This window comes from Thermobia domestica, chromosome 11, assembly GCF_964235325.1.
Source record: "Thermobia domestica chromosome 11, izTheDome1.hap1.1, whole genome shotgun sequence".
NCBI classification, from domain to species: Eukaryota; Metazoa; Arthropoda; class Insecta; order Zygentoma; family Lepismatidae; genus Thermobia; species Thermobia domestica.
The window spans coordinates 66,184,984-66,257,072 of record NC_137464.1 but is presented as its reverse complement, the minus strand read 5'-3'; the positions used below and the strand labels follow the sequence as shown (position 1 = coordinate 66,257,072).

At 36.7% G+C, this 72,089-nt stretch overlaps 1 protein-coding gene across 1 annotated transcript; it reads right to left on the bottom strand.

The window, feature by feature from the left end:
* Nucleotides 1–17,754: 17,754 nt before the first annotated feature.
* LOC145664134 (uncharacterized) lies at nt 17,755–56,506 on the bottom strand. The gene is made up of 5 exons (XM_081730527.1): nt 55,351–56,506; nt 50,134–50,253; nt 37,919–38,130; nt 23,550–23,705; nt 17,755–18,370 (listed from the first exon to the last, which is right to left on the bottom strand). Exons 1-5 carry the CDS (start codon nt 56,367–56,369, stop codon nt 17,889–17,891), a joined length of 1,989 nt encoding a protein of 662 aa, XP_081586653.1. The 5' UTR covers nt 56,370–56,506; the 3' UTR covers nt 17,755–17,888.
* Between the last annotated feature and the right edge of the window lie 15,583 nt (nt 56,507–72,089).

The window sequence follows — 72,089 nt, the reverse complement described above, 5'->3', positions numbered from 1 at the left end:
ATCTGCTGATCATGACACACAAAGTTTAATATTGAAATTCACTTACGGAAGTAGTGTCAACCACTACAACTAAAGACCACTGCAAGAAGGGGAAATCTTCATAATTTGTTGATTTCAAATTGTCAGTATCACTGTGCAAACTAGGCCTATGTATCTCGGCTTTTGAGTCTATGAAGGACAAAAAAATATTCTGGAAATCCTGATGGAAGAAAATGCCAGATTCGATAATTCAATTTAACATTTCAAAAATTTTATTTGTTACATCCTATTTTAATTTAATGAGACAATAATTCAGCTCCTGAGAAATTTCTTTCAAGTTCTATTCGAACTACTATATTTTACGGACTATAAGAGACACTTTTTTCTTTGAAAATTGCTTCCAAAATTCAGATGCGTATTTTATATTAATTATACTCGAAATTATTATAAAATATTCTGTGTTTGATTTAAAATTCCCGCCAGTCTTAAAAATGGCCATATATTCGATGCCGCGAGAAACTTATCTCTATCTGGCAACATAGGATTCAACTGGCACCAGCAGTGCACCGATGCGACGAACATGAGTTGCGGGGATTCACAAACTTGATAACCCTGTCTTCCTACCGCCCCGTCATCATAAAAACCCAGAACCACAAACTAGAATATACAAACCGTAAACTCTGCGAAACGGTATTTTAAAAAATGCTTAAAAATTAAGATGCGTCTTACAGTTCGTAAAATATGGTGTTAAAATAAAAAATAACAGTGACACAAAAAGTTATTAAATATAAACTAATTATTTCCTGAGCAAAACTATATTTTTTTCATTAAAATTCAACACGTGTTACAGTTTCGCCAACTAACTCTTTGGCTTCATCAGACACTATGTGATACAGGATAACTGTACAATCGTATATGCATAGTGTCTGATGAAGCCAAAGAGTTAGTTGGCGAAACTGTAACACGTGTTGAATTTTAATGAAAAAAAAAATATATATATAGTTTTGCTCAGCAAATAATTAGTTTATATTTAATTATGACAAAGGTTATTAAATATAACAGGCATCACAGATTTATGTTACTAGTGGCACTTTCTTGGTGTTATCGCATTTACCGATACTTTTTAAAATTAATTTTCATTATTTTTAAATATAACATAAAATGTTCCCTGTTTCTCATGATGCCTTCTTTGTGGTTAAGCATAAGACTAAAACTTCAGTATCTCTTAAAGGATAAAAGATAAAGTCTGTTCCATTCACCTCAAGGGACAGCAGGAAACCACGTCCTACTTTTCAACCTGCATTCGACGAAAACAATACTCAGGCAGAAATCGGTGACAAGTTTACCTCTAAACTTTCCAAGTATTGTTCTTCTCAATCACTTCTCCTGTTGCGGATGAGAAATTAGTTTTAATGGTCTCAAGGAAAGGGTTCAAGTGTCTAATGAAGATAATTGAACTCATCAACAGACGATGCAAGCCTGTTACTTAAGTCCATGTATACAAAACTAATAATTATAAGGGAATTTACTTCATTTTACTACGATAACTAAAGTTTATTTTCTATAATATACGTTTTGAAAGTTGTAAAAACAAACAACTTTAAAAAAATAAAGATAAAGAAAGATCCAGTTTAACATATCACGATTACGCTCTGTATAGGCTAACGGAAACAGATGAGTTCATGAAAGAGAATTGTTATATAACTGGTGGAACGAGAATGTGGAAGAAAAGGGAGAACCTTGAGAAGGCCCACAGACACAAGATCCACCACAAACTCACTTGATCTGAGATCGAACCAGAGACCCCGAGGACTAAAAGTGAGCACTCTGCCACTAAGCCACCATGTCCCCTATAAAAACAAACAAATATTAAAATTGCGACAACTTGCATGTTTCTCAATATAGTGTTTCGATGCTGTTTCTGGTACCTTCTTCAACATTGGCCTTTTGCAAAGTAGATTAGGGAGGTAAAGGAGAGAGAGGCACAAAGAGAAAAAAGAGAACTACAGTAAAAAAGTACTGTGATCAGAGCCGTAGCTAGAGATTTCGGTGCTCGGAGAGAAATAGAATTCAGTGCCCCATACACTCACTCATCTCACAAACCTTTTCCTTTTATTTATTATTTATTTATTTATTTATTTATTTATTACATATATAAAGGTAACCAAGAAAGTTATGTCGCTTTTGTGGAGATCTGTTTTCAATTGGCCCTCACATCGTGAGTTGAATGCGAATGGAGATAAGGCGAAGGTCAGTTGTTGGTGTATATCCAACATACTACCTGGTTGTGGCAGTTCAGTTACATCGTGAACTTGTGTAAGGACAGTGTGAACATGGGACCTCCACGTCGTAAGGGCGTGTATGCTGTACGGGTGGAGCGTCCGGGTCTGTAAGGAGAAGTGTGTTCTGTACGAAGCTCCACTGCGCCGTCGTCACTTGTTAGCATCCCATGAATCGGTTCCAAAACACCCGAAGCCAGCACTGCACCAGAAGAAGGTCCTCGTGTGTGTTTGGTGGACTGCTCGCGGTATTGTGCATCGGGGACTGCTACCAGCTGATCAGAGCATCAATGTAACTATGCACTGTCAGCAGCTGAGCCGTGTTCTAGAAAAACTCAAAACTCTGGAGTCAGTACTTCTGAATCGCAAAAGGGGTCCTCCTGTTACAGGACAACGCTAAGCCTCACGTTGCTAGGATGACGCTGGACACCATTCTATGTCACGGATGGGAAATATATTGTATCCACCATACTCTCCAGACATTGCACCTTCCGATTATAACTTGTTCAATTCCTAGGACAATCGTCTTGGAAGACGTCAGTTCAAATCAATAATAGAGGTGTAAAATGCACTGTGATACCTTCTTTGCTTAACGACCTATCAAGTTCTACGTTGATGGAATCAATGGTCTTCCAGAACATTGGTAGAAGGTTGTCGATGCTGATGGGAACTATTTTTGACCTTCCAGGTAGTCTTAGGTGACATATTAATGTTCGAAAGTGGTTGGTGAAAAAGGGACAGAACTTTCTTTGTTACCTTTATAAGAGAAGGAGTTTTTGCTGTTATGCTACGAAGAACTGTTTTCAGGAAGCTTATTTTGGACTTTTGATTAAATTTGACAAACTTACCTTGGTTGGTAAACAGATCCACTTAGAGAACAGTTATGTAAATACTTTTGAAATGTTCGAAATGGATAACAACATTAATTTTAAGTAATTATTAACACACGTATACTATATAATGTGTGTATCTATTTTGTATGTATGTACTGTAGATAGATAAATAAAAATAACACAATACTAGATCAAATACACAAAAAGGAAATATCCTGGTGATACAAATAGTTGATGGAGGAATGATCCCAACAAATTCCTTCAAATTGGAAGCGTTTCATATCTCAATGGTATATAAAAAAAAACACTGGTGATGATCAGTCTTTAAATAATGTTAAATTAATAGGGGATGATAGGAGAACAATAGAAAGAAATGCAGAGATCTTATTAAATGCTTGCAGGGACATGGGTTTAGAAGTAAATGCAGAGAAAACTAAATACATGGAAGTGCGTCGGGACCGTAATACGGCAAATTGTGGATGAGTTAAAATATTAAATAATACTTTTGATAGAGTGAATACTTTCAAATATCTAGGATCAATATTAACAGACCAAAATCATATTCACGAAGAAATTAAATATCGACTAAAAGCAGGGAATTCATGTTACTATTCGGTTCAAAATCTCTTGTCGCGAATTCTGTCGAGAAATTTGAAGCTTAAAATATACAAAACGATAATAATGCCTGTTGTTCTGTATGGTTGCAAAACATGGTCGCTTACTCTGAGGGAGGAACATAGAATATTCCTGAGACGAATATTCGGACCCAAGAGGGACGGGAATGGGGAGTGGCGGAAACTTCATAACGAGGAACTACATAAGTTATATGCTTTACCCAACATTGTTAGGGTCGTCAAGTCTAGGAGGCTTAGGTCGGCAGGTCATGTAGCTAGAATGGAAGAAAGTAGAAACGCTTTCAAAGTCTTGACTGGAAGACCAATCGGAAAGCGACCATTAGGAAGACCTAGGCGCAGGTGGGAGGACAATATTAAGATGGATCTCGCAGAGGTAGGAACACAAAGTAGAAATTGAATCCAATTGGCTAAGGATAGAAGTCAGTGGAGAGCTTTTGTGAACGCGGCATTGAACCTCCGGGTTCCATAGGCCATAGAGTTAGTTAGTTATTTAGTTAGTGATCAGTCTTTGAAAAAGACGAAATTTGTTGGGTTAAGTTCTGACCCCTCAAGTCCCTACTCTACAACTACTTCAAGTTCAACATGTTATAATTCTCCTTGTTTACCTTAATTTTTAATTTTCTCGCATAAACAGTAGCTTGCATGTATCTCCACAACCCCCTCTCATTTTCATACCTTCATTCTTACCATCGTAGTTAATCCGATTGGGTATAAAAGCGGGATTAACTAACCAAACTCATCATCATCAAAACGCGAAACATGTATTTCAGACTTTGCCTGTTAGTGATTTTGAAAATGCTCCTGCTATATTAGAAGTCATTACTCGGTATCTTGTATATCACATCATCATTAATAAATCATATATAATAACTTTCTAAAATAATAAATAAAAAGTTGTTGTGACTCTTATTGAAACGTTTTGTTACCAGCGGAGCTTCGAAGAAAATTTTTACCAAATCTATTTCTTTGCAAACCGACAGCAATATTAATTGAATAGGTCGTCAACAGTTTCACTGGGCGCTGTGTCGTTTACTCTTTTCCAATACTTTTCCTTTCTTCTTGCTCGTTTGGCGCTCTCTTGCTATCAGCGCCCAGGGTAACTGCCCCGCCGCCCCCGCCCTTACGCTCCTGTGGCTACGGCTGTGACTATGATTGTGAATTTCAGTATTACTCATCAGGATGATTAGGAGATTTCTTTTTATTGTATAAAAGTTATAAACAAGGTCAAATTCAATTATTATTTGTAAGTATAATAGTGACTATCTCCAAAGTGCAGAATAGATTATGATTGTACACTTGAGAATTTTCTGTCCCAGAGAAGCTAGCTAACAAGCAACATGGAAAGCCAACAACCTCTAACGTAAGTTACCTGGTTTCTATGTCTTATGCAAGAATCGTAACCATGAGTACACGAGATACTTCAGCGTATCTAATTACTATAAACAAGTAATTTAAGAACTGTACTATACTAAACAAACTCTCTTGCCGACCATGCCTTGTTTTAAGCCATGGATAGTCTCATTTGATTTAAACAAGCTTTAGAAATACAAGGACATTGACTCATTTTCTAAATAGACACAATTTAAAAGAAAGTCTTGTTTATTCACGTTGTGTGATTTTGGTAGTGAACGAATCAAATTATCTTTAGATTCTCAAAAATGTCTCCAAGTTACAAAACACAGCTACATAGTAAGAAAGAACTGCGAAATTTTTAAAGAGATTAAGTTATATAATATGGATTTCGGTAAAGAAAATCTTGCTTTCCGTGGGCATAATGAGTCAGACCATTCCATGAATAAAGATGATTACTAGGGAAGGCTAAAAACTTCTTATCCGCACCATGATGGAGGTGTACTAATAATGTTAAAAAAAATGCACAATATTAGTTTAGCATTTCACTAATATGTATACTAATTTGTGACTTTACAGGTCCTGTTGAATTGACGTTACACAACGAGAAAACTATGTTGGACATCAAATACCGAATTGTGATTAGATTTGTCCACCTTGAAGAAAAATCGGCACAAACGATAAATTGAAAGATGGCAGCTGTCTATGGCCTCAAATGCCCATCTTATGATACAATGAAACGCTGGAAGAGAGTGAATTGAAATGTGATCGCATAAGTTTGTAAGATGATTCAAAGGAAGATCTCTCAATGTCTATAGACCAAAGCTTGGTGGTAAAATTTGAGTATCAAGTGCTTGTAGATAAGCGTATGAGTATTAATTGTTTAGCTAGAGAGATGAATTAGTAAAGAGATCCGTTCACATAGTACATGGTATTCTGCGTATGAGCAAAGTGGTATCAAGTGGTAGTAAAATGGGTTCACAATTATTAATAAATTCCGAAAAGTAGCAACGTGTGCAACCTGCACATAGCAATTGGTCCTATACCATTAGAATACAGATAGTTTTGTAAACAGGTTGGTAACTATGAAAGGATACTGGATGTATCTTTTTGACACTCAAATTAAAGAAATGACTAAAATATGGAAATATATCTCGTCCCTCCTCCTAGAAACAACTAAAGTGCAATAGCCATACAGAAGATAAAATTGTCCGTGTTTTGAGATCATCAAGGTATGATCTTGACTGTTACTTTCTAAAAGGAGCTACAATTACAGAAACATCTAGATTTACTTAAAGCATACATTGCAGATCCTCTACTGGACAATCGAAGCCTGGACATGAGGTGACACATGAACTCATACATCTTATCAGTCAGCCATATGAAGTCATAAATCTCAAGTTGGTTAAAACGATATTCTTCTAATATTTGGGATCAATTCAACGTTAGATTGCCATTGTACTCAGTCTACTTCTTGCAGTTTTTCTACTACTGGTCTCACTTTTACTGTTCTCTGCATCACTTCATTCTTAATTTTGTCCTTCCGCATCACTTCACACATCACCACACATCTTCATCCCCGCAACTTGCAACTTTTGTTCCTCTGTCTTCTTCGTCGTCCAACATTCCGCACTGTACAATAAGGCAAGTCTTGCTATTGTTTCGTAAACTTTTCCTTTAAGGCGTATTGGTACCCTACGGTCATACAATACCCCTGCCACTTCTCTACATTTCGTCCAACCGCTGCTAATTCTGTTGTTTACATTTTCTTTTATGCCTGCACTTTCCTGCAGAATTAATCCCAAGTGCTTGAATTTCTTCGTCATTACCACCGCTTTTCCGTCCAGTTGCATTTTTATATTCTCGATTACATTTTTCCTGAATGGACAATGTAAATATTCTATCTGTTCTATTGGATAGGTGCTGACTGCCACGGGTGCTGACTGCCACAGCCAATTATCGGTGCTGACTGCCACAACTGTGGCTGATTGCAAATATGAAGGTGCTGACTGCCACGACGGCGTGCTGACTGCCACGAGCCTGGGAGAAACTGTATTTGAAAAGAGAGGAATTAATCCCTCATACTAAATTTATGATTATTAATTAATTTAGTAGAGAATAATTAGGGATTAATTTAGTAATCATCACAGCAAATCTATGAGGCATCCTATAACTTACAAAGTTGCTCACTAAGTGGAACGACATACGCTTGGATGTTTATAAAGGAATTGTCTTTTCTGTTATATGTACAATTTGCACATTTCATTGTTTATATTACTTGTTTTATTGTATTATTTAATGGATATGAGGGTCTGAAACCAGCTGACAAGGGACGTTTAGGAGAAGCACTCGGCTGCAGAGAAATAAGCATGTAATTTGAAGGACCAATTCATGCTGATTACAACAGGTAATAAAACTCCTGTACGTTGAGAACTGTTCGAGATATTCAGCTTAGAAGTTCATATGAGAAAATGAATAGATGCACGTTTCAATGCGTTAAGTATTCTCTCCCATGGCGAAGCCTGATGGTTTCAACTTGCTATTGCTTGATCAGTGGGATCCATTCACAGACAAATTGTCCATTACAAGTTGCATAACGGATGGCAAAGACCTAATGGTTAAGAAAATACCAAAGAATTGCACACAATTTGTGCAACCATTTGATGTGTTTTGATTCCGATCAATCAAAGATTATGGCAGATTTGTACATAATATGAAACTTCTTCATCTGGACGCTATAATGTACCAACGAAACAATCAAATCAAGTTCGTGTCCATACGAATCACTTCCGATCACCGCTATACATTGGATTGTTTCAGTTTGCGTTCTACAAGGCAGGTTACGAACAAATTATAGGCCTATAACTTTTGAATCACTTGTCGAATTTGCTTTTTGCTTTGGTTCTGCAAACTGTTCCCTTGACGGATGCAACGAAATAGCACATATAAAATGTTCATGGTGCAAGGGAGTCTTTTGCCTGCGTCATTTCTTCATAAAACAGAAGAACAACAGTGATCAATTTTCATCTGTAACCTATGATTATTGTGAACAATGTGATGACTAATTGTATCTAACAAACCCGTTAGTTATTGCGAAACACTTTTTTTTTTTCTGTTACTTCCGATAGCTTTCAATTCGTATGTCAATATTCGTTACTAATTATGTTGTACTTAACGCGTATAAATGTGTATATCCTCATTTTCTCATATAAACTTCCAAGTTGAATATCTCGAACCGTTCTCAACCATACAGGAATTTTATTAGCTTGTTGTAATCAGCATGAATTGGGACTTTAAATGGCATGCTTAGTATCTCTGCAGGCGAGTGCTTTCTCCTGAACTTCCCTTGTGAGGTACAGCCAGCAGTGCTTTTTTGATTGAACTTTCAAGAGCTGTTCGAAACAATTTGCGCAGCAGTACACAGTTCATGATGACATAAGGAGTTTAAGTGAGAATACATAAATCGTACCAATTTTGTACGCACGGCTCCCTTACAAAACTGAAGTACACTCAGGTCTAAAATTATTGTCGCATATCTATAACTGTCTTCTTGTCAGAATATAATTTGATAACTTTGCAGAGTATTTTTAATACTGATATGTGTATAATCAGAAAATGTATATTTGTGGTAAATTTCATAGGGAAAGAATTATAAATGCGAAAATCATAATGAGTAAAATAAAATGTAACTAATGGACAAGAAAAATTTATTTTCGTTTTATTGTTGTTATTTACTGCTCTTTTGACATGAAATTTACCACATACTTGTCTTTGCTGATTATACACATACTAACATTATAAGAAATACCGGGCGAATTCGTTATCAAATTATATTACTAGAACAACATATTTATAGTCATGCGACAATAATTTTGGACATGAGTGTACATACAGAGACCTTTGTTAGGTGTTGGTCTGAACAACACGATCCTAACACGATCTAGTTTCTTTCATGCTGCTTGGCGTCCGGTAATGTTACGTCTAGCAACTTTCTCTCAGGCTCGTGGCAGTCAGCACCTTGATATTGGCAATCAGCGCCAGTCGTGGCAATCAGCACCAATAATTGGCTGTGGCAGTCAGCACCCCACCGTTCTATTAATTCTAAATCCTTTGCTCTCCAATGCTGGGCCGCGGTGACTCAGAGGTAGAGCGTTCACTTCCCTGGTTTGATCCCAGCTCGCACCACCTGAACTTTGTGGTGGACAAACATGATATGCGTGGGTTTTCTTGAGGTTCTTCCGCTTCCTCCCACTTTCTTCATTCCACATTTCCTTCATTTCTCATCATCTCCTTTAGCCTAACCGGCATAAGGTTGGGACATAAAACTTAGATTTCATTTTTCTTTCCAGGCACCGAATTTCTCTTGCAGAGCTGCCTTGGTCTCACTCACCAGCACGATGTCACCCGCAAATAGGTGCTATTTCTTGGATATCCTTTAAGTTCGTCCATCATAACTGCAGAAAAAAGTATGGACTGAGACAAGGGCGCCCATGTTGTGGTTTCCAAGAGGGGGGCAAGTATAAGCGACGTTTCAAATTTTGCTGTAACTAATGTAAAAATTCTATTGGGTTTTCGATATTACCAAGTTCAATTTCCTCTTAGGGGGAGGCGAGCGCCCCACCTTGGCCCCCTGATGGGCGCCCTTGGACTGAGAGTATATGGGTCTCTACAGTGATATATTGTGACGATACCGATGATTCTGCTTTGCTGATTATAATTATTATTATTATTATTAAGACAAGAGCCATAACCATGTTTATGTAGATTTGATTGTTAATATCCGCAAGTTTGTTGATGGGCAAACTTAATAATAATAATAATAATAATAATAATAATAATAATAATAATAATAATAATAATAATAATAATAATAATAATAATAATAATAATCATCTTAAATGTAAACCGTGTTGCCACAGTCCTGGCTTTGGAGTGGGCTGAAAAATAGTACCAAATTGAAACAAAAAGGGCTGAATTCATTATTTTACCGTATACCAGTGTAATGCATGGCTCTATAACACGAAAGTAAAAGGGGTAAAATTCTAGAACAACCCCTCCTTCTCCAAGATTCCAAATTCAAGAAAGTGCTCTTTTTAAAAACATCCAAATAGAAGGACCAGAACAACCGTGGAAATAGATGAAACTTTTCTCGCACGATGGTCTTCTTCAGAATATTCAACATTCAAAGTGTATGTTCCTTTATTTAAAAAAAAAAAAAAAAAAAAAAAAAAAGATTTCAAGCTAAAACTTCCACTACACTGCTTCTTTCTCGTCTCCATGCGCGGCGCGGATACACCCGTCTAGCGTAATATGCTTCCCGGTATAGTTCGAATTACGAATTTTCCACACAAAGTTTGTAGCGTTATGCGGTGCAACATCACAGAATGAATGTTCAACAGCATTTTTTAAGAATCCAACATACAGTATGAGTAACATGAGATGTAGGAAAAGTCTTACTGTTACTGAAATTGTAACAAGTATTTGTTAAATGGTGCTGAATTGAGTACAATTGTCTATACCGAGATTTTCATAAAAGGGGCTGATAACGTCAGCGTGGTACCAAAGGGCCGATGAATGACAAAAAGGGCTGAATTGGGTACAATTGTACCAAGTATGGCAACACTGAATGTAAATAATTAGAGCTTTTAATTATTAACGGCGATTTTTACCTACAGTGAGTGAAAGGTTTGGGGGCAAAACAATAGTCTTTTGTAGAATTATATAATTTACATATGAACAGGCCATTTATCAAAGTCTATACATTCTAAATCAACGAGTTTAACATTCAACTTATTTAAATTCTTTAATATTATGCCATTCCAGTTATTTAACTGTCGGTACAGGTGTTAGTAGAAGAGGTTTTAAAATTAGATGAATTACATTGCATTAAACATTTTATCGAGATAGGTTTAATTCCCGTCATTAAAGAGAATCAAATGGAAGACAATATGAATCCCGTGTTGAAATTTAACTGTACTACCAAAACAGATTAAACGAATTGGCCCTTAGAAGGAACGATCAGAAACGTGACGTCAATGTTTGAGCAGCTGCCAAAATCCTTTTAACTTTTGTTTCTGTGGCAGAAATGCAAGAGCAGCCATAAATAAATAGATTAGACTCTACTTTAATTTGCTGGGTGGAGCAGATTTTTTTAAAGCGAATCACACAAGTTTCAAAATAAGTTCAATATACACTGTGTATTTTGTTACGCCTCCCATTCTCTCCTGCAGAATTCATTGTTGAAGGGAAACTGTAAATTTCCTCTTAATTTGTATTAGTATGTGAGTAAGTCGTTTCACATACCTTTTCTGAATGGTAGACACGTCAACATAATTATCTAACTGCTGAGTCATTAACTAAGTGGACACTTCCGCTCTTTTCTCACTATTTTTGATCTTGTGTGCTGAAAAAAAATTCTTAGGTCCGATTGTTGTTGGTTACGTTTGAGGAGTTTCTCGTATGGTCCAATTTACACTGAATTGCCTTGGCGGTATAATGCCAGGCTTATGGTGTCTCAACAGCTATTTCGGTTTTTACGTTCCTTCATTCAGCTCATCTCAAAGAGGCCTCTTCATTCGGAGGAAATCCTGGAAGATTACAACCACGAAATGGCTCGTCGTAAAGGGGGGGGGGGCTGGCAGAAGAAGGTTTCTTAGTTCCCAAGCACGTTTGTAGCTTGCACTAAAAATGTTGTTGAGGCGAAGATACAAAAGGCCATCACAATTCCGCTTTGAAGGACGTTGAATTCAGGGGTTTTCTCGTCTAGTTTATCTTTAGAAAATGAAAGTAAAACAGAGAATTGTTTTCTGTGTCAACCTTTACGGTATTAAACGGAAAATAAATTGAAAGATAGTTCAGCAAATAGAAGCATGTGAACTTCAACAATCTCACTTTGTGATACACATCAAAGCAGTCATATAAATTCTGTGATCTCCGTACAAACTACTGAGATTACATCTCGAAGTGGTACTTCTACACAAAATCATTTTAACATACGAGCATGTATTGCTTGTTCAGCAAATATGTCCCTTTTTTCCTTCCATAGATATAACTAGTGTCACTATCATCCGCTGTATTTGAGTGTAGTTTCATCAAGCATAAACTTAACGGTACAAACCACCTACGGCATTTTTATTTTCCAGCCGATTTATTTATATGATGAATTGTTTCTCTGTTCCCTTACAAATGAACTGGAATTTGAACGTTATGATTTTACTTATTTCTTCTTTACATCCAGCTAAATGCTCCTTACTTTTCCAAAGTGAATTTAGGTATTAACGGAGAATACGAAGAAGGTATTCATTCACAACCGTTAATTCATTCAACATATTAAAGAAACAAGTAACAGTGCCACGTGTACAGCACGTAAAGGAATTTGTTTTACATGGCGTGATATTTGCTCAAGTAATATTGAAACCAAAAGTGGCAGTAGATTTTTACGTCATCCGCTTTTAGAAGACGTGATATACATTCATGGTACGCTAAATTGATTATAGAAAACCGCTTCTTGCTGTATATTGCAGTTTGTACCAATAGCAATCAATTTGAAACCGGAAATTGTTGTTTTCTGCCACTTCAAGTTTGAATAGAGTGTTAACAGAAAAGATAGTGCCTATTCTTAGAACGCTAAATAGATTCTAAAATAACCACTTATCGCTTGTTGTGATCATTTTTCCTCTATGTAGATCAATATTGAAACCGGAAGTTACAATGGATTTGTATCACTTCCTGTTTTAGTTGAGTGTTAAGGATGGAGATGAGATGTATTCTTGGAACGCTTAATGGATTGCACGAAACAATTTATTGCCATTTATTATCGTATTAACTCGATGGTGATCAACGTAAAAACCGGAAATGGTTTATTTTGACTACTTCCGGTTTTAATATTACCTCCATCAACAAACCCGATTCTACATCCTGCTGAAAATTAATCGTGATCCATGAAATAGTTATGGTAATATTTTTGTCTCCCGGAAGAGCGGACGCATGGACATGTATATGGTAAATAAATATACAGGGTGTTTCAAAACAACATGGACAACATTTGGGAGCTAATTCCTGACACCAAGATAAAACAAAAAGTATAGACCAACCTGGGCGCACAAATACTTCCTTTCGGTGTTATAGGCTGCCGAAAACATTTAAAAATGAACTTTAAAGGTCCATAGCTCCAAAACTATGGACCCTACCGTAGTTGGGTCAAGACTTCACTTAGGAATTAATATGTGCGTTATCCCAAAATACATGTTTCAGAATCTTAAGGCACTCACACAGCAATTTTTATAGGGGCAGTTTGGCTACGGCCATATAATTTGCAGTACTCTCCAACTAGCTCTATAAAAATTGTTGCGGAAGTACCGCAGGATTCTGAAACTTGGGTATTAGGATAGAGCACATATTAGTTCCTAAGTGAAGTCTTGACCCGACTATCGTAGATCCCATAGTTTTTGAGCTATGGATATTTAAATTTCCTTTTTTCATGTTTTCGGAAGCCTATAACTCCGAAAGGAAACGTTTATGCACCCAAGTTGATCTATACCTTTTGTCTTATTTTCATGTCAGGAGTCACCTCCCAAACGTTGTCGGTGTTGTTTTGAAACACCATGTATAAATGAATTTTGGTAAAACAAATATCTTAAAAAGTGAATTAGGTATGTAAATCCAAGCCAACCGATGCTGATCTAACTAATTGATAGATAAAATCTATGATAACGATACAAACTATGTTTGGAGGAAGGAAATTAGAAAGCAATCGATCTCTACATTAAATATAATTTTGAATTTTTGTGAGTTTTCCCTGAGGGAGGAAAAACACAGTTGCATCCATTTAATAGTATAAAGAACTATAAAGACCTTGAGCTACTACATGGACCACTTGAATGACAAGTGGCCTAATCCTAAAAAAAATGGAGAAAGGTTAATACTTTCATTCATTTATATAGATGAGTAACTTTTTTTTAAAACGAAAACATTTTTGTAAACAGTAAATTATAAACTACACAGTTTTGGTTGCCAAAATTAAAGAAATGTGAATTTTTCATTTCTACACAGCGCATCATTCACATATGAACATGAATCTCTTTGTTATTCCTCACATCTGTACATATCCCATCACAGACACAAGTGAAAAACGTCTTGATAAAAATTGGCAAGAGATACCATGAAGGGGAGATTTTTTCGATTACTTTTTCAATACCTCGCACAGTTTGCAAGATTTGAACCTTCTTCCGGTTGAAGTTTTTAACTCATGTATGATCAATACTTTCTTTCTTCTTGCATGCAGTATGTAATAAGCAAATACATTAAACACAGTTAATTATAATGTCAGTGATATATGGTGTTCATTGGGCAAAACACTCGAAATAATAAAAATTCAACTGACAGTGGAGAAATGGTTTTATTCTTTGTTTTTCATTATCATTTGACCATGAAACAAACGCCTGAGAGGCATGCAACCCCAGTATACAATTATGTGATATTGGAATGTATAATGCGTAGGATATGATGCTTTAGTTTTTTTTTTAAATTTCAACACTTCCAGTGTACCCGTAAAAATGTAATAAAGAAATAATTGCCATGTTTTTTAAATATTCAATTACAACTGGACAATCTACACACAATTTACAATAGATCAGTGGAAACGTCATCTTTCTAGAGCCTGTAATTTCCGAGATCTCATTGTCGAAAGGATTGACCACAAACATATAAACGTCCACAAACCTATAATTTAAAAGAACTCCAGAGATGGTAGCACAATTCATTTGCATTGATTTTGGAAAAGGCTTATTAAAATACAAAGGCTTTGAAGAATAAAAATTTTAAGAAATAAACCTTGTGAAAAAGATCTATTTAAATAATTTATCAAAAGTACATATAGTTTAAAATATTTGTCTTTGTTAAACGTGAAATTACAAATAATCGTAAATCAAAGGTTTGAATTCCGAAGTTATAGGTTGGAGCTCAGGCGCCTTTGTTGCTTTTGCAACATTTTAATAGATAGATTCAACGACAAATTTCTCTCCTAGAAAAGTTCAATTTTGGAGTTACAGCCACTTGATATCCAAGCGGTCAATATGTACGTACAGTGCCATGAAGCAAATACCAGTGACTTCAATGTTCAAACATGCGTTTTTGGGTGCAATTCCTGACGGGACTTCATGTGGTTCGGATTCCACGTTAAGCTGTTTGTCCATATCTCACCTGTTACGTTGTTTAAACCCATCACGCTTGAAGGATGACGTCCCTCGCCGAACACTATCCAGGAAAAGGGAAAAGAAGAAAGGAAACACACACCCTGGGAACTGTATGTTAGGTACCATCACGGCATTCGTCTGATGTTCATGAGAAAAACCTAGAAAAAGACTCACTAAGGATGACTGTTCAGAAAAAGTTGTTACTCGTTTTCCTCCGAGTGACCCCACCGGGAATCGAACCCAGCAAAAACGTGGACCAAAGACGTAAGCGGTAGCGACTACTCCACTATATATAGACCAATCTATAGTTTCCGTTATCACTGAGATTATTGTGACACTGACACGTGTCGTGTGGCTTCGTCCCAAGCAGAGTTTCGTCACAATCCCATCGCGTGTCGTATCGTTTCGTCCCAAGAAGCATTTCGTTTCAGTAGCGTTTCGTCCCAATTCCACAAACACGAAGCTTAGCTTCGACCCGCCAGCTGATCGAGTAGTATTGATCGCGTTCCACATATCCACTGATATTTGTAGATTTTCCAACCAGTGGTCAACAAAGTAGTCCGAAACTTCAGTTTTTCGTGGTCTTCTGTGGTATTGTCGATATGTAGCCATTCTTCCTCCACTTCTGCTGGCTTCAAAAAGGCTAAGGCAGCACACATCCTGATAGAATCTCGTACTTTCTTATTTGGTATATACATATTTTTCAGGTGATGTTTTGCACCTTCCTCCAGAGACGTAAGAAAAATTTAAAAAAAAACTTATAATTTAACTCTTGAGAAGATATGTTTAATAGCTTCCAAAGCTCCTGCCTTTAATATATATTTACATATCTTTCAGCACATAGTAACAAAAGTTTAAATTTACGATTCTTATGAAATACTTTAGGCCTGATTCTAATCCATTTACGTCTAGAAATAATCATAGCGTACAGAAAATAGAAATCAAAAGCTGTAATTGTAATTAAATGAAGAGAAAATATGCTTCCATTCCATAAATATATATTTCATTTACAACCTTATCGCATTGCATACTTCCTTTTTCATAGGTTTAGTGATACAAAGGTCACCTCTGGGGCAAGAGGTCCTGGTTCAATCTCCAGCGACAAGGGTTTATGGTGGATATCATTGTGGCTGCGTGTTTTAACGTTATCTAGTTGTGATGCCACCCAGTTTAAGTTTCACGAACTACCGGTTGATCGACGCGTAAGTCATCACCTATGCGTCGCTGGAAAGAAATTCTACTTATTAACCTGTTTACTACAACATTGGGACGAAACACTACTACACCGGGACGAAGTGCTATAGATTTTGTCTTGGGACGAAACGCTACGAAACCACTGACACTCCCGATGTGATTTAAGTCCAAATTTATTTATCTCCTCGCACCCACATATATAGTTTGAGACATAAATAATAATATGTATAAAATGTACATCCTACATAAATTTGAATGAGGATCATCTTTACTCTTACTAACTGTTTATTTAGTATGAGTTTGAGGACCGTCCTCACCCTGACACATCCTTATTTCGATATATGAGAAGGAGAGCGAGTGAGCGTGGGTATGAGTTAGTAAATCGAGGGTAAGTGAGGTGAGGGCGTCAATAAAATTTGTGTGATGGCTAGTGAGGGTGATTCAGGGTGTGCGTGAGAGAGGGTGAGAGCATTAATAGTATTTGAGTATGAGGGCGTGTGAGTGTGAGTGTGAGTGTGAGGAAGTCGATTGAGAATGAAAGTGAATGAGGATGAGGGCATGAATAATATTTGAGGGTGATGGTGAATGAGTGTGAATGTGAATTGATTGAGGGTGAGGATAAGTGTGGTCCAGCAGACTGAAATCCCTGCTCTAGAACCTATGTACCCATCTCTGGATATTGTTGCGATCCAATATCTTCATAAGCAGTTAGTGCGGAATAGATATGGCTGAGTAATTTCCGTTCTTATACAGGAATTCAACGACCGATAGTTGGCAAGCGGGGTTGAATACCTCCCTCTTCATTCTGTAAATAGAAGAAGAAAATTTTGTATACAAGGCACAAGTACATGCACACAAAATTTCATGGTCCTACTGCTACTGTTAAAAAACTTCTAGCTTATTGTGCAAATCTGTTTGAGCATCCTTTGTATTTAGTTAATACCGTTATGCAATATATCCAAATAATATTTTGAGATATTATGTGCATGCGTACACTAAAACATGTGTACGTGCAGTGGCGGATCCAAGGGGGGATGTGGGGGCTATAGCCCCCCTTGACGCTCAGGTATACACTGGATAAAATGGGCTTCAATCCTGCTTTATCCTGGATAAAACGGCAAAATATGGTTTAGCCCCTCCCTTGATCATATCCTGTATCCGCCCCTGTGTACGTGTATTTGCAATTCGCTGGATTTTGTTCCCCCTACCCATCAAACAAAACCTTCAGGCATCCATAGATAGATTCTACTATTTTTTCAATCACAATTACAACTCAAATAAGAAACAAAAATTAGATAGTGTTAAAGCTTTTAGTTTCAAATCACCATACACTCGTAACACGATTACAATTAAATTTTCTAATATTCAAGATAAGTTTTTTATATATATATATAATAGAATTTGCTTCTGATAATTATTTAATATCTACAACTCTTGTGTTGATTCATTCGGTGGTCTCAATATATTCTCCATCGTCTTCGGTTGAGGAATAGGGTACTTACACACTCGCGTCGTGCACCTGTATAAAAGCAGAAACAAAAACAGCAGTGCCGATCCTATCATGGCTGCAAGAACTATTGTATGTATCCATCCCAAATCTGAACCGAACTCAGTAGGTAAAGCCAGGTAATTTAAGGTGTAATAAATAAGAAATGCATTCTCTAGTAGACATAGATTTTGGTACAAAATATCCGAGAATCCGAAGCATTTTCCTGAAGGGTAGGAAAATGTAAATATGAAGATGAACATTACACAAAATTTCATTATTGATTTGTCTACTGTGTTGATTCCAAGAGTAACTAGTGGAAAACAGGAGATAACCATCAGTGACCAATGACTCAAGCAGAAGGATAGAAGTCCCAGTGGCATAAAACTTCCTGCGAACAGGAAAACGAGCACTCTGCTACCTAAAAGAAAACAAAGAATGTATATATATATATATATTTTTTTTTTAATTTTTACTTAAATTTATACGAGGGTCTCTACGAAAGTTTTAAGATACGCATTGTGGCACAGTATTTGAATTCCAACAATTGCGTTCGGTAATGGTATCCAGGGCGAAGAAGCGAACCAAGTTTCAACTCTCCTCGCTTATCGGCGTGGCCGTATCGCCTTCACTTGTTTGTTGATGTGAGCAGTATTCGGCTGTCTAGAATGGAGCTCGAAAGGGAACATTTTCGGGCAATGATCATTTATGATTTCAAAAGTGGTTTGAACGAGACACAAAGCCTTGACCGTTTGCAGGGGGCATTTGGGATCGTTTGTAACGTATATTAGCGTTTCCGTCGAAGAAGAAAAAAAAAAAAAAGATTTCTGATGGAATTATTATTGTATATTTGGATGTAAAGGGTAGGAGTTAAGTAATACGGCTTCTACTCAATAGATGCCCTTCCACTTCACTTATGAGTGCTTGTCGCGAGGAGTTCCCTCGAATCTCAAGAGATGGCAGCACTAGTGGCTGTAGCAGCTGAGTGGGTTTGCCCAGCAATTCGGTCACTTGAAGATTGGAAAGGGTAAGGGTTAGGTTTAAACTCTTGGAAATTAGTTAAATTCATTTTTGGTATGTTATAACAATGAAATTCCCTTTCGAACATATGGTTTGGAATTATGTGATAGTTGGCTTGATACTACATGAAAAACATTGCTTCAATTAGTATGTTAACAGAATATTTTGAATATTAGTGTATGTATAAGAATTTCTTGTGTTTTTTGGTAAGTAGACTGCTATTTTTCTACAAAAATTGAGTATTGGGCTTGTACTTAGTACTGTCCTGGGGAATGAAGTGAGGACGAATTATTTAACCTCTTTTTGGCTGTAGAAGGAGATTCGAAATTTATTCGTCCTCGCGTTATTTTTCAGAGCAGTGCATGGGAAACCCAATCCTTGGGTTTGGATCCCATTATATTATATATTGGTTCGGATCGCGCATGCTGGGTTCGGATCCCAATAAGCACATTTATGCCAACTCAAAATTATTACTGGGAGAATATTTAAATAGGAATTTTCATGTGAAACAACCGCGTAAAACCCGAGTAGACGTATTACTGTTAATTCCTAACCTAACCAAGAAATATTGTAAGTTTTGGGGAAAGAAAAGCAAAATTAATTATTCACGTGGATCCGGATTGTCACTGAGTGCCGGAAGGGTGGTACACTTTAGTGAATGGAAAAAGTAAATGTGTATACGGGTATAATTGTATCTTTTGGAATTATTAACGTTTCTTTTTGGTGAATTTATGTTCAAGAAATTTGATACTTTCATAAACTTTGGGAAAATTAAATGTTAATCGTTGAAGTTGTCATTTGTTGGAAAATTTTTGAAGTTATTTCAGTATTTAATCGTTTTTCTACGGGGTTTGGAAATTTGTTGTTGTTGTTGTTATACATATATTTTGTTCATAATAAATTGTTCAAGTTGAAATTTTCGAGTTTACATATGTCTCCTAGTTCAAACAAGCTTGATTGCTACCAGGAAAAAAAAAAACATATTATTTTTTCAGTGTTTTTACTCTGCAATTGCCAAAACAAGAATCGGGGAAATCTAACTCGGCTAGTGTGCTTGCGATTGATTTGTGTGCAGGTGAAGGAAGGAATTGTGTCTGTTTATTAGGCAAGGTTTGACTTTTACCTGTGGACAAATTGAACGCGGGACCACGGTTGTATGTGTGAGCATGCAACGTTACACGTTGCTCCTTCCCGTGCTACAATTTTTCGTTGGTTTGGTGAATTCAGAAGAGGCCAGACATCGCTTAAAGATGAAGAGACAGCTGGACGTCCGGCAACAGCTGTGTCAGATGAAAACATTCCCGCTGTGGAACAAATGATACAAGAAAATCCTCGAACATTCAAGGACATTGAATCTATAGTGAACATTGGATCGCCAGCAGTAACAAAAATTCTTCATGATCATCTTCGGCTCAAGAAGGTTTCATCTCGTTGGGCGCCTCACACTTTGACTGAATAGCAGAAGCGCATGCGTGTGGAATGGTGTGAAGAAATGCTTGCAAGATTTGATAGAGGCAATTCTCGACGAGTCTCTGACATTGTTACTGGTGATAAGACTTGGATCTATCAATTTGACCCTGAAAATAAACGCCAGTCTACAGTTTCGATCTTTCCAGACGAAAATCCACCAACGAAAGTGGAGCGACCGCGAAGTGTGGGGAAGATGATGGTCGCAACTTTCTTCTCCAAATCTGGCCATGTTGCAACTGTTCCACTTGAAGAACTAAGGACTGTTACTGCTCAGTGGTACACCAGTGTTTGCCTAAGAAAAGTACTCCAATAGCTTCGGGAACGGCATCCAAGAACTGGATTGCGTGGGATCCTGCTTCATCATGGTAACGCGTCCGCACACACGGCCAACATCACAATTCAATTTTTAGAATCTACGGAGATCGAACTTATGACTCATCCACCGTATAGCCCTGACCTTGCCCCGTGTGATTTTTTTCTGTTCCCCATGATCAAAGATCGCATGCGTGGGAAGAGATTTTGCAGCCCTGAAGAAGCTGTAGTAGTTTACGAGAATGAACCTTCAACAATTAAAGAAAAAGACTGGCAACACTGCTTCCAAAAGTGGTTTTCGAGGATGCAAAAGTGTGTACAGTGTAATAGTGAATACTTTGAGAAAATGTAAGTGTTAAATTGATTTTACGTATGTAATTTATTTCACATCTCAAAACTTTCGTAGTGAACCTCGTATTGAACGTGAACATGATTAACATGTCAGAGAGAAATAATAATAATGTTATTAAACATTACGTCACAACCACCTAGTATTCGAAAGTTCTGAAAAACCGAGCAGTCCTTGTTTTTAAGGTATTCTTTATTAGAACATAATTTCATTATCCGCTTCTGCACACAGTGAAAATATACAGATTGTTATCAGAATAATAGAAACATCTGAAATTGCAAACACGCCAGATGTATCGGTTGACAATGGTTAGGTGGCGACCATAGCGCTGTGATTTTGTAGATGGTATGTGACAAATTTCAAACTATGTAAAGAGCAGTAGAACGGCAGTGTGCAGTTACTTATGCAGATGATAAGGGCAATGTATAACGGGCAATATATCAGATTTCAAAAAAGAGAAAATTGTTTGCGCTCCGTTATCTGGTCTGAGGTGACGAAAGTGGCAAGTGCGTTAGGTGTGTCGGGGAGGATAGTATCCAAGGTGATGACGGCATACAAAACTGACAACAAAGCCACATTGGTGAGGAGGAGAAAGGTCGCAAGAAAACTCTCAATGACAGCTCCCGCCGAGCACTAAAGCAGATTATCACTCGGAACTGTCCTGCGACTGTAGTACAAGTGACGAAGGAACTTAAGTAGCAGCTCCCACAGTCTGTATCGACAATTACAGTCAGCCGAGAGTAACATGATCTGGATAAGATAATTGAACATTTGTAGTCCGTTTAAAAGACACTAATCTGGTACAGTTTTCCACCTTCATCTTCTCTCACTGAGTGATGCACTGCACCTGAAATGATGTAATGTTCCACCTGGTGCAATTCATACTTTCATGACCCCATTTCACGCTGCATCAGAGCTGTTCTGGGAGTGAAACGTTATAGAATGTCATATTAATCTGCAATTTTTAAGTTACACTTTTTTCAAGTGTCTCTATTATTTTGATAACCATCTGTATGTGGCTTCACACAAGAAAACAACAGTTCAAGTACTGATGATAAATTCATTATTCTTTTTATTTTGGTTATAACTTTTCTCCTGGATCTAGATAATCATGTATGTCCTTACTTCCATCAGTCTCTCAAAGATATTTATCAACACACTTAAATTAGAATTCCTAAAGTGTAGTGCTCTGTGTATCATTCTACTATCTTAAAACAACGTATTTGAGCTATTGGCATTATACAGGAAGCCACATAATTGACAGGTGTGCAAAGTATTCACTGATAAACAGGCTAAGAAAAGCTATAAATTTGTTCCATAGCTTTTTAGATCGTTATGATGGATCTTAGATATACTTCTATAGACGAATGACTATCAATTATACTCGACTTTCTTCTTCAATCTATTAAAACGTGATTAATTTTATTATGCATTTATCCATCTAATGAGATTCATGTAGATTTATAAATATCATGATGTGGGAGATTTTTTTTTATTACTCACGATAAGATTTTTGAATGGTGCTAAGTTGGCGAGTCTAACGCTGTTATCATTACTTTCATTGTGCTGACCTTTATTCCCTATAATCGGTTTGAAAATATCTTCTGGTTCTATTTTCTATAATTTTCATATGGTGTCGCGGGAGTTAGTCAACTAAATATTCTAGTTCTTCGTAAAAACTGTTCTTTATACTGTCATCCTTAAACTCTCTTGGTTTATGTGCATTTAGAACAATAATATTGCACTCCACCCCTTAAGATTAATAAAACAAAGTCTATCATTAACAAATTCAATAAGTTTAATTGATTATATTATTCATTTGTAAGCGAAAAATCCTGTTCCTAGTCGGTAATTTTTATTCCTCCACCCGTAAAAGAACGTAAAATTTCTCATCTGTGCCGTTCCATTTCTTCCCCATCTAACTCATTCCAGGTCCATCTTACATTTCTCTAGCTCACTCGCTACAGATTTTAATTTGCCTCCTCCATAAAGACTTAGTATATTGTATGTGGTAGATCTCATGTACATTTTACTTTCCTAGGTAAAATACCAAAGTACTCGTGCCAAATTATCAGTCCTGATCCGAGGATTCCATTAATGTTTCTGAACAAGAGCCTTTGTTGTTGCTTTTTACACATGATAAGGTTGTTAGCCTCACACCAAACACCCAAGTTGGAGGACTTCCCCCCTTGTCATTTGTCAGTAACTACTTATTTATTATATTGCAGCTGACCTTCATATCTAGAGGCCTCCTCGTCGATCCTCAATCTAAAGACCTGTCATGCCGTGGTAATACTGTAAGAAACCACATTACATGGAACAGAAAATCATTTAGAATATAATTTTGAGTAATAAGACTAACTTTCGTCAGATAGTAGCTACAATTGAAAGCTGCTAGACTATCACATTTAGTTTTCTGAACAATACCAACTTCTCTACAATAACTTACCAGCAGAAGTTAATAGAATAAGAAATTTCAAAGTTGTCGACGAACCACTTGTTGATTCTTTCTGCAGTTGGTACATCCCTGTGCAGTAATAGTTGGTCATTACAAACGCAATATAGAAAGTTAGAAGGCAAATAATATCTAGAAACAACCAAGAATCTGTAAATAGAGCAAGTATTACCATTAGTAATCACCAAGTGTCATTGTAAGACTCATATTGAACTAACGCAAATGAAGACTACAGGGAGAAAAGAAGGCAAGTCAGTTCTTTATAACTTTACACAATTGCCGTTTCCCACTGACTTAAGTGCTTCTTCCCTTGTGGATGAAATCTTTAGCATTAAATTTCTTTTACTAGCCTTCCTCTTGTAAACGAAAAGTTAAAATTGAAAAATTGAAAATTATTGCTATTTTTGTTTTTATATTTCCTGGCTGATTTAGCAATTGTAAACGAATAAGAAGAAAATAAAATAATAAAACATTTTTATTATTATTATTATTATTATTATTATTATGAGTCAACAATGTCATAACAACCGGAATAAACGGTGAGATTCATGTCGTTTTTAGTATTGTTATTTTAAAAACTGAATAGTTACATAATTGAGCACATACGTTTGAGGTTGTGGTTTCCAACACTGCGGTGTTCTGAAGGATCATTACACTTTTTCCTTTTATTATTTTTATTCATTTTCTTATTTTTTTTCTTTTTCGAAAAGTAGAACCTTCTTCCCTGGACCAGTATTGTTCTCAAATATGAATCCTCCCCCCCCCCAAAAAAAAAACAAAAAAACTATCTTCATGGACATATATTGAATGATCACTGTAATTTTTTAACCCGAAACAGAAACTGTGAAGCATTTATAATCTGAACTGAACACGACTTTAAAGTCCATCTCCTACACTGATCGATAATTCAGATATTCGTTTTTGGAAATATTGCTTAATGTTTACATATAATAATTGCAATATGGATACATATTAGAGAAACAAGACTAGTCCCTAAATTTCATTTCAGTTCAGTATCTAATATTTGAGTTTTACTGTATATCAGTTAAGTAATTCAATGCACTAGCACCTATGAAATGATGAAGAAACCTTTAGTTTCATTTCCAAATTATTTTAATTATCATTTGGTTCGTTAATTTTGGATTACAAATTGACATCTCGGACATGGTACGTCCGCTGAAAAAGATTCTTTTATACAACTTCCAATAAATGTGAGAAACTTTTGGATAATCAGATTAACAAAATATTTATGTAGAATACTCAAATAACTTCTACAATATTGAATTAGTTCAGTTATAGGTTCATAGTTACGTTAATAAACTCTTGTTGCTTGATTCACATGGATTACTTGGTTAGTATCACCTAAATAAAAGCACATGCATAATTACACAATATTCTACTTAACCCTCGAGAAGTCGCGCTGAAAAAGTAACACGAGTAGTCGCGCGCGGTCAAAAGGACCGCACGAATATAATGTATTGCAAATATCGTTTTAAACATTTTTCTTGTATTAGAAACGTAATTTTGTATATTTTCTGATTAAGAGGGAATAACATTTTTATTATTATAATAAGTTTCACAGTAAAAACTATTAGAGGAACCTACAATTAGGCATGTACTGTTTTTTTATTTCTTATTTGGAATAAAATTTTTTTTTTCGATACATATTTCTTTGGGTAGATAGTTACTGGTTTTATTGAAAATTCTAAATCTGATGACGATCTATGATTTTTGTCAACTCTTTGGTTTGTCTAAAATTAGAAATGCAATAGCAAATTAGTAAAATAAATACTATATAAACATGACACTAAAACAAAGCTTCACAGCGCATTTTACATTCAATTAGAGCTCACTCGTAGCTAAGCGGTTAGCATACACGCCTTTGGCGTGGAACTTCCTTGTTCGATTCCTGGTGGGAGCCCATGTGGTTCGGATCCCACGTTAAGCAGTAGGTCCATGTCTTACATAGCCTTGATGCTGAAAGAGGCGCTAAATTGAAATCAAATCAAGTTTACATTGAATTATTTTACGGTCCTGTTATTTTGAAACTTCACCTATACAGCACTACATTGAATTATTTTAGGTTATCTTCAAATTTACACTTTTGTACACTTCGTCGTCGCTTATTTCGTCCTCTCCTGCTCTGACTACATTCGGGGAATCGCTGGTCATTTCTGGGTTTAAGATCTTCAGCCTCGCTCGTAGACTCCTCACTTCACCTTTCATGTTCACTCATATATATATATATATATATATATATATATATATATATATATATATATATATATATATATATTTGTATGATCTTCCTCAGACAAAGCTTCCACGAGATCATCTCGGCTGATTTATCCAAATAATCCATTCCTAACTTTTCACTCCGTTCTTTTAAGCTGTTCATTTCTAATTTTCTCTTTTTTCACACTTGGTATTAGTTTGTTAACTCTGTCGACCTCTCTTCCGTCCATTAAAATAATACAGTGAAACCTGTCTTTAGCGGAATCGAGCGGGACTTGCAAAAATTTCCGTTAAAGTCAGGTTTCCGCTTAGTGGAGGTAGACTTTTCCTTTCTTAAAAAATACCTGCTTATAAAGGGGCATACTGAGAAAATATATTGCTGTACGTACATTGTTCGATTACAGTACTTCTTTCTTCTACGAATAAATACACAAAAAAATTAAAATGAATACAAAATATGCTATGCACACGTTTCCTTTATTTTTCTAATAGTTCAGCAGGGTTTTCTGTGTACATTGCTGCTTGGTTGCTTGACTTTCCGCATACACTTTAGCCTGAGAAATTATACTAAGTGAATCAGAATCATTTTTTCGTAAGGCAAATTTTTGCAGTTCCTTGAAACTTCTGAGAAAATCTTGATATGTTTTTATTCTACACTCTTCTTGGAACTCGATATCGTATTCCTCTTCTTCCTCTATCTCGTTTTCTTCTTTCCGACATTCCGTATGATTCTTGATTAAGTTGCGGGGATTAAGGACAATTTGTGGGGGTGAATATGAGTAGTGGTTGGGGAAAGTGAACACTGTCCAGAAATATTTAACAAAAGAACGAACATTTTATCGCAGACAGTGTATTGTATATGTCTCACAGAATGTCTAAACATCTTCTAAACGCTGTAGTCCGGAACTCAGAATTTTCCGTTAAATTTTTATTTTTCTTTCCGTTGTCCGCGTAACACAGTTTCCGCTTAATGAAGGGAGTTTTACACGTTTTGTTCTCCAAAATTCATGGGACCGTGAAATATTTCCGTTTAAGACAGTTTTCCGTTTAATAAAGGGTCCGTTGAAGACAGGTTTTACTGTATTTATGTTTATAAAGCTTAAAACATCTCCAAAGCAAAGGTCACGTGAAAACCGAAACACTGAGAAAAAACATTACACGGTTAGTCGCGCGCGGTGGAAAGCACCGCAAAGTCACTAAACAATCACTAGTAGTTAAACTAAACAACGGAAAACGGAGTGATTGAGCAGGAATGTTCGGATAGGTGAGGGGGAAGATTAGCTAGACGGAGGAGTCTGTCGGACAAACAGAATGGACACACGATCAAAAATAATTTCTCTTCGGTGCTTTAGACCGTGGCGCGACTAATCGAAGGTTAACCTAACATGCATTGTAATTAGTGACTATGGGGAAAGTGATATGGACCACTACTCTATCTATAACATATACAAAAAAAAAAAAAAAAAAAGGAACATAATTATTCATTGGCTACCTCTCATTACAGTAGCTAGCTTCCGGACTTCCATTGCCCTTCTGAGCTTTACCTACTGAATATACATTCACAGTCCGAATGCAGATATTCCCTTTCTCTTGGAAATTACCTCTAGCATTCTTTCAATGGACTACATATAACCATTCCAGTAGAGTGTGCATACCTTTCCCATCATTAACATATCCATAGGCGCCGACTTTGGGCGACAGGACACTTCCCCCCCCCCCCCAATATTTAGAGGTGGGGTCCTCGCTCCTCCAATATAATCCGGCTGGGGAAGAATTAACAAAGAGGAGCAAGAATTTCTGTTGTAAACTTCGTCATTCCTTTAATTCAAAGTTAGGAATATCCTTCTAGGAATGGGTACGAGTCGAGCTAAAACTTGACTTGAATCGAATTCGAATCGAGTTCCGAGTCGAGTCAAACGTAATTTTCTCGAGTCGAGTTCCGAACCGAGTCGCTGTTTTTTAGGTCGAGTTTCAAGTTCAGTCGAGTTTGATAAATGGCTCGCTCGTTCAGCTCGTTTTAACTCGTTTTAAAATCATGGCATGATTAGACTGGAAAGCGAAAGTCATGAGAAATGTAAGCGATAAAGTGAAATACTTTTAGTATTGTTCACGAGAGGGGTCACTGCTTGTATCTCGTTTCTTCTCGATAACGAGACGATAAAGGATTTTATAACGAGGCCTCAAATGTCGTTAGCACCAATTTAAGTATATAATTTAGTTCTTACCATCAAGGCTGAGACCTGCACGGTCGAATTTTTGAGCCCAAACAGCTCAAACCGGGTAGTGATGTAAACTTGCTCGGCTCAGTTCAACGGAGCGAAATGCTCGAGCCGGCATGGTTGTGATGAGCCATCGATTCGCCCCAACTGAGCTATCAGCTCTGTTCGTCTCGGTTTGGGTGAACCATCGGCTTAGATCGGCTCACCCAGGCCGACAACCCTAAGCCTGAGCCGAGCAGTTTTGAACATGTTTGGCCAACGCCCTATAACTTTTAAAAATATTTGGCCTTAGCCAAATCCTTGCTTCTCCGGAACTCAAATCCTGAATCTCGTGAACGATGGCCATGCCTCCTAGGCTTCAGGACTACCGAAGTCGCCAGTCAATTAGTTTTTAGTATTCAGATAGAAACCACCTATCTTTCATGTTTATACACGGTGTTGTTATAATAATAATAATAATAATAATAATAATAATAATAATAATAATAATAATAATAATAATAATAATAATAATAATAATAATAATAATAATAATAAGTTGTAGTAAGAGTAGTATCATTGATAATAATTACACTGTCTATGTAGGATAGTTGAAGAGAGTACTTGAAACTACATAAAATATAGCTCCATTTGGCTCGTTCTGACTCGACTCGACTCGAAACTTGACCTGAATTCGAGTCGAGTTGGAGGAAATTTTTCGAGCCGAGTTCTCGAGTCGAGCTTAAATATGTCTGTTTCGAGTCGAGTCGAGTTTCAAAGAAAACTCGCTCGAAGTCGCTCGTGGCCATCCCTACAGCCTTCTTACTCGATAGAAAAGGCGGTTTTCAGACTGGTGTTGAATAGAGCATTGAAGCTTCAACCAACACTCTGGCAACACTGACCTGACAACTGAAGATCAATGCAGTGTGAATTTTGCAGCGGAGTAGCAGATCGAGATTTGGGGGTAGGGGGCCTTCATCAAGCAGTTAATTGAAAACGGTTGAATACGATGATGATATATTTATTCATTGCTCGGACCCCCCAATATTTTCTTCAAGTCGGCGCCTATGAACATACCAACTTGCACACATGTTGCTTATTAATAGCATTGGCTCCGTGATTACATACCTGAACCACCGATCAATACACACACAAAATATAAAACATTATGATCATGACAATGATATCAATCACATCAATGACGATGAAATACATTATAACTTAATCACTTTCCTATATTCACTATTTACCTAACTACACTCACATGTCATCACACACATACACATTAAATCATAATAAACACTCTTAATATTTATATTTTTGGCATGTCAAGCACAGGAATACATGACTCTATGCTGAATTATTCGACTTGTTCACCGTTGGTATGTAAATTGGTTTACTGAGTATATTTAATTTTGAATTCGTAGGCCGACAGAAATGAAAGTGGCGACGAGACTTACTACATACTTCCAATGATGAAAGGCTCTAAATACATATTATACTTAGGTTACCATTGTGGTTCAAGCATAAATCAAAAAGATTGTATAGAAAGAGACTCTAACTGTACCCCGATCGACGAACATCTCATGATGCAGAAATTTTCACTTGCCACAAATCGAAACTGCAATAATTATTTTGGAAATGCAGCACTAGCTGATCTATCACTTAGATTTTATTATCTGTTTCCTGATCTGGAGCAAATCAGTCCACATTGGTAAATACACTTCAAATATTACAAAGACTTCTACTGCAACCTTCTTATCACAACTCTTCGGATATTATATTGAATTACGGTCGTGTAGGTAACACTACGCAATGTTATCAAGTCATCCCACAATAGTCCCACCTCGACTATAGGTTTTACTGCAATAATTTATCATTAAATAACCGATATCATATTTAATTGGTTAATTTAAATAATTTAGAACATTATGATGCCAATTTTGAGTGAAAATAGTTTTAATCACATATTACCTTTCATTGTAACATACGTTTGAAAACCGTATGTTGTTTATACTCCAATGTTATTTCAAGTACGGCGCCCTAACTAAACGCTATTTCAATTTTACTCACAAGATGTCAATCCGCTTTGCAGGGCTGTAAACTCAAATAATTTTTATCCGGTTTCCAAAAGATAGCAAAATAATCTAGTATATATATATATATCAAAATTTACTTTTATTTATTTTAAACATTTTCGCACTTTTTCTTGATAATTCTAATTTGTTTAGTAAAATCTTCAACGAATTTAGTCTTGAACTTGGTACTAGATTGCTTCCTTACTAATGTAAGCAAACATCATCCATCTTTATGAACTATTGAATATGAATCGATTTTCTCCCTTTGCTAGCTAAAGAAATAATTGCTTCCCCAGCTCACAAAGCTTTCAAATTATTACCACATAATGCCTGAAGCTTCTACTTCAAACTGATTTAGTGTCCTTACTTATTTCTTTGTGGTTTATTTAAATTAGTACTAAATATTACTGCTAGTGTTCACTTTTCACGTGCTTTTAGTTATAGCTACTCCATGTAACAGATAGTAATCTAATGCTTGAAACGGAAATTTTTAATTAATATAATTGTTATTGTTATGCCTCTCGTATCTTATAGTTGGCATAGTAAGGTTTAGCGCTTAGCACGTTTGTTGGAAATTCGATGACGGCTAGTGCGGAAAAGGTGCTGTTAGTGGCACCGACCTGACTGACTTTTTTTTTTTTTTTTTTAAATTTTGAACAACCCCTTACCCTGCCTCAACGGACTTAAAGTTTTTTAAGTGTTTGGTTAGGCAACACGCACAACCCAATGACAGAAAAGCTACTTGTGGTCGTTTTTAGAGTTACCTGATGGCTATAATACAATTATTTTATTAAAAGAAACTTGTAGCAATGCCAGTAAATAATTTTAAAATATTTATGAGTCAAAGTACAGCCATATTGGCTCAGTTGTTGAAATTAATGTCCAGATTTTGTTTGGAATGCGACGTTAACGATGATTATAGGCATAGTCCTTGGTATAACACGATTTTCTTTGTGTGACTCTTCGCTTATTTTGTTCTGTACGCAAAATAACCCAGAACTCACCACGGGGAGGTAGTTGCACATCGAGTTACGCCCACCCACACACGCAGTAGGCATACATTGACATTTGACCTTAGGCCACGTAGTTCTTGGTCTCGAAGCAGGGAATTTTTGTTCTAGACTTCAGTTTGGCTCTAACGTAGATATCTCTTACGTTCAGGCCCCACGTTTCCTACGCTGCCTCCATGGTGGTTGCATGCGCATGTCGCCTGAGCGCTGTCGTGGCTGTGACGTCATCTGAGTAGCAAGGGACAACGGGAAAAGTCGCGGCTGGAAGTGACAAAAGGAAATTCTTTGTTACTTTATTCTGTTAACCGATATCGAGAATGCCTAACTGTGCAGCGTACGGCTTAGTAATTACTCTAGAAAAAGTAAAGCAACTGATATAAAATTCTTTAGATTTCCTCAAGAATAGGGAGAATGTCTCCAGAAATGGATTTTGCCTTCCAGGCGACAACACAAAATAAACCTAAAATATGGTAAGTTTTACATGAAAATAATAAAAAAAAAAAAATGCAATGTTTAATGAAATTCCATAAACACGATTTCATTATGTAGTTTCTGTTTAGTATTAATAGTATGTAATAGTAGTATATACAATGGCTTGTATTGATTCTGCGTACAAAAATCCAATAGTACGATTTAAAAAGACGAACTTCGAGGTAAGACCCGGATTCGAAATCATGAGGGAAGGGGAGCGGCAGAGGTGATCATTTCTATCATCATTTCCATAAGATACTGAGACAAAATTTTCCCCACAGAGGCAGGCATATAACTCGAGAAGGAAGGCACGATGTTGTAGGGGGCTTACCTCCCTCGAGTTACGCACATGGAGAGCATTGAACACGTTAATGTAGTTCAAATCCCATTTAATTCTGGAGGTATGCATTCCCTGTAGCCTCGGTTTTGAAACGGGACCTTGCACTTCAAATTAACTAACGAATGGGAGGTTCGTAATAACGACTAACGGTTACAAAGATATATAACAATTAGATCTAGAGAATAAAGTATCCACCTACCACGTCAGGGTGACATTGTCGGGACATTTTTACACTCAGATTTTGAAATTTTTGTTCATTTTAAACAAAATTTTGGATAATTATATATACACATTTAGGGGTTCCCTCCAGAATTACAAAGTTAAGAATGACTTGTAGTCATGATTACAAAGTTAAGAATGACTGGTGTAGTCTTTCCACCATGCTTTTGCTATTGTAAATATCTTCTTTTGAATTCATTTAGCTTAATCATTGATTGCATTATGTTTATATAATTACTGTTTGTACTAAAATTTTCACTTCGCTGAAGATCACTACAAATAGAAGAGAAGTTTGCGTGTGAGATACCAGCGAGCAAGCGCTTGTTAAAAGTTCATGTGCCTCTCGTTGGCCACGTCTGCGACAAGATGACGTCATGCGCCAGAGCGACAAGAATGTAGCGCTGCATTGCATCCACCTTGTAGTCTTTCCACCATGGCTGCCTCGGACACCACCTTCACTGTGCGTTCCACAGCTTGACTATAGCAAAGGAATGTTGTCGTTAGAGTAGCTGAAGTTCAGATGTTTACTTCTAACTGCTGATCCATTATGTTTCGTTGATTGGCGGCTCTGTTAGACATTTAGGCCAATTAATCATGTCGTGGTAATTTTCAGCTGTAAAGTTTAATTTCGAAACAAATAAGTCACGTGGGCGGTTTGATCTCGGAGTCTTCTGACTGCGGCACTTTTTTTATCCTTCTCCAGCCTAACGTTCGAATATGTGGATTTTCATCTGCTGTCATCGCTATCAGCAAGTTTTCATGATGAGCGTAGTATCCGTTTGTTTGTAGAAGAAAATGAACTATGTGTTGTAGAATTTCTGGCAGAAAACGTGATAACTTAACTACGCTAAACAGATGCATGGCGCCCATTTCGCCGTATTGAAAACCAGACGAGAGCGTATACTTTAACAATGTACTGGCAAAGTAGACACAAACTTAACTAGGTTTATCAGTACTGATGTAGTGGCGAAGCATCCTACAGCACACTGTAAGCCATCGTGAATGTGATAAAGGTCCTGGTTTTCTGTTTGTTAGATTGGTAGTACACATTCCTGTAGCAACAACTTACAAATTTCAAAGAGATAATTCTGGTCGCTGCTTAAACCATCTGGTTTTCCCATTTCGGACACCCATTCAACGGGAATGGGTGTAAAGGAGACGATCGGTGAACGTTCACAATCCTTTAATTTCTTTCCGATGGGGCCAGAAAAAGCATTGCGTCCGGTCGTCCCACCATCCAATTCGGTAACCAGGTGTCGAAATGGCAACTCGTTGGTATGAAGGCAAATGAGATGCTGCAGTTGGATCTTTGTATCTGACTTATCACGCCGTTATTTCATGCTGTGTTCGTGGCTTATCCCAACGCCGTTATCCTATCGCTGCCGACTGCCTCAAGACTTGACACGTCGTACTGGTTCTTCTCTAAAAGCTCCAAAATCGAGTCGACAATATTCTTGCCAGTGCCTGACTTAGGTGTGGCATGACCCAAGCATTCTCAACCGGGCTCCGATAGAACTGTGATATGCTTTTCTGTAACCTTTCGTCTTCATCCCTAATCCCACTAGTTGATGGACTTGCTTCAACACTTCCAGTGTCTTTCTTGGTTGTCTGCCACTTAAATCTGCTCACTTTACGGAAAAACATCTTTGAGAGAGATTTGCTTGTTCGGACGTCAATATTACTAACACTCATTTCCGTGGTGTTCTCTGGTCCAAAAGAAACTTGACTTCTCGTTTTGGAATCTTGCGTGTCCTCTCACAGTTGCAATCTTCGGCGGTTTTACATTTGCAAGACGCAACATCAAAAAGAGACTTTTCCGTGTGTGCAACAAAACCTGCACGAAATGTTGCTTCTTGTCCTTGTCGACTGAAATGTTTCTCCTTGGTGTGACACTTATTATAAAATGTTTTCAGCATGTAAAAAACTCTCTTTTCTGAAACCACAGGAATGCTTGCTTTACGCCAAATATGTAAAACTCTTTCTCCAACTAGTTTACAAATGTCAGTCACTGGTAATTTAGTTACACTTTCGTCACCACTTAAACCACTTCGAAACCAATAATAATGTCGCATAACGTCAGCATACGTGGGTAACTGCACTTCAATGATTTAACTTGGAGCGCCAAATAAGCCTCGTTTCACACTTTCAAGCGTTGGTATGCTATGAGGCTTTTTCTTCTTCATTTCCATTTCTTCCGAACTTGGAAACCAAAGTATACAAAATGTTTCTGAATTGTATCGCACTAAGAAGACTGTTACTTTAGGTACAATGCACAAACTCTAGTGTGTCTTAGGGCCGCGGTGTCTCAGTGGTAGAGCGTTCACCTCTGGTGCATGGGGTCCCGGGTTCAAACCCTGCTCCCGCCAAGTGAACTTTGTGATGGACAAACACCGTGTTCGTGGGTTTTCTCGGAGTTCTCCCGTTTCCTCCCACTTTCTTCATTCCACCATTTCATTCATTTCTCATAATCACCGTCTCCTTTAGCCTAACCGGCATAACCGTGGGACATAAAACTCAAAGATTTCATTTTCATTTTCTGATGTGTCTTAACAGAAACAGTAGCGAAATAAAACCGTTAAAGCTTAAGCGGCAATAAACTGGCCTGTTGGATTGGTTGGCCGAAGTATGCAATATTTATACCACCGCCGAACTTCGAGCGAGAATATTCTAGAAACGTAGGGGTAGGTTCTGGAGCCAACGAGGCGAACGGGAGGTGCGCGAATCTTCTGGACGGAGCCGGACGTTGCGACGACGCTCGAAGAGCGTGGTCAAAGTAAGCAACCACGAAGTTGTGTAGCCTGCCGCTAGATGGCATTTGCTGTCGGTGTACATAACAAGCGAAGAGTTGCCAAAAACAAATCGTGTTATATCAAGAGCTATGCCTATAATCATCGTTAACGTGGCATTCCAAACAAAATTTGGACATTAATTCCAACAACTGAGCTAATATGGCTGTACTTTGACTCATAAACATTTTAAAATTATTCACTGGCATTGCTACAAGTTTTTTGTAATAAAATAATTGTATTATAGCCATCAGGTAACTCTAAAAACGATCACAAGTAGCTTTTCTGTCATTGGGTTGTGCGTGTTGCCTAACCAAATACTTAAAAACTTTAAGTCCGTTGGAGCAAGGTAAGGGTTTGTCCAAAGAAGCAAAAAAGCAAACAAAAAAATCAGTAAGGTCGGTGCCACTAACAGCACTAGCCGTCATTGAATTTCCAACAAAAGTGCAAAACGCTCCACCCTATTGCATAGCCTCTCTCCTGTCGCGTATATATATTGTTCTTTGGTAAAATACATAGATTTAGAAAACAGGCCGAACAGTACAGGCAATACACACACCACTATTCTGGTTTGGAAACGGGGCTTTAAACCACTGTTACATTTTTGGATTTAGTCCATGCAAACTACACTTTTCAGGCTATATAATTCTGCTGTTAACTCATTTTCGACCATTTCTTGACTTCCCCCTGTGGTTTTCAAATCTTAAAATTTCAATCTCGAAAAAGTTTAATACATATATTTTGAATGAATATCTGTTTATTGGTTTTATTCCCAACACGAATATACTAAATTAGCTAAACAAAAGAATCTTCCTCATAAATATGAATTTCACTCAATTACATAATATATTCGCATTCCCTCCTTAAGGATTGCATTGTCTTCAATTGCTTTTCTTGCGAGGTTGCTGTTGAATTTTCTTTTATTTCTGTAATACATTCTGTATTTGTTTTTACAAAGCTCCACATATACTGGTTTAGACGTTACATTGTCATATTGTTCTTCACTTGTCTTCTTTTTTTATTCCTCTATCCCCTAGACATCATGTTCCTTTAGAGATACTTTTCTCACTTCATCATTGTCGTAATATTCCCTTTTACAGACGCTCCTGTCACCGTACAAGATTACTGATTTTCAAATGCAGTTTACATACGACATTACTATTCGATGATCATTTATGTTTATTTTATATAAGTCTTAATAATAACGAAGTGCAAGTACAAATAGAGTTAAAAGATAAGTAAGGAGATCGCAAATAAATTTTAAAAGAATACAATTACACTACACTACAAATCTCTCACCAACTCGATTAAATCCACAATAAAGTAAGAAACCAAAATGTAATCAAGAGAAAATCCAAAAACAATCTAAGGAGAAACCAAAATCAATCAAAAGGGAAACCAAATTAATCAAAGAGGAACCAAAATCAATCAAAAGAGAATCCAAAATCAAGAAAGAGAGATTCATAATCAAGGAAGAGAGAATCCAAAATCAAGAAAGCGAGAATCGAAAATAAATCAATAAAGAATTCAAAAATAATCAAGATAGAAACCAAATTATTCAAAGAGAAGCCAAAATCAATCAAGTGAAAAATAAAAAATAAATCAGGAGTAAAACCGAAATCAATCAAGAGATAATCAAAAATCAATCGAAAGATAGAGAATCCAAAATTATTGCAAAGATCCACAATAACCACAAATTAAAATAACTAATTAATAGTTTTAAAAATGTATACATATTATATTATTAACAAACAATTTGTAGTTGCATGTTTACATTTTGTTTAAAAATTATAATAGGCAAGATTGTTATAAAGATTAATAATAAGTAATAAAAAATACTGGTGGATCTATAACTATGCGTATACTACCAACACTTATTCTCCTACGTCATCAACCCTTTCCTTTCCTCACTTCTCTCAGCTTTTCTCAGAGTGTAAAACCGCGCTTCTATATTACACATCAGCCAGCTGTATTAAATGATCACTTTAGTGCTTAAATCTAGAATAAGACACACAGTTCCATGATTTCATATTTTAGTTTTCTTAAAACAGAATACTGCTCTTAAAATTCCAAACATCAATTGTATTTCCATGCAGCCGGATAAATAGCACATTTATTTTCGGTACGCATGGTCGCGGGTTTATCTCCTATCCCAAAGAGATCAGAAACTTTTCGGTACTGATTCACTATCATGAGAAAATTAGCAAAGTGCTTCAATTAAGAAGTATCGCACTCGCTCTGGAAAACCAGAAACAGCGGTAATGAAAATCAATATGCTGACCACACATCCTACTGTATAATTTAGTTCCTTCATTGTTTGCAGCACCACCGGATTATTGTCAAAATGTAATCGAACAGAAAATTGAATATTTTGGTATATCTTTTTTCTACCGAAAGAATATACATTGGTCAAAATATTGAAATTGGACTCAATCCAGAACCTATTTGACTTCGCTCCTTGGTCACAGCCAAACATTCTAAACGAACGAACGAATCGCAAACCTTGAAGTGTGATCACAGAATTATCATTTCTAAAATAACAGCAGTATTCGTACAATAGCCACGAGAAACTTGATATAATAACAATTTCTTCATAACTTTATTCTCTTCTTAGTCGTGATTGAAGAGCCAGAAGGAGTAGTTAATAAGGTATCTACCTACCAATCAAACGACATGGGTTCGAACTTTCTAAGATATTTTTCTCGTTTTATTTACCCTTGATCTAATGTGGCTCAGAGGTTCACCTAGCCTCTCTAAAAGTATACCTGGGGCAGCCTGGAGATGGTTGGGGCGGGATGCTGGCTATACTACCACATTAAGTGTAGAAATCGTGGTAGTGTTGACCCTTACTTCCACCTCGGACATTGGGTTATCTATGGTGTGACTCTTTATTTTAGGCCTACCAGTTATGAGCAAATTAATTAAATGTATTTTCGAAGCTCTTTCATTGCGTTATATTTAAAAAAAATAATATAGATTTATTTTCATTATATTTATATATGACATGAAGATGGAATCATTCGTACCAAAGTCAGACAGTAACTTCCAATTGCTGCTTCGTGTCCAGATCAATATTTGTCCCATTAATTGAGGTGCACACAGCGTACTGCCTTCAACAAGAGCGAAACGGGTGATTGACTTCCTGAAATTCTTCACCGCCTGAAACACTGGATTGCCCTCTAAGGTATATGCCGGTGGACTGCGTAAGATCGAGATTAAGCTTACTACGTCACCAACTCTGAAAAATAATGCATTAAGTACATTAATAGTGTGAAAATACATGCTACTATATAATATCCTTTTAACATTCTTGCGAAGGTGAAAGAAATGTGATACACAGTGCGGCAATAAGGAAATGAGACTTGACGCCTTATACCGTAACTGTTTGCATCAACGTAGAGTTTTTGCCACTACAATGTACAGTCCGCAGCAAAAAAACTGCAACATGAGTATGTAAGTTTATAGTGAAACTACGCCTAACAGCGCAGGGAACCAGCATAACCTCTAAGTGGCACAAATCACACCAGGAGAGACCTTGGCGTCCTCCCCTGCACATTTATTTTGTAACAAAAACTTCATCGTTTCACAATAAACTTACATGCTCATGTTGCAGTTTTTTTGCTCCGGACTGTACCATGCACTGTGTAAGTTTTATGCTAATTAATTATACACTTACCAACTAAATCATTACGGCCATGTACCTAATATCTGGTATGTCCACCTTTGGTTCGCAGGAAAGCAGCAATGTGATCTGACATGGAAGCAATGAAGTCTTCGTAGGTGACTGGAAGTATGTAGTACCACATCCGCACAACTTAATTCCAGTAAATTCCACTAAGGTGGGCGGTAAGCTCGAATCTGAAGTTTAGTGACATCCTAAAAGTGTCCAATTAGGTTAGGATTGCGTGAGGTTGGGGACCATTGCAGTAATTGAAGTTCACCACTGTGCTCCTCGAACAACTGCAGTACAACGTTAGTCTTGTGACAAGGAGTATGATCGTGTTGGAAGATGTCATTGCCAGCTGAAAACTACCAACATGAATGGGCATGCCTGCCAATAGCTAGAAACCGTCATGATGTCCTCAATTGCATTACTGTATCCTTGGATGACCATGTAAATGTTCCCGAAATCATAATAAAGCCACAACCGGCTTGTCATTATCCTACTGTGTACGTCTCGAGCAGCTGCTTCCATGAAAAACAACACATCCCACCTATCAATGGGATGAAGGGAGCATCGTGATTCATTCGACCATGCAATATTGTGCCAGTGATCTCCAGTCCAATGACGATAGCATGTGCCCGCTCTAGTCGTAATCGACGATGTCGTGCGGCTAACATCGTACACGTGTGCAACATCGACTACGGAGGCTCATATCTAACAGTATACGTTCAGACACAGTTGTGCTTTGTCCACTGTTTAAAGTTCCTTGTTCACTGTGCCAAAGTGTGTGCCCTTGTGTGTTTTACAGACTACTATGTTCGACGTCTTAATGAGGTGTAGCCGCTTCCTCGCGTTTTTATTTGGTGATGGTTTTAGCATCCTTTTCCCACCTTTGGGAAACATCGATCACAGCAGCTCGAGAACACCTGACAGATCGCGCTGTTTCCTAGATGCTCCTTAATAGCCCTCTGGCCATCACAATTTGGCCCCTATCAACCTCTAATATATCTCCTGTCTTCCCCATTCTACGCGCAAGTGGCACACTGATCGAGTGATATCTCTGTCACTGTTTGGCGAGCGGTTCTGCTCTGCCCCGTGACTCTAAATAAGTCCAATGTCTTCGTTTAAGAAATATCAGATGGTTATAATGATTTTGGTTAGTGGAGTGTATTCTTATATGTAACACTGCTTTGTTAGGATTACGCAGTGAGACATAATATTATGTTGTAAGTATATTATATTATGTTGTATATTCTGCCTGTTCATTATACTGCACGATTACTATTGAACGGGTACGATTTTTTTGTTTCTTGCAGGTACCTAGAGTAATTATTTCCACAGAGTTCGTGAGTTCCCTTGTTGCTAAGCAGTTATAGTACGTGAGAGACCTGGGTTCGATTCCTGGAAAGAGCTCATGTGGTGAGAAATGGGTAGGATGCATTTCTAATCTAATAACTGTATAAAGTATCTCTATAGCTTGTTTTAGAAAGGCGATAACCCTATTTGGATCGTTAGTCCGTAGATCAATAGCAAGTATTCGTATTTCGAACCCGGACATTCCAGGTGTCACCTAAAGATCTGGCACATCTAACTGTGATTCATTACAATAACACAGCTATTTGAAAAGCGCGTTCAACGCACTGAAACACCTTTTATAACTTGGTAAATGAAATAAAGCTTTTTAGTTTAACATCCACGGTTATGCTTTCTAGGTTGAAGGAGACGGATGATGAATAAAAGTGAAAAATTGTGAAATTAAATATTTTATACTTTACCACCGGGAATCAAAGGCGGAACCACGTGCACCAAAGGTATATGCGCTAGCCACTAGTCCAACAGGGAGGGCTTTTTATAATTTTGTATATGTCGCCGAAACTGTAGCCAGATTACTCTATAAGCATATTTGGGATGGGCAGTCACATATAAGTGAATCCTTAGGGTTCTTTGTTCTTGCTTTACAATTAAAAGATCCCGAGTTCAAATCTCATGGTCAGCCATCCTGACTAAAGTTGCCTATGAAACAAGAGTTGAGGCTGTCTCGTCTTGGAAAGATGTTGCGAAAATGATATCTCGTCTCGCAAAGTATCTATTTCTATTAGAAGAACTCTATCTCGTCTCATGGGTAACCTTAATCCTGACTAAAGATTTCCCTGTAGTTCTATCATGCTCGGGATGAAATGTTACATCTAAATATAGGTCCTGATTCATTTCATTACAATATTTATTTCCATAGTTCACTGTTGTGGCCCCACGAACCGTAATCACTAACCATCTCATCTTTGATGCTAGCGGTCCCGGGTTCAATTCCCGATGCGAACACTCGCTCGAAAAGGTGTAACAGCTTTTATAAGCCAGTCATTCTGAATGAGGTTTTCCTGGATTTTCCTTATTCGCATCAGGAAAATGCCAGGATGGTACCTAACACACAGGTTCCAGGCTGCTTTCTTCCTTCCCCATTTTTTGTATTCTTTGTCTTCCCCGGATAGTGTACTCGCCGAGGTATGTCATCCTTTATACTTGACGGACTTAAGGCCATAAATCTCTAGAAATGTATGTATAAATGAATATATACAAAAGATAGATAGAAGTACTTCCATAGCTCACTGTAAATTGTTTCCCCTATAAAACGTCTTCATAAATAATTCTTGTGTATTTTGCAAAAATTGGAGATTTTAATAATAGAATACATGTATTTGGGTCTAAATGCAGTACTTGGAATTTTAAGAGGAAAATTATTGAACCATCACGTGTTTTACGGAAGGAAGTGCATTCGTTAACAAGGAAACAGTTGAGCACTTGGTAGCGTAACAACCGTAAATTATGCCATAATCTCGTGTGTCATTAGACTGGTTGTGGCTATTTGGATAATTGAATGCACGTGGGCGTAGATTATAATATAACAAATGAAGGTAACTATTTACAAGAAAACTTGGGCGGAGTCAAAGCGGATATGAATTTACCAATCAGGAATTGAAGGAAAGAGGAACACAACATGTTAAATCAAAATTTTCATCACGCTTCTTCACTTGTTAGGTTTCTTTCTGTAGGGAAATAGTACAGGAAATTGTTCCAGTTTATTCTGTCTAATACTGATCTCTGGGGATATTAAAACAAAATGAATTGTGAAATTGATATCTTGTCCTGATCTGACAGACAAAATACGTGTCAATAAATATGCGTATATTTAAACTGCAAATTCAAATTCAGTACTTTACATGCGTCATATTTATAGTAGTAGCAAAGTAAACATCGTGGTTTTTGTGCTCAGTTCTGTTAACATTATTTTCCAAACTTTCTTTCGAGAAATCCTTTAATTAGATCCAGTGCCGTAATGGACACTTTCCTGGGTAAAAAATATTGTTATTTGATGCCCTCTAGCAAAATAAGAAGTTAGACCCCTATTGAAAATATAAAATATGAAATTTGAGGTTCCCGAGAATTTTAGAACTTAATAAGCATTATTATTCTTTCCAGGAGCTCCATTTAACGTTTTAATGAAGTAAGGGCAAATAACATTTATGCTTCATCTTACGAAAATATATTTGCTCCGATGATGAGGCAGCAGCAGCATTTAGAATTTTTTTAAAATTCTTTTGGAACGATTCCATGTTTTACAAGTTAAATTAAAGGGACAATATTTGACACTGTTTAAAGAGTCAAAAAAGTATTTCTGGGTACCTTTATCGTAGACATATTACTGAAATCGACCCAAATAATTTTTTTGTTTTATGTAAGAGATTTGTGTGCTCTCGTATTGCTTTTCGGACGTGGTGTAACTATTCCATGCTTCATTTATACATTCATGTTCGTATAGTATTATTTGAAGTAAGAAAGTTTTACCTTGAAGTGAACCCTCCCTCCATCGAACAGCAGGGAGCGTGATACAGATGGTATAGTCCTGTGTGGTATGAAAATACTTTTTTCAAGTGTAAAGAGCTATTTTACGACTATAATACGAGTAGGGGGTCAATAGTTTTACAGAAACTCTTTTAAATTAAACTAATCGTATTACATTTGGACCAATATAACATTTACGAAGATAATTCGAAAAGTAAGGTCTCTTTGTGTTTTTAGAAATACAAGAAAATGTTTATTTTCAATATTGTTTGTATCATTTTAAAGGTTCTACATTTATGTATTTTTCTAGATAATTGCCATTTCGGTCGATGCATTTTTGTAGGCACTGTGAAAGGTTTTGTATGCACATGTCATACCAGCTCGCCGCCGTGTTTGAGAAAACGTTGAGCCTCACCTTTCACCTCACCGTCATTGCTGAAGCAACTTCCAGCCAAATGTTCTTTCAACTTAGAAAACAAGTGCTAATCACTGGTTGTTCAACCTTCGCTATTGCCTTGTCGGAAATTCACGGTCTCCCGCTCCTTTCTTTATCGTGAATTTCAGTACGACCAGCTGCTAATTCCCTGCACCACTTGTGGACGTTTTTTTCATCCATCCATGATTCACTATACACTTTCGTCAATTGATGGTGAATTTCAATTGGGTTGACGCATGTTGAGTTTAAAATCAGTAGCATCGTTAAAAGCGGGAAGCGAGATTTGAAAATGCAGTAGACTTTACTTATAGTGACTGAGTTTAACCAATCAGGAGCTGGAATGGAGATATCATCAAGCTAGTATGAGAAATTTATGCATCAAAAAGTCTCGCGGCTAATAACAGTGAATGTCTTTAAAATAAAAGTGTAAATGGTAGTTTCAGAGCTATTCTGTATCCATAGAAGTTATTTCAGAAAATAACTCGACTACTTTCATTTAACACTCGCCTATCATTTTCCAAGAATTTGATTCTATGAGCTTTTTACATCGTAAACATCTGATTATTGCTTTATTATGAATTAACACTAAACAGGGTAATAATATTTGCAGTTTCTCCTTGTATTTCGATACTACTACAAGCCAGTTCTTATGTAGTTCGTATTCATAGCACTGTTGTGTGTGTGTTTTTATTATTATTATTATTATTATTTTGGTCTTAAATATTGATAGCTGTTGTTTGGGTTCAGGAATACTTCTTATGACGAAGGTAATGGGTGTTGAGAATCAACTGTCAATGCAAGACCGCGTGTCATTTTAAAAGATGTTTAAATTAGTTTTGTTCATCTCCAAAAATTTCATGATAATTTTAACAATTAAAAGGAAATAGAAAATATCCATAATACAGAAAACTTCTTTAAGTAAGTTGTAAAACCGAAATATTTCTTCAATTGTAAATTAAATCTTTCAATTTTAAAGCTACGATTATACATCCTGTAAGTTAAATGAAATGAATGATTAATGAAGTATATGATAATAAAAATATTTATGGAATGAGAATGTGGAAACTCAGAGAAAAGCTACGAACACGATGTTGTTCACCACAGATTCGTATAGTTTGATATCGGATCAGGGATGCCTCGTACCATAAATAAAGCGTTTTAACCCTGAGCCACCGTGCACCCATTCTTCAGTTGTAGTAATTATCTTCTCACGTTGTAAGCCACTACTGGACTTATATAGTACTTCCAACCAGGGGTAAAAGTGGATCTGACACGGTAGGGGGGACGGTAGGTAGGGACATGACGTCACGCCGTCCCCCTGAATATTTTTGCCCATTGTATTTTTTTCTGTCTTTTTTAGGAACTGGGGGACCCCGTACATATTTCTTGGAAGTGAGGGGACGGTGTTTTCCGGTGTTCCCTCTCATTTACCCCTGCTTCCAAAGAGTAACGGACGCAGAAATATGTCATGCAGAGCACTATTAAGTGCCGTAATGAAGAAATACACTTACACACATGCACACACACACACACACACACACACACACACACACACACACACACACACGCACCAAGCATTATGTGGTATCACAGGCTGAAATGTGGGCTATATTGTATGAAGTTTAGCATTTCATTTTAGTACATAGAATTGAAGCGAATTGCAGGAAAGATATAAGAAAAAAAATCTTTTTCAGTTTTCTTTGGTTACACAAGTATTATGAAATACTGATAAAAATTTGTTAGGAGGTAATAAATTAAACTTCCTGATGATACATTCGTGAAAGACTATGACCAACCAGATGGCTCACGTTAAACTGGGAGAAGAGTTTCAGTCCATCCGTTCCCAGGGGCCATTATTTCTGGCTCTTTGGATCGGAGTTTGCTACCTCTTAATTCAGGTAGCTCCCCAATTGCCTCATGATGTTGGTTCAATACGAGAAAATTTCATGCTTCTGCCAAGAATAGAACCAGAAACCATGAATACTGAGGTCGTGCAAGCTAACAATTTGCTAAACTAGAGATATATAATAATAGTAATAAAATTTAAACATCTACTTTCTTCTTTTAATGTTTTCTAATTGCGACCAGGGATGATGGCTATCGTAACGAAAAGGAGTTTGAAAAGATTAACAATACAGTATACAGAAGGTCGATCCGTGTATATGTGTCCAATTTTACACCCGTACCCCTGACCACAGAAGCGACCAAACCAAGTGGTTAAACGCGTGTGCTATACCTGGAGGTCCATTCTATCGTCTGCCAAGCGAAACTGTGTATCGTGTGCATCATGTCTCCAAAGGTGAATCGCTTTTGGAAGGGCTACGTAATTGGACTTTTCCACGCCAAATATTCGGTTTCTAAAATTCAAAAGCAGTGGAAAGAAAATGGTTGTGCATTGGGTTCGACGACTATCAAGAACATAATCAAGCAGTATAAAAAAAAAGACATACCAGAAGGGGTCGAGGAAGCGAGCGTGTACCACAGTGACTCCACAAGTAGCTCAGAAGTTGCGGCGAATGGCCTTACAAGAAAATCCCCCTCCGCAACGTGTGATGGCAGCTCGACTCCACATACCACAGTCAACTGTTAACCGCGCCCTGAGTGGGAAATTCAACCTTGGGAGGGTCTTTAAAAGTCATGGACATTACCTAAGTGTGGCCCATCGCCGTGAGAGAAAGACCAACAGCAGGCGCCTCTATGAACGCCATCTATTTGGGGAAAAGTGGAAGTTTGTGGCCACACTAGATGAAGCATGGGTGTATCTATCAGATTGTGGCAAAATTCGCTCGATAACTTACACTTCGCAAGATGCAAAAAGCCGTCCTGCGTTCATCCGTCATTGCAAAGCAACTTTCTCGAAAGGATTTATGATTGTCGCCGGTTACTCTTATCAGGGCAAGTTAAGAATTCGTCAGGTCCCTAAAAACTGTAAAATCAACTCTGCATTCTTTCAGTAACATATACTGACTCCAATTTATACAGAAGATCTGCCTCGTTTGTATAGGCATGTCATAAAGCAAGTGTCTGTGCATATGGATAAGGCCTCCTCACATACATCTCGTTCTACCCAGAACTTTCTGAAGCAGATGGAGACAGACACCGGTATTCGTGCTATTCCATTTCATGATATACCAGTGAAATCACCAGATGCCAGTCCCATGGATTTCTGCGGGTTTGGTCTACTGAAAAGGGCACTTTCTTCTCGTCGTGTCACTACTCTCGGGGGCCTGTGGAAAACCTGCCGGGAGGAATGGGAGAAGATTCCACTTCCTGTACTTCGTCGTAGTCTTCTACAGTGGAAGTTACGATGCAGCGCTATTGCCAGAACACATGGCCATCACATTGAGGCCAACCGATGGTGGTCCCATGGAGTTTCATAAGGTTAGTGCTATTTCAAAATTGGACACATATTCGCGGATCGACCTTCTGTATAACTATAAGAATACAATATATAACGCTAAAAATCTCGTGTAGGTTTAAGAATAGAAGTTAGAGGTTATAGGTTTTAGAAGTAAGTTTATATTTAAACATGGCTGTGTAACGATTGTTTTCTGTGGCTAATTTGATTTGTAACATGCCTATAGGTATAAAAGTCACAAATGGGAACATAGTGTACGACAGCAGAATTCGTTTCGGTACTAAAGAGGGGAGGACTTGGGCCGAGTCAGCCCTGCTTACGTCATTTACACTGGTTAATCATCAACTTTCTTACTCTCATTTACCTAACTGGATGTACACATTAGCTATTTATTAGCCTATTATACTATTGCAGAACTGTCTGAGAATATCTTATTTTTTTCTTCAAATTTTCTCCATTTTTACCTTCAAGTGACGATGGGAAAGAAGAAAATATTTGGTCGTGGAAAAAAAAGAAAGAAAACGAATTCAGAAATTCATTTGATTCACACATTTCATGACCTCTACATGTGCAAAAAAAAAAAAAAAAAAAAAAAAGAAAACTGACAACTGATTATTATTAGATGTCTGTTCGTTCGTTCTGTTGTAAAGATGTTCGTTCGCCTAGATGTCACAGCGTTCAACGTATCAAGACCAAATTTAAAAGTCTTTATAAGATTCTCTACGGCCCCTATATATATATATATATAAGTAAGAGTAGTTTATTAGAGTAAGAAAATTAAAGTTAGCGATTTTCTCAAACGGCTATAACGATTTCGTTCATATTTCATAAACCAATGATCCAGGTTTTTTTTTCTTTTCTTTCTTTAAGGAAAAATCCAGAAGGAATCATTTACTTTTAGGGGTGAGTTTTCAGCATTATTTTTTCAAAATCGACATTGGCGATTTTCTTCATATTTCGTAAATAAATATTTCATTAATAGTATGACAGCATGACATAAACTCATTTGTCTCGAAAAAAATTACAAGTGAAAGTTATTTCTATGGATGAATTATTCCTGAGGTGATATTTGGACACTCACACTATTGTCTACGGCACTACGCTTTAATTTTTTCTTTGCTTCATTTTGTCTCGAATACTGGTAGCTCAGTGGTATAGCGTTCACATCTGGTGCTTGGGGTCCCTGGTTCGATCCCAGCTCGCGCCAAGTGAACTTTGTGGTGGACAAACACCGTGTAGCTGGGTTTCCTCGGGGTTCTCCCGTTTCCTCCCACTTTCTTCATTCAGCCATTTCGAACATTTCTCATCATCACCGTCTCCTTTAGCCTATCCGGCATAACTGTGGAACGTAAAACTCAACGATTTTCGGATACGGTGGCATGGTGGTTTTCGATTGCCTTTCATGGGATGATGACGGGACCTACAATTTAACGTGGGATCCGAAACACTTATGTCCCCACTGGAAATCGAAACCAGGACGCCTTAATTACAAATTTTAGTGTATATTGCAGTAATGACAATCTCTCAATAAAGTACATTATTAGCTCTTGCCTTTAATGTTTTATTAACTTCATCAAACGCGAATCTCGAATTGTAAAGATATTTTTACTGAACTTTAAAAGAATGATCTAACTGGTATAATATTTCTAAACACCTTTTTATCGAGTTTCATCGATTTATACAAAAATAAAGAGTGTCAGTTGTTGCAATTGTTGAAAGGCATGATATTATCGTAAGCGTGGAAACAAATTGAAACTACTGAAGAGGAATATCTAACAAAATCTAATCGAATCTAACATTATTTAGTACATTTTGATACTTTTTGGATGGCATTTAGTATCTCCCCCAAAGCTGTGCAACACACAAACCATGCATTTTATGACATATACCGTTAGTGGTAAAGTGTTTTTTTTTTTCACTATCCTCGTTTATGCGTATACCCACTGACGCTGCCGCACCTGCGTACGGACGTACCGCCACACTTTTGCTCGGGTCCTGTTGCTGCGCTGCTACACTGACTCGGTTCGATGGCATTCGTGCTTTTAGTGGCCACCTAGTACAAGTTCGTTGGTGTTTTACGCACTAGTTGTTATGCCATACGTCCACACTGTATTTCGAACAATAATCAAGCACTACCAAGTGAGCCGTCACAACCTAGTGTTTTGGGTAACAAATTAAATAATATTCCGTTTGCATTTTTGGGCAGAACTACTTGATTTTTATCAACCTCTCTCAATGATTCCCATATTATTCTAACTTGTACAATACTAAATTCTACCTCAAAACAATATGTGTCAAAAGCATATTTTAATTGTTTCATCATTCTCGAAGCTGAAATTTATTGGTTTGTGTAAAAATTTCCACCTCGTACTTTTATTTACGGTCTAGAGTAAATGAAACTTTTTGATGCATATATTTCTCATACTAGCTTTATGATATATCCATTCTAACTCCTGATTGGCTAAACTCAGTCTCCATAAGGAAAGTTTTCTGCGTTTTCAAAACTCGGAAGCGGGAACTCCAACAAAAGCCTGCCAAGCGAAGACTGAGAGTCCCTCAAAGCCACAGACAAGAATGAATAGACGAGCAACTCCCTATACGCGCTATTGAAGTTACTTTGTATCGTCTGCATGACGAAAGAGCCAATCAATGTTTAGTGGAAAATGATGTTTCGTCGTAAGTGGAATGGCGCTGCAATCGGTTTTCGAACGTGATGTCATGGGTTGTTCATGAACCAGACCATTTTTTCAATCCGCTTTGCATGTCAGCGTGAGATGCAGTGCAAGAAGATCAGATTAGTAATAACAATAACTCATACTAAATAATTGTCATAATTTTTGTACCTTTTATAAAAGCATCTCCTTGTATTGTGCCTGGGTTGCTTTGTTGACATTTTTGTACATCCTTATCGAACATTGTGTTACAATAATTTATACAAACTATCGGTCAAACACAAAACAAATGGAAAAGCACACGACGCTTTCACCCACTATGTGCTACTAGAGATGGTTATTTTCGAACTTTCCACGCTGCTGTCTACAGATCAACTGGTTAGTTCCGTCGTCGTATGTTAAAGGCGCTACGGTTCGCCTTGTTTCCAGTTTTCCGCGAAGTTTGTGGTCTGTATATACTTATCTGTGGACCCAACGATTTGCACGCAGAGTTGTTTTGCAGAGGGGAAACAACAAACAAAACAGTGTTGCCAATAAGCGCACTAAGTTTTCCTGTGGAGACCTTACATTTAGAATTACCCTCGTATTTAATGATCCTCTCATCCAAGAATCTTTGTGACGAAGAATACGATGTGGAATGCATAAAGACAATGAAGTAAATTTTGAAAGAACAATACATGATAGCGGAATTTCAACCCGCAATAGACAGATCTTGAGTTTGCTTCCCCAATTTTGTTTGTGTGGTTATGCTCCTTATGAAGCATATAATGACTAATGAATTGAATGAATGTGATAAGAAAACTAGTAGAAAATCAAGAGACACGATGATTCATCGCATCTTATAAGACTTAGAATCAAACAAGGGAACTTTGCTACATGCTAGACATGAGCTATGCATTAATAACACACTGTACAGTTTTAGCAAAGCTTAGCACGAAGAATTCAGAAAGCATAGCAGTTCAAGTCTTTGTAATTGAATCTCTAGTTTATCGGCTGTCAATTTTGCTGTATGGATTAATGGGAAAACGTGAACGATGAGAGAAGGAGGGAAATTCAAGAGCCTGAAGTAAATCCATACATGCGACATTTTGAGTCACAAGCTCACATGATCTGGATTATACACTAGCTGGAAACCGAGCTTGGATCTTCTGTAGCAAAAACAAGAACCTTACCCAATAAACAACTAGGAGTTCAATTGATAAGAAATATGAAATTTAGAAACGCATATTTCAATACATGTAGAGTTATGAACAAGTACTGTTAAAAGACTATACCTCAAAAGTGAATCCAAGCCTATAAAAGCTAGAAGTCCATCAAAGAAACGGTTTTCTGGCTCATCATCTTCAGGCCGTGACTCATCTGTAACTTTAGCAGCTGGGTGAATTCCGTATTTCCTGTAAACGAATGCATTCAATTTGAATATATATATATATATATATATATATATATATATATATATATATATATATATATATATATATATATATATATATATATATATATATATATATATATATACATCCGCTCAAACTCGCTCATCATAAAAATTCATTGTATTACCTAGAATACTCACAATTTAACAATAAATTGGGAAATATTTTTAAAATAAGTTTTCGTTGCATAAACCATGCAGAGGTGGTCCGTACTCCGAAGATTCAGTCCACAGATAATCAAAACACAGAGAAAAACAGATATTTCATTAAGCCTTGCATTTAATACCTAAGCGCAATTTTCCGCTGTCTCTATGGCATTTTTTACCACTTCCATTATTTCAGCAGCATAGCCAGATTGACATACTGTTGCATCTAGGGACATAGTAGTGTCCTAAGACAAGTTCTTGCTTAGTCAGAGCTGGAGCATGCTTACGCTGAGCCATGCGTCTATTTACAGGAAGTAACTCAGAGAATAGTTCGAATACCCATATTTTCGCTTCCCATGAAGAGAGAGAATGTCCAGTGCGTCAGGTCATGACCTACATAAAATTTCGAGTTTAATCTCAAACCGTTTACAAGGCGGTGAAAATCTCAAACGAAAAGAAATAAACTCAAAATTTGATACTGACTTACTCACAGCACGGTGGATCAGTGGTTTGACCTCCCCACTGATCTAGGAGCTAGCACATGCGCCTTCGGTGTACGGACTCCCGGGTTCGATTCCCGTTGGGAGAGCTTTTGGAATTTTAACTGTTTTTGATGTTTGTGTGTTCGTGTCCCTGTCGTTATTGGTTACTGGAAAATTGGAGTAATTAGTTGAAAAAAGTGGTAGAGCGGTTACTTCTGGTACGTGGGGTCCCTGGTTCCATTTCCGGCCAAGTAAGTTTGTTGTGGACAACACCGTGTTCGTGAAGTTTCTAGAGGTACTCCCGTTTCCTTGCACATTCTTATTCTATCAATTCTTAAATCATCGTTCACTTGTTTTAATCATCGTCTCCATTTGCCTAAAGGCCATACTCGTTAGACGTTAATCTGAAAAATTTCATTCCAGCATTTTTACAGTCTAATGATCTTTAGAATCAATTGTCTCTTGAAATTCACACATTATATTCACAAATATCTTTAAGAACAGAGCTTAATACTTACGTTAAGCCTACTTAAAAATCACACATTATTATGTGAAACGTGAAAGCAGAAATTTAAGAGAATATTAATGGTTTGAAGATAAGTGATGTACAATTTTCTTCCCCATAAAATGGCTGTTGTTATTCTGTACCTACAGGGTGACAATTAATTAACTACATGAAATAAAACCGTCATAATTTCTGGAGAGTTCGTGCGATGATCTCCAAACTGCGTAGCTGACCACAGGGCATTGAATTTGTATGCGCATGCAACGAAGTGCATTTTAGCTACGAAGCCTAATTTCATTTGTATGGGTTAATCAATAAGCAAAATTGGCGCATTTGGAGGACCAATAATCCGTGTTTCGCAATGAAGAAGTCTCTGCACCCTGAACGGGTGACGCTGTGGTGTGCAATGTCTAGCCATGGAATAATCGGTGCGATATTCCTTGACGGCAAGGTGACTCTTACACGATACGTGACGGTTTTGGAAAATGATTTCATACCCATTATTCAAAATGACCCTGATTTCGACAAGATGGGGTTCGTGCAAGAAGTGTTCCACCTCGTCGGACCACGAGAGTGTTTGACGTCCTGGCGGAGTATTTTGGGGACCACATTCTGGCTCTGGGGTACCCAGAGACCACTGGAAGAGGACTCGCTTGGCTGCCATATTCCCCGGATCTGAACCCATGTCATTCATTTTTGTGGGGCTATGTTAAGGACAAGGTGTACAGCAATAAACCCAAAACCATTGCCGAGCTGAAAACTGCCATTCAGGAGGTCATTGACAGCCAATCATGCAGAATTTTGCTGTTCGTTTGTGTTCTACTACGTAGTTCGTTACTAATTTCCATTTATTTCATATAATTCATTAATTGTCACCCTGTATAAAACATTAGATATTGTCCGAATATATAAAACAGTTGCGAAAACTTGGTTACTCACGTGTGGAGCCCAAGGTGTTTAACTTTGTTCGCAAGGCGTAGCGCGCGTTGCAGAATCGTGTACGAACAGTGTTACAAACCTAAATAGAATGTAACAAGATGGGATAATATGAGTTGAGACATTCCGGGAAATATGGTTACGTGGATTTACGTGTGAAGTTTGGTCAAGAGACAAAAGGTCTCCTGACAGTGACACAGGGTACGTTTCATAGAGCTTGATAGATTGAACAGTGGGTAAGCCTCGCAAGTATGAGTCCTGTTCCCTCCCGTAAAAATAGTAAATAAAAAATCGAAAACAAACACATTCAAAGTTGGGAAAATTGCTGTTATACAGTAAAACAAATATAATATTTCACTTAAATTTTAGGTACAGTAGGCAGTTCCAAAGAATTGACAGCAGACAAAAAAATCTTTTGATGTTGAAAAAGAGATGGAAGTCTACAACGACAAAGAAAGCTAAGACGACGATGAATCCCGAAGTTTCTGAGAAGAACACTGACTCTCAATGTTCAGTATGCCAAGAATGGTTCCATGATTATCACAATAGAGAGGAGAGGGTCAAGTGTACATGATATTTGATGTGGTATCATTTTGCGTGTGTTCATTTCAAAACTAAGAAGAAGTTTATTTGTCCTTAGTGTCCTTAGACAGAATTCTTAAATTCACCAGTTCTATTTAATGTTTTTCATTTATAAGTTCCTTTTTCGTAATATTGAGTTACTAATATTGTCTATAAGAGTATGTTTGTCACTACTTTTTGTTCTAAAGCTTATTATTGTAGAATTTATGTGTAATGTGATACGGTTAGTTAGTCTGATTGCTCATATTCCCTACACTCTAACCCATATTACACTTAATTTTGGAGTAATATGGTTTATTTCACATGTGTCGCAATTATGCGTGTAGTACTAAACAGTAAGCGTAATGTACCAATGTTTGCTAATATTTCTATGGCGTAATACTCAAGCTTTGTTATTATCGGATGTTGTTTCAATTGTTTAATAAATTACTTAAATATAGAGCTTTATTTCAGAAACTTTCCATATTCCCCCTATTTACCTTATAAAGGTAACCAAGAATGTTTTCTCGGTTTTTATGGAGGTCTGTTTACAATCGGCCCTCACACCGTGAGTTGAATGCAAATAGAGATAAGGCGAAGATCAGTTGTTGGTGTGGGTATATCCAACATGCTACCCGGTTGTGGCAGTTCAATTACACCGTGAACTTGCGTAAGGACAGAGTAAACATGGCACCTCCATAGAGCGTCAGAAGGACGTGTATGCTGTACGAGTTCAAACTGGAGTCACATGAAGCTGCAGCGCGGCGGAAGATGTGCCAGGCCTTTGGTGAGGGTGTCGTGACTACGCGGACAGTGCAGTGGTGGTTTTACAAGTTTAAGGACGGGGACGAAACACTCGAAGACGCACCACGTACCAAAAGACCAACACATGTACAAAATGAAGATCTTCAGGCAGTAATTGAGACAAACAGTGACCAGACATGAGAGAAACTGGAACTACAATTCAGTGTGAGTGAAGAAACCGTTCGGATGCACCTCCACCAACTTGGGAAGCACTACAAGTTGTGTCGATGGGTCCCACACGATTTGACTCCGGGCCAGAAGGCAACGTAGGCAGACACCTGTGTTTCTTTGCTGTCTCGTCTGAGGAAGAAGCCATTTTTCGACAGGGTGTTGACATGTAATGAGAAGTGTGTGCTGTGCGACGCTTCACGGCATCATCATCATTGGTTAGTTTCCCATGAACCGGTTCCAAAACAGCCGAAACCAGCACTGTCCCAGAAGAAGATCCTTCTGTGTGTTTGGTGGATAGCTCGCCGCATAGTGCATAGGGAACTGCTACCAGTTAGTCAGAGCATCAATGCAACTGTGTAATGTTAGTAGTTGAGCCGTGTTCAAGAAAAACTGAACACCCTGGAGACTACACTTCTGAATCACAAAGGGGTCGTCCTGTTTCAGGACAACGCTAAGTCTCACGTGGCTAAGATGACCCGGGAGAACATTATACACCTTTTATGTGCAACACTATTGCATCCGCCATACTCCCCAGACATTGCAAGTTAGATTATCACCTGTTTCATTCCTTGGACAATCACTTAGAGGACGCTAGTTCAAATTCCTAGTAGAGGTGCAAAATGCACTTGATACCTACTTCGCTTCACAGCCCTCCAAGTTCTACCGCGATCGAATCCATGGTCCTCCAGGACGTTGGCAAAAGGTCGTCGATGCTGACGGGGACCATTATTGATCTTCGAGGGACGTCTTAGGTGCCATATTGATGTTCGAAAGTGGTTAGTGAAAAAGCTACAGAACTTTCTTGGTTACCTTTAAAGCAAATAATTAAATGAAATCTTTAATGTCCTGTAGTTATGTCTAGGCTGAAAGTAAAGGACGAATAATGAAAGGAAATAATCATGAAAGAATTATTAGTAGCATACACGAGGTAATCTTCGATAGAACCCATGGACACGATGCTGTCTACCACAGACTCTTATGGCCAGGTGATGTATCAGGAACCTCTTGCACAAGAGATGAAATTTCTACCACTAAGCTACTTTGTTCAGGGTTTCACGTAGTGTACTCCATTTGAGAGATTATTCGATTTCTAATCATTATGAAGTGCTATAGCTACGTAAGTATTAATAATAATATTTTCTAAAATAATTTAAAAGAATCACTATTGCACTTGTATATACAATAATTCTGGTTTTGAAAAATAAACTAAAGCGAAGTTTTGATAATATTCTATGATTTTGTGAGACGGATATATTTCATTCAGAAATTCCTTCGACAACTAAGGATCATGTATAGTGATTTGCAAACAAATTTTAGGTTCTTAATAATGATGTGTGAGTCTTTATTGATAGATTCAGATCAAATTTGGTATTTTTCTCAGTAGTTTGATGTTTTTCATGTGATTCGACGGTCTTTGAATCTAAACCGAAATAGAATTTCATCAAATATTTACCTCTTAAAGTTGAGATAGGCTTCCAGTGCACGAGAAGGAATAAACAGCATTATTGTAGTAAAGTAAGCAAAAAAGTTTCCTCTATGTAGGTTTCTGGCTATTTGAAAGCAAAGAATTATTTCAGTTGCGAGGCTGAATAAGATCAGTATGCAAGCAGTCATTAATAGCTTATATGGGTTTTGAGTGATGTTTCTCACTTCTTGGTTTTGCATACTGATATCCTCTGAACTACCTTCAACATTACCGCAACATCCAATCTCAGGGTTATTACACTTTGGATCCTTCGTGAACAACGTATTTTCTTTGGTGTCTTCAACTTGTGACTTTCTGCATGAAGAATTATTGAATGACAAAACATCCTGAGCATCTTGTAGCACCAATGCAGTACTTTCCCATGAGAATTTGTAGTCTTCAGGGTCAGAGCACAATTTAAGTGATGGAGTTTCTGATAATTTTGTGCGTTTATTGCCAATTCTATATTTTGCAGGTTCAGACTTAAAAGGTGGGAGTAATACGTTCAATAGAAGCTCCTCTTGTTCAGGTCTTTTTATTCCATGTTCCAATTCGTCGTACTGAGATGATATTTTTCCCCATGGTTCACGTATAAAATTAGAATTTAAACTTTGAGATTCTGGGGCATCTGGATTTTCCTTAACGTCTTCCAAAGATTCTGCACTATTCCCACGTGGTACGTCGCAACCATTATTAAGCAATTGGTTATAGGTTTTCTTGTTCTTGTGCAAAAGATGTCGCAAAGACGGAGGTAGTTTCTCATAAAATGACGAACTGTGACTTGCACTTCGCCAATTACTATCAAATTTATATATTTCTGGACGTTGATCCACAAGTTCTGTTGTCAGTAATTTGTCCTCTTGATCAATACTTTTATGACATCGCTTCACAAGCAAATATTTATGTTGTTCCTTCTGTGAATTAGTAGAATATGAACCTGTTTCATGATTGGACTCAAACTTATTGTCGAATATGTTGTTTATTTTGAACATATTAACTGCTAGCATTCTTTTGCTATATTTCCCAATAATATTCTTTAGCTGTTATCATCGGTCTCCAGTATATAATAAATTAAAAGCAATTAGATTATATTCTTCCCCTTCTTCTTCTTCCCTTTACTATCTTCTTTCTTTCACTACCTTAAAAGGTGTAAAAGATGTACAAAAACCAACCCCACGTATGAAAGAGTTTGATGGTCTACGGCCTGGAAACTCACTATTTCAAATTAAGGATTTTGTATTTTATCAGGTGCAGTCGTAAGTTCTTGTCATCTAATTAATTTGTTATTAATGATTGTGGAAGATTTACACCTAAAATTGAAAATTTCACGAAAAAAAAAACATATTTGACATATTTATGAGGAACATTTTTCTGCAGGGGACAGAATTAAACACAAAGTAATACAGCAAGTGCAGGGTTACTAGTGCAAAATCATTACAAGTGCTTTGCGACGGATAAAATAAGTTAGTGCATATGAAAAATAACTCCATTAGATGCGATTTTTCATCGGTGATGTATTTCTGCACAGTATACAGAAGATGCATTTAATGTTTATAATTGGAGTGTTACTAGTATCAAACCATGACAAGTGCTATTGAAACACATATTATTCCCAAAACTCACTTCTTGTCAGTACTTTCGCTTATGTATATACTCACCATCGCTGACGATTCTGCTCCCTTCGGACGCACCCCCGCGTTACCAAAAGGGCTCTCGAGCTTCGCATTGCCACACTTGGTTAGATATTATTCGTGCATTTTAGTGGTCACCTAACATATATGAATTTATATTTTTTGCACTGTAGATTTTGTCATACATCTGAAAGCTGTCTTTATACTCAGATTGTAAAAGAATTGTAATGTTTTAACTATTACTTCTGGTAGCCCCCTTCAATTTTATTTATGCCAAGTGTGATACTTTCCTGTCGCCCAGGGCAATTCTTTTAGTTGACAATAAGAAGAAAATTAGTGAAAGAATTATAATTTTTCAACAATTATTTCGAGTGATGTGCTAAAAGTGAACCTGCACGTATGATTGTATAAAAATATAAATTAGTAGTTCATCTGAGTCTCTCATTTAAATTATTTTAAGAATTCCACTTCTGATAACTTTTAAAAATGTTCTAGTAGAGGTTGTATTTTGTAGAGTGTTTCTGGGTCTTGTGGTAAGAGATTTAAACAAGATAAATAATGTCCTTTCATCTTTAAACATTGCTTTTAGTATTACTTTTAAGCTTATAACAATAATTATACTATAATTAAGTAGCAAACGTATTAGTGAGCGTAATCTTCTGGGTAAGTCTTCCATGCATTTTTCATGTAAATACATCGTTATGTTCAGTTCTTGTGTTAAAGAACACATTGAAATAATCAAAATGCTTAAAAAATTAAACTTGTAACAAATTAAAATGTCAAATATAGCCAACACTGATACAATTTTTCCTATTTGTTTACCTTGTTGAAACTCCATCTCCGATATTCTTTCATATCAATTCAAGTTTTATATTTTCAGATACATACATAATTCCAATCACCTAGGCTATATCAGTAAGTAATGTTATTATTAAATGTTCTGTATGTTAGTAAATTCAATGTAAAAATTGACGAAAATGGTCATTGAAGATGAGTTTCAATCCCTTGATATTATTTTAAAATTTGTCAGTTTGTTAGCTATTTAACCCAACAACTTCAAGTCCAATCCTAACCACATGAGCTTCTGCTAGAAATCGAACCTGGGTCTTCTGAGAAAAAGTTGAGTACGCTAATCAAATAGCCCCGAAGGAGTTCCTATTATGAAAGAAAGACAATGATATACTGTTTATTTTTGGTGGTGGTGATATTCATATCATGATTGCATTTTATCATCATTTTTTTCAGTGCATTTCTATGATTTTGTGTAGTAAATTGAGATGTGATACTGTTTTTAACCCTCTAGCGCGCAGCTTTGCATATATGCAAAGTTTACTTTAAAATTGTATTGCACGATGTAGTTTCTAGTTCGGACATAGAAAAGCAGCTTTACGTATCAGCTAAGATGTCCTTTCACTAATGAAGTTCTGAATTTCCTGCTAGATGTTATAGTAAGCCAGCGTTGGACGCTTTGTCTTACTTGCTGCACATGGAGTTGTCATCTTGTCATCTTTGAACATTCTTTACTCGTTTAGGTGGACATGTTTTGAACTGTTGACTTTTTTTCTATGTTAGACAGAAGTGTAATGAGTGCAAAAGTGCAAGTACGCTGACATTCGTCGCGTTTTAATGGTTCTATCTGATTTTAGTGTACTTTGCAAATGTCAACGCTCAACTTTGCATAGACCCTATATGTAAACACCATAAAATATCCCATAGACCACATATTATTTGCATTAATTGTTTCTTAAAAAATTCCCTTGTTTAATACACAAAACCACTTCAAATTTTCAAAAAGAAAAATCAGTTTGATCGGAAAAAATGGTGCGTTAAAGGGTTAAAAAAAAAAGATAGTACTAACTTACGACACATCATTTTACATGGAACTATTCTAATCTACTCCACACCATTTGTAATACCGTGTGTGTGGATTTTCTCGGGGTTCTCCCGTCTCCCCCACTTCCTTCATTCCACCATTTCATTCATTTCTCATCATCATCGTCTCCTTTAGCCTAGCAGGCATAATCGTGGGACGTAAAACTTAAAAATTTCATTTTTTCACTATTTGTAAAGTAATCTGTTCTACTCTATTCGACACTACTCTGACTAAAGAGATTTTGCTGAAACGATTTACACTTTTACTAATTATTTTTTTACTGATTTATTCTGAATCTACGAAAATTTTCATTTTTGAAGATAATATTACAATTGGTGCCATCAATCAGCTGATAGAAAGCGCACTTACCACGAGAATTTTAAAACAATACAAACAAGTAGTGTTGACTTAATTAGAATTAACTTAATTTGTTGAATTGTCTGAATTTTGAACCTAATAAGGAATGCAATGAATATAAATTTAAATATTCTTTATTTCTGGAGGTGAAATGTATTGAATTGGAGCAGAAAACAGATGCAAGCAGTTAATATCATTTCACGTTATATATGTTTCGTTTCCGATTCACAATTTCGTAAAAAGTTGATTCTTCTCAATATAAATTGGCAACTTGATTTAAATGTAATAATAATAAACAAACCCTCTTGCACAATTAATTAACGTAACATAATCTGCATTATGTAGTAGTGGACGAGAATCAAATTAAATTGTCCTTGCAAAGCCGTGTGGGAAATACTCATCTCTGACGTACGTAGTTTTGAGGTGAATGCTCAGTCAATCAAGCACACTGTCCGTTTATGCGATCAGGCGAGATGTGATAAGATTATTACATCACGGTTTCCATTACAGAGCAAAAAGGTGGTTAATGATATAATGAATAGATTATAATATACGTCACGGCTTTACCTGCAGAGATAGCTCCGAGCATTCCAATGGAAGCTATATCTAACTCCTAGTTCTTATGCCTTTTCTTTAATTACTTGACATTTTTATACTTGTCTTCATTATAGAGGGCTAGGGGCTCGTCGTCGGTAAAGCACGTTTCAGTCCCTCATAGTTTAGTACTAACTATAGTAGACAGAGGAGAAGTAATTTGTATAGTGTGTCATCATGTGTATACGCCAGATTTTTTTTTAGTTTTTCCTAGAATTTAAGGAATGATATTCGTTTATATAACTGGCAATAAGCCTAGAAATTAAAAGTAACATGTGGGTAACTATTAGAAGCATGCGAACTGAGAAAAACTTTGAGTCCTGACTGACTGATGAGAACAGTTATATACAGACAACGTAGGTCTTCTGCTGAAACTCCGATGAAACATTTGTTGTCCTTATTCAATACCAGTTAAATGGCGGAGCTGCTACCATGCAGCTGCAATGTATAGGAGCTGTTACCAGAATGCTATTGGTGCATACGGTGGACTTGTCAAAAAGGGTATTTGGATGGAGAATGCATTCGTGCTACTGCAGCATACGAAAAGTGAAACATAAAGACAGATTGAACAGGAATGCAAAATCGTGATTGTTCGGTAAAAACGTAGACAACACTCGTATGTGTAATCTTCTTTACAGCCGTAGCCTAGTAACAATTCCCCAACCCCTTGCCGCTGTTACCAGCACAAACTGATCTTTCTCCCAGCTATGATTGTGAAATTTTCCTTGACATAGGTCGCAATTTGGTATTTGTTTAGATTCTCCGGTGACTCAGGGTTCATCTCTGGTGCGTTGCGTCTCTGGTTCAACCCTAGCTCGCGCCAAACGAGCTTTGTGGCTGACAAGCACCAGGTACGTTGGTTTTTCGGGGTTCTCCCATTTTCTTCATTCCGTCATTTTATTCATTCTCATCACCTCTGTCTCCTTCAGCCTACACAGCATAACCATGGGACGTAAAACTGAAAGATTTCATTTAATTATCATATGATGTTTGACTGTTATCAAGTGTCTATTTGGCGTATATAGTTCTGTAACAAATACTATAAACATGACTTCTATTCTTTCCAGCACCAAGGTCCCTTAGACAGTGTTTCTTACTCAATCTCGTATACGTATATAAAATGGTAGCCTATAACTTCTCGCTTCTTTACTTTTCTCATTGTGAGCTACGGTGGTTTCGTTGTAGAGCACGAATCTGCGGTGTTTGGGATCCCAACTCCTACGAACAATTCTTTTTATACTTAGCGTCCTGCTGTACGTACAGTGCAGTATCTAGAGTACGGCGGTATAATCCCTATAGTCGTGGGTACGTACCTGTAGGGACTCACTATATACGCTTGATGGTGAGTTAAACGCTGGCCCACTTAGATTTAAAGTTGCCATACTAACGCAGGGCATCACCAGATTACAGGGTATTTTTTTTCTCTCCGTGTGTACCTATTAGAAGTGTATGCGTAACTGATTGGAGTATGTGTGTCACTTTTAAAAGTATGTGTTTCATCGTTAGAAGATAAGGTAATCAGCAAAAGATACAATCTGCTAGTTAACAGAGATTTTTTTTACATATACAGTTTATTAATAAATAAACAATCTACGCCATCAAAATAAAAAAAACAAGGATCTTATAAATAGAGGATCTGCCCTTACAATAAAATCTTGAAGCCATACGTCACAGTTTCGCCACCCCTACTCTGCCCACTCCGCCCAATAGGACCGCAATGTTTTGAGCCAACAAACATGGCGGACATGAAAGTAGCCAATCAGACGATGTCGGAAACGAGAGTAGCCAATCAGACGTGCCGATGCTCGGTTGTTTTTTGGCTTCATCGATTTAATAGGATGAAGATACATATGGGCAGATTCTCTATTTATAACATCCTTGAAAAAAACTGTCAATTCTTATTAGCAACGAACAGCATACTTTATAGCATCACTCAACTCCATTTCCCTAAATTGTTTCGGATACTACGCAAGATAATTTGGTTTCAAGCAATTTATTTTGTTCAGATTAATTCGATGTATTTTTGGACAAATTAAAGTTTAGAATTAGTAATTTTAGACGAATCTTATTACCCTTACAACGCCTTAATAAAGGACTTGATAAATGTATATTTCCCTAATAGCATTCCAGACTTTTAATAGCCTTACCTAAGCCTTCAAAGCTAACTCTATAGACTTGCACAAGCTTGCATTTACACAGCTGGAGGTCTAACCAAGGCAATAGCAAACTTGATAGTTCTTCGATTGCAAGTTTATTTCACACTTGCCAGTAATACGTCATATAAGGCAAGTCTTAAAATTTCTTTAAATTGATTCGCCTGTTAAGCATGACTTAAAATTTTTACATTTTGCAAAGTCATACACAGAGAGAATCTCTGAAGGCTAAGACCAATGCGCACGCATTTTTATGGAGCCTTCGTTCTAATATTTGGGCTAATCGTATACAAGTTTCAGCGTTAAGGCTATCAAAACTCGAAGCATGACTTAAAATTTACACTTGGCAAAGCCATACACAGAGACAATTTCTAAAGTGGAGATTATCAACGGAAATTATGAGCAAACTTAGACTTAAAGAAGACCTGCGTACTTACTGGATTCGCTATCACTTTCATGTTAATAGGTAGTGATTAATAGGTACATAATCAAATTTTGTTTACAAGAAGTGCTCCTTCTCCATTATTTTCTCGAAAACTATTCATGAGGATTTACACTAAAAAACATATTATTTTGCTAAGCTCAATGAGGCTTATTGATTGGTATATGGCTCATTTTTTAGCCTTTTTGTTTTTCGTTATGCGCAAATTCTACAGCACACATTATTAGCGTTTAGAGACTTTCTTTTTCAACTGTGCCCTCGGAAAATATGTGAAACATACTTCTGTCCTATCACCGCTACCCTCTTGTGGAGGGAACCTTCCCCTTGATTGGGGAAAGTAGTGAATGATCTCTACTGTGTTGCCAATTTGCCATTCAGTCGTTTGTTCTTGACGAGTGAAGATCGCAGGCTACTTAAAATGGCTAACAAGACAGTGCAGAGTGAAGCCCGTGAAATATTTCATTGTGGCAACTCTGTTTGCATCCAACTATTTAAAGATCTCGGTCCAGCAACTTGTTCTTCCTCTTTCGAGGAAGGTACGGAAAAACATATATAGACAGCAGCGCCAGCAGGGTCACAGTTGAAATAGAAAGGCTCTACGGGGGGAGGGGAAGTCTCAAAATGAGACATATACAATTGATATATCTTATTGAGCTATAGCCTACGAAATAACATGAGTGAGTGTAAAAGTTTGAACATAGTTTCCGACGAATTGGAGGAAAGCAAATCTGGATATTGATACTGTACTGAAATTATGTCACTTCTTGAGATGAAACTGATGCTGAAATAAACCCTCTTTAAAGCTCTTCTTGCTAGCAGATTGACAGTATATAGTATTCATTATCATCATCATTATAGCTTTCTGCAATTATTGCAGATCACTTGCCGCAACTAAGAAGCTTCCATGCTCCATGATCTTCCGCTAACCTCTTCGTCTTCACATACCATCTTTTCTGTTTTAATATCGTCCATTAATTATAGTATCCTTTGTTCCCTATCTTTCTTTCCTGTCATCATACCCTCTAGCACCTCCCTCATGATACAGTTCCTTCTTAGCCAATGTCCCAACTGGTTTCTCTTCCTCTTCTTAATAAAAACTAAAATTAGTCTTTCTTCCCCCACCTTTTCAAAGGCCCCTCATTAGTTTTACGCTCGAGCTAGCTAACTCTTTAAATTTTCCTCTAAACCCACATTTCGAAACCTCCGAGTCGTTTTTCATCATTTTTGCATAATGTCCATGTTTCTGACCCATACAGCACAATATTCCACACGAGGCAGTTTATGAGCCTTTTTCTCAACTCTTTATTCAAAGTCGCACAAAATAGTATTTTCTTCCTCCTAAAGACTTCTTTCGCCATTCCTATCATTCCTTTTATTACACATTCACACTACATATCATCACTAATAATATTACCCAGGTATCGAAATATAGACACCTGTTCTATTTTCTCTCTTCCTACTTCTATATTTGACAACGATCCCTTCGTTGCAATCACCATGACTTTTGTCTTTTTAACATTTATTTTCATCCCATATTCTTCACAGCCCTTCCTCAAGTTTTCCAACATCTTATTAGTTCTCCTTACAGATTCTGCAACAAGCGCCACATCACTTGCAAACCGTACACACCTAATCATTCTATCTCCTACTGAAATGGCATTTTCATTTTGTAGGCTCTTTCTCCCTATCTTTTCTATATACATATTAAATAATGCAGACGAGAGACAACATCTTTTTCAAACTCCCCTTTCAATTGCACTCCCTTCTATCATTTATTAATTAATAGTATGATTAATGAAATAAAATTAACTGACTCATAGCATAAAATTGAAATTAATTTGAAACTTTAATTCAAGTTTAACTAAAATATTGACCGAATATAAGACGTATATCAGTTGATAGATCAAACCAAACTGAACAAGAAAACATATTTGGGAGTAAATTCTCATGTGTAGGTCTCGTGAAAATAGAAAAGAACGAACTTTTGTGACACTAAAAATTATGTTGTTCGTTGTCAATATTAATTAACAGTTCTTATTTTGCTGGAAAAAATTCTTATTTATTTATTTATTCCGGAAAATCCACAGTTAACTAGCAGATTGTTGTTTGTCTTTTTCCTAACAGTGAAACATATTTTTTGCGTATATACTACTTGTAATATTGAAGAATTTTTAATTCTTAGCTGCGTCAAGACAGTTGACATATAAAACACTACCTGTACACTTACACAGAATTTTCTTTTAGCACAAACTTGTTTTCCTTAACATGAGCCCACAATCTTTTGATAATATTTTGATGAAACAATGGGGCAAATGAAGTAAGAAGACTAGAACAAGGACTAATTTAATTATACAACGGACAATTGTTCTTTTACAGAGAATCAGAATGCGGCAAAATCGGTGGTGTTGGATTTCTTATCAACGAAAACTAGTTCCTCTAACCGATAAATGCGATATCTAGAGATAGTAAATAGCACTTCTAACTGGGTAGCAAGTCTTGTTATGAAACTCTTCCAGAGATACACACCCAAATGACTCTAGTATCTGCTACCGCAACAATCCATTTAGAAGAGGAAGTTGAAGAATTATACGAGAAAATTAAAGAGTTTAATAACAAAGGAACTATTGCATGAAGATTATGATTGGAGATTTCAACGCTAGAATAGAACAGAAAGAGATAAACGAAAAATCAATAGGAAATTTTCGGATATAGCGAGCATGAAGCCTTTTATTGGAATTCATGAAGCCGAGCAAATGTTTGTTACGAATTTCTTTTTATAGAAAAAGCGACACAAAAAGTGGGCATGGAGACATCCAAAGGAAGAAAGAGCAAAATTGATTACACCATGCCAAACAAAAGATACGTGATTGAAGAGTGCATTGTTCTGAACAGGTTTAACACAGGAAGTGATCACTTAATGGTAATATGCAAAGTCCACCACAAAATGGAACTAGAAGGAAGCAAGCTTGTGGGACGACAAGAACGTATAGAAAAGAAGACGCTCCAAGATCAACGTAACGTATTTAAGCAGAAACTGTGCTGTTCTCGAGGGAGATATGGATTTCAGGAGCTAATCCGAAAGTTACGAGAATTCTTCTGGATACAGTTACAAAGATAAGAAGCACTACGATGAAGAAGAATGAGAAGAGAATTTCTGAAGAAATATGCCGTCTGATGAGGAAGAGAAGAAAAATGAAGGTAAATATGCAAATATGATATCCAAAACAGTATATATGGAAGTTTGCAAGACAATACGGAAACTAATTACAGAAGATATAATAAAGTTCAAAACACCCTCGTAAGAGAAACGATCAATGACAACATGAATCTTAAGAAGGTAAAGCATTGTCTTAGTAATGGACGGAAGTAGATCATAGTGATGCAAAAAGAGAACAGCACAACCACAAAAATTGCGAAGAAATAATGAAGGAGATTCAATTATTCTAGAGCAAGTTATATTCAAGTGATGAATCATCGTACTGTAACAAATCGCATGCTTCATAAGAAGAATGAAATAAGGAAAGGCACCAGGAAAACATATAGTTACATTAGAAATACTAAAGGAAGGTGGTGAAGAAACGGAAAAAGTCCTAGCGCGACTTTGTAGCAATGTCGACGAAGCGGTCGAGTTCCCGGGAAATGGAGAAGCGACATGACATATTGCTACTTAAGAAAGGACATAATGAAGATCTACGTAATTATACATCTTAATCTACTTCCTGGGATTTATAAAATATTTACGGAAGTATTAATACATGGATAAGAAAACCAGCTAGACCTCACCCAATCAGAGAACAGACTGAATTTAGAAGTAGTTACAGCATAGCATATATTCAAGTAGTAAGGGAACTAATAGAAAGGAAAATCAAATATGAATTACGCTTATGTGCTGCTTTTATTGATGATGAGAAAACTCGATTCGGTGAAGATATCGACCGTTATTAACACTTGTAAGTCAAGTTGTGTCGAGCGCTTTATAAACGCTACAGATAATATCTATAAATAAGTCAGTGCAAATATCCAACTGTTTGGCTGTACAAAGGCTTTGGAAACTTAGAAGGGAATACGACAAAGTGATACTATTTCTTCTAAGCTTTTTACAAAAGTACTTGAGTATGTTTCAATCTTTCAGTGGAAAGAACAAAGGAGTAAATAATGTAAGTGGGAAACATTTTGCTTATCTTGACTCTGCTGATGACATCATTCTGTTCGCAAATAGAAACACAGACCTACAGGATATGATAGACAAACTTAATTTGAAGAGCAAGGAAGTCCGGTTGAAAATGAATATGAAAAAAACTAAGGTAATGTTCAACAACTTCGCAAAGACAGAGATTGTAGTTGATCACACAGAATTATAAGAAATGTATACCTGCATCTATCTCTGGGACAGAAGGAACTCATGGATTGTAATATTAAAGAAGAAATTAACAGACATATTACGGTAGGGTTGAGTACTTTCGAAAAGAACAACTTCACATTGAAAATTCAAATGCCAATATGTCTAATTATAAAATTTTGAATGAATGTATTCTGTCTGTTTTGACATAATGATCAAAGCTGTGGGCATTAACAAAACAAAATCAGACATTCTCTGTTTGTAGACTTCACAGTGAAATATGGAAAGACGTAAGTTAGTAATCACCGGCAAAAATTGGAAAGACCCGTGTGGATTAGAAAGATGACAGGAGTGATAGGTATTACTATGAAAGTAAAGGTAACGAGATGCAAGAAGAAATGATTAGGATGGATTAAATCAATTCTTGACTGGATACTAAGAGAGAAGAAACAACCTAAAAATGTTCTCATGCAACATAATGTGACTAAATGAAGCAGCAATGCAGAGTAACGTAGGAAAGAATTGCCCTAAATCGATGGTTGTGGAGAAGAGTTAGAGAGACAATGGTTGTCTATGATGTTCTTATAGAAGAATACAGTCTACCTGTTTTCTGTGAAATACATCATGTATGCTAATTTTTATGGTGATATTATTATTATTGTGAACAATCCTTAAAAAATCCGAAAATTGAAATTGAGTTCATAAATTGTTACGGTAATACAATTTATGAAATTTAGGCCAAGAGAATTTTGTGTAAATTCTGACGAGTCAGGCAAATGTGATCATATTCCAACTCTGAACTCATCAGAAGATGTAAAAGGTATATGTTGTGGTTGTTGGAAATCAAACAGGAAATAAGTCAAATCGAACAGAGAAAAACAACGGAAGTCAAAATGTGGTTTAAACTAGATAGTCAGAAGTTATAGGTCGATCATCACATCTAAAACTATCTTAGTATGATCTAAGCCTGAGGTTATAAGTTTTCAGTCAAGCTCGTATACATGGCGCATTCAATTTAACTCCTTTAACCCGTTTGGGACCAATGTATTATTTGTCTGATTTCTTTCATTTTGAGATGTTAATTTACTTTACTACTGCGTAATTATTACGAAAATACAACATTTTGTTTTTTCCTACTTATCAGATGTGACTTACGCTCTGTCCTATAAATAGGACGCTGGTCCTTTATGATATACTAGAGAGGACATATTCCTATCTAATTGCATTCTATTATTTTAGTCAAGGAAACTCAACTTTGTACCACTAAATGCCTCAAGACAGTAGTAGAAGACTAGACTGCATTGAATAACCACGGCCAGTCTATCGAAGCACGAAGTCTTCCTGATTTGTACGTATTATTATTTATTTATGAAAATTATATAACATTCGATATATGACACATAAGTAAACAGAAGATACAATGTCAGTATTTGGAACACCCAACAGTTACGTTTGATGTACAGAAAATTGCTATTTTATAATTCCGATCTCCTGTGCTAGGTTGTGTCACGTGTTTTGACCTTGAGTCAAGATTTTTCTTGCCTTCATAGGACTTCACGAAACACCTTGAAACATTACACTTTTCGCAGTACGATAATGGTTTTGAAGCATATTTGGTATATTCTTTACGTCTTTCCTTTCATCATGAAGTAATCCCTTCATCGTGCATCTTGCAATACATTTGAAGAGATGACCACCAATTTTGATATATTTTACAGAAATGTTGCGTCTAAATGTTAGAAGATCTATAACTTTTTAGACTGAGTCGGTTTCGTAAACATAATCATGAATTTAGGATCATCGTGTTAACAATTCGTGTAAATATCACCCAATACCTCTCCTTGCCTCTTATATCAATTCTAATTTTTGAAGTAGCAAACCGAGGTAGTCGACACCTCCCATGTAGTTATTGAAGATGTTATAAAGTAAGGTTGTACAATTCTAATATGTTCATGATGATGTCGGCTCCACCTGTTCGTTCGCGAAACAGTATGTATTCTGTCAAAATTTGTTTCTATTACAAGACCTCGATTGTCATTCCATGTGACAATGAGAACTTACCCATCCTAATCGAGTCTGTATTCATATGAACTCCATGCATGTTTACTCAACTCTTTTGAATCAGTCAATGGATACTGAGACACAGGATTGCTTTGCAGAGTAATGGTTGTTCTGAATCCGAATTCACGAAGATGTATTAGCAGATCTCTTCTTGACATTTTTGGATCATCTACGACATGTAGCATATTGAGAATTACTCTGGAATCTAAAGAAAAATTTTGTCTATCATTATGTGTATCGTCGTTAGCACCCTCCTTTACCTTCATATTCTTTCCATAGTAGAGACCAAATTTTTTATAACAAGTTTTTTATAATCGCACAACTGAAAATGAAGATCGTTCTTTATCTCCACACCATAAGGAACCCTGTTTCCTTCACTATAGCTATGTTGTACTGTGTCACTGTTGAAAATACAGCAGAATATCTCTGTAGGTGATTTATTTACAACATTTCTGCTTCAGTTTGTATACCAACTTGGGGAAGCTTTGTGTATGATGCGTCCATTTTTCTCCAAACTGGAACATTATGATTCAGCAATTTTCCTTTTCTACTGCTTATTTCTATACTGTACCTATAATAAAGCTTAGAGATAAATTACATTCAATTGAGAATGGCAAAAAATGATGAGTGATAAGCGCAAGAACACGGAAAAATCAAGGGCGTTGGGCTAACTATACATTTCGTTTTTATTACTTAGTATGCTTTGGACCAGCGTCCTATTTACCTAGGTATAGCACTGAAAATTATAACAAAACAAAAATACTTTTTCTATATTCTGATTGCCGCATACCTAATGCTGCCTAATACATTTAAACCAAATGCATTGTTTGTATTAAAAACAAAAAATAACGTTTCCCGTACCATACCCAATTAAAGTAACTTCATATACAGTAAGTTTAAGTGTTCGTCTTTTACAGGGGGAAAGGAAAAAAAATGTATCATGAAATTACAGTACATTAGAATAGGTCTCCAATTCCTCCCTGTAATTAGTTGAGTTGAGTTGAGTTGATTTTGAGTTTAACGTCCCGTTCAGCAGCGAGGCTATATGAGATGTGGACCTACTGATTAACGTGGAATCCGAACCACATGACCCTGTAATTAGCAGAACTCAACAAACTTATTCTTCTTTCTTATAAAAAACAAAATAGCGTGTCCTAAAAATAGGACGTTGGCTCCAAACCGATCTCCACCTAGGGAGTTGATCAAGTTTCAGTCATGGTTACATCAATTTTCAAAACGGACTATTCTATGCGTCTTGCGGTATTAGATCTTTCCTGTACCAAGAAGCATCAGCTTCAGTAATGACAATAAATTATGATACTTAAATCCAGATTTAGATTTTTAATAATAAACTTCTCTATCTGAACTATCTCTATACAAATAGTTTATTTTTTTAATACTTTGACACTATTATTATTATTATTATTATTATTATTATTATTATTATTATTATTATTATTATTATTATTATTATTATTATTATTATTATTATTATAAGAAACCTTATATTTTAAAATATTTCTTGTTTATTCTAGAGATAATGTTATGCTTTGTAATATTTGTAATATTAAACTTTGAAACTACTGAAAACTTCTTTCCTCATGTATCAAAGAAGTACGTTCTACATCTCATGTACAGTTACTCCCGCATGCGGGGGCTGCATGATCAATGCAGCTGTGCTGACGTCACGCAGCTTGAGGCATGTTTTAAATGAGTTCCGAGAGATTATCGAAACAAGACAGCGTAACCTAAGCGTAATATTGTAATCATGTATGAACGTATGCGGTTGTCATTGATTATGAAATCATAAAAGTTCATATGTCGTTTGTGACGTCATCTAAAAAATAAAAATTGAAAAAATGTATTTAAAATATTAATCGATGAGAATTGAAAATTAGTATAGAGCATGCTTACTAGAAGTAATGATATTGACTAATGGTAGTGCTTTTCCCTCACAACATTAAAATTATAGGCAATTAAATTGCTAGATATTGATATACCTTGTAACTATGAAAGTATAGTGGATTATAGGTTGACTAATATTATATACAGGGTGTTTCAAAACAACACCGACAACGTTTGGGAGGTGATTCCTGACATCAAAATAAGACAAAAAGTATAGACCAACCTGGGTGCACAAATGCTTCTTTAGGGAGTTATAGGTTGCCGAAAAAAAGAAAAAATGAATTTTAAAGGTCCATAGCTCCAAAACTATGGGACCTAGCGTAGTCGGGTCAGGACTTCATTTAGGAACTAATATGTGTGTTATCCAAAAATCCATGTTTCAGAATCCTAAGGTATTCTTGCAACGATTTTTATAGAGGGAGTTTGGATGCGGGCATATAATTTGAAGTACTTACCAACTACCTCTATAAAAATTGTTGCGGAAGTACCTTAGGCTTCTGGAACTTGGATATTTGCATGGGGTACATACTAGATCCTAAGTGAAGTCTTGACCCGACAACGGTAGGTCCCATAGTTTTGGAACTACGGACCTTTAAAGTTAATTTTTTTGATGTTTTCAGAAGCGTATAGCTCCGAAAGTTAGCACTTGTGCACCCAGATTGGTCTATACTTTTTGTCTTCTCTTGGTGTCAGGAATCACCTCCCAAACGTTGTCGGTGTTGTTTTGAAACACCCTGTATATAAGGCTACATGTTTGAGCAGTAGTTCCCAACTAATATGTCGGGACACGCTAATAAGTCGTGCTGTTCGATAGGGTGTATCGCGAAATTTTAGGAAATCATGAACCACATAATAATTGTTTCAAAATCAATTTTGAAAGAAACTGTACTTGTGAACGCCTCCAGCGGCTGCAACAGTGCTCAGTACTACATAAAGTCATTATTAATATATAAAAACTTACAGTCTTACACTACTATAATCTATATTTATTATCAATAAAAAATCAAACAATTGTGTCGTAACGTTGTGAACGTTTAGTAAATGGATAACAAATCAAAATGGATCAGGACCTTTGGGCGCGAGATGTTTAGGCGCAAAGCAGTCCACGAAGAGCTGCTTCGGCGTGGTTTTTCATTCTTAACTGGTCATTGAGAACTCCACAGATTCCATATCCTTATTGGAAATAATGCTGTTCTTCTTTTGCCGCCCAACGTTAAATAGGGCCTATATTATAAAGGACAAAAATTTGTTTGGGGGAGTCACAGACTTCTCTTCTTCCTATTTCAATGTATAGCTAGTGCCTATTTTTTAATCAAATTTGAAATAACTTTTTATTAAAACAATAGATTTACGATTTAGATTTCTGGGCTTT

Bases quoted from the DNA above. Each gene is read 5' to 3' on its own strand.
- LOC145664134 (XM_081730527.1), bottom strand. From the start codon at position 56,369: ATGCTAGCAGTTAATATGTTCAAAATAAACAACATATTCGACAATAAG. The intron at 50,254-55,350 runs GTAAATATTTGA...ATTCGTTTACAG, and splicing joins GCCTATCTCAACTTTAAGAG to GAAATACGGAATTCACCCAG. The intron at 18,371-23,549 runs GTAAGTTATTGT...GTTTTCTTTTAG, and splicing joins TATTCTATTAACTTCTGCTG to GTAGCAGAGTGCTCGTTTTC.